The sequence below is a fragment of the Gossypium hirsutum genome, chromosome A07 (genome assembly GCF_007990345.1).
Source record: "Gossypium hirsutum isolate 1008001.06 chromosome A07, Gossypium_hirsutum_v2.1, whole genome shotgun sequence".
In the NCBI taxonomy this organism is placed as follows: domain Eukaryota; kingdom Viridiplantae; phylum Streptophyta; class Magnoliopsida; order Malvales; family Malvaceae; genus Gossypium; species Gossypium hirsutum.
In genome coordinates this window covers 29,516,041-29,588,129 of record NC_053430.1, presented here as the reverse complement: position 1 = coordinate 29,588,129, position 72,089 = coordinate 29,516,041, and the positions used below count along the sequence as shown (strand labels likewise).

Genomic DNA, 72,089 nt, shown 5'->3' with positions numbered 1-72,089 from the left:
TTTAAGAGCCCAAGGCCTCAACCCCTTAAGCTTCTGTAACACGCTTTACCCGTACCCGAGACCTGGACTAGGTATGAGGCATTATCGTACATAAACAAGGCATTTCCGAAATATACGGGTTATCAAATTTCATTCCAAGATAAAACTAATCAAACAAAATCATATTGTCTCTATTATGGACCTACGAGGTCCAAAACATACATTAAAGCGATCCGAGACTAAACCGAGAACTTAAGAAAATTTTAGAAAAATTTCTAGGTTTAAATCTCACACGCCCGTAGGGAGGCAATGCACATGACCGTGTGCATTGGGACACACCCATGTGCATTGGGACACACCCGTGTTCTTTACCCTTGTTGAAATATTGGAATTTATTTCTCATTTCGAACCTATAGGGGTTTTCACACGGCCGAGCACACGCCTGTGTCCCTAGCCCATGTCCCTCACACGACCTAGACACGCCCGTGTCATCGCCCATGTCTAAAAACCTGGACATTCTGTTTATGATGTCATCATCCATCTAGAGGCACACAGCCAAGGCACATGCCCGTGTACTAGGCCGTGTCTTCCACACGATTGAGACACACGACCGTGTCTCTGCCAGTGTGTTTACTACAATGCATACTGACCTAAAGTTTTAGGTGTAGGGGACACAAGACCGTACAACACGCCTATGGGGCTGACCGTGTGTCACACAAAGCCTAGACACATGTCCGTGTGTCTACCTGTGTGGACCTTCTTAGAGGCTATTTTCCAAGCCAAGGGTCACCTTCAACATCCATACACATTTATAAACTTCAATGGTATTTAACATGGCCTAAATATGTCCATACCCTACCTTGGCATAGTCTTTTGCATGTTAACCTCATCTCATTGGTTTAGCACATACTAGGTTATCCTTTTTGTATTTAGAATTACCACTCCGACAATCACATTTTATACTTGGCTCATTTTATAACTAATTGTCAATTATGACCTAACCATCTCTAAGTGATTCGACCACATTACACATATCCATCCATGGTACATCACATTAACCATCTCATGAAACATTCAAGCATGATATGCACAATTAGTAGGTTTACAACCTTCATTAAAATGAGTCATATCCTATGGCCATATACAAAATGAATAAGTATATCATTCAAGCCCTTACATTGGCTAGCCCAATGACACATATAACGAAATAACCAAGAATCCTATACATGCCATTATAACAAAATAAAAATTTCAATATATCAAAATAAGACAAGTTGATAGTGTTGACAAAGCTTCGACCGTCTTTCAACCTTCACGAGTCCTTGAGCTCTGGAAAATAAGGTAAAAGAAAGAACGGTAAGCATTTACATGCTTAGTAAGTCCAGATAACTGAAAAGTAAACTTACCGGTTAATTAGCATACAATCATATTAGGCAATAATTCCAACAAGTACGAAATAGTTTCCCTATCACATGAACTCAATCATCAAGTTAGTTTCATATCAATACATTATGTCATTAGTCTTAGATGAGGTCATCACTTGAATATTTCCATTCTTTATTTCTCATGTTAATCCCATTGAATTTCTCAGAAATCTCGATAGATAGCCCAGTTATTGTCAAGTCATACAATTGATCATCTCAAATACGCACTCTCGCAAACCTTACATCCTACGGCAAGATTACCAATCCAGGCTAAATCCCCCGTAGTATCACTCATAGAGCATTGTTGGGATTACCAGTCCAGGCTAAATCTCTTTCAATGACAATTGCTCTCATAAAATTGGATCTAAATTGCTAGTCCAGGCTAAATTCAGTCCTCAATCGGATTACCCGTCCAGGCTAAACCCTTATTGCACCTTTATTCTTCGGGAGGCTTGATCACTCAAGGAACACTCGTCCGGGCTAGATCCTTTCTATATTGAGATCAGGGGATTACCCCTCTAGGCTGAATCCTTCTCTGCAACACATGCAGGATCTCAAGTCATGTGAGCCATAATTTAACCATTGGATTTCCCTTTTTTTATTTCAACCGGGACATTTCTCATCTTTTCGTTTACACTAGCATGTCTTATGGATTAACATGCAATGAATATCTAATTATCATACATTCAAGAACATGTATTTTAAGTATATTAAGAGTTTTCTTCGGGTTATACGAACTTACCTGGTAGTCGTTTCAGATTCGTGTCTCGGTTACTCTTAAATCTTTCGTTTTCCACGATCGACCTCTGAAATTGGTTCATCGGGGTCTATCTCAATAAAATTAGACTATTTATACATCATATTTTTCATTTAGGATTAAAACTCTCCCCCGGGCAAAATGACCATTTTGCCCCTAACCTTTCACAATATTTACAATTTTGTCCTAAGGCTCATATAATGAAATGCATGTAATTCCTTAGCTACCCAAGCCTAGTAAAATTTTATTCACACTTATAGCAGCCCATGATTTTACTTCTTTCTATATTTTTATACCCATTTTCACAACTTTTACAATTTAGTCCTTTAAACCATTTCCATGAAAAACCACTTAGTAAATGTTGTTTACCATCCTTTAAACTCTCATATTCCTTCATAAATCATCAAAACACAAACATCTCATGCATGGGTAATTGTCTAAACATGAACCCTAGCTTGAAATATGGGTAGAAATAAAGAGAGTATGTTACGAGGATCTAAAAAATACGAAGAACATTAAAAATGGGGTTAGGATTGACTTACTATCAAGCTTGTTGGAAAACCCTAGCTATGGAGACCCTTAGAATTTTGGCAGCATGGAGAAGAAAATGAGCTGATTTTAGCATGATTTTTCCCTTTTTATTTAGTTTATTACCAAATTACCAAAATGCCCTTCCTTATTAAACTTCCAAAATTTTCCATGCATTCCCATTTTTGTCCAAAAAATTAGAAATTGAGTAAATTGCTCTTTGAGGAAATCTAATTAATATTCCAAAGCAATTTTATACAAATTTCTTTTAAAACCCAAGTTTTGCAATTTATTCAAGTTGGTCCCTAATTTCCAATTGGACACCTTGCATATAGAATTTCTTCTTGAAACTTTAACACATGCTTATTCTCATACCCTAGACCTGATAATGATCATAAAATAATTATTTTAACATCGAATTTATGGTCCCGAAACCACTATTCTGACTAGGCCCTAATTTGGGATGTTACATTTTCCCCCCTTAGGGACATTCGTCCTCGAAAGTCTTACCAGTGAACAGGTTCGAATATTGACTTCTCATGGTTTCTTCAGGCTCCCATGTAGCCTTTTCCACTTTGTGTCGATGCCATAAAACTTTCACCAAGGCTATATTCTTATTCTTCAACTGTTTGACTTCTTGAGCCAAAATCTTGACCGGTTCTTTACCATAAGTCATGTACAATCTAATTTTGACTTCCGTAGGTGAAATCACATGAGAGGGGTTTGATCGATATCGTCGTAACATGGATACATGGACTACATCATGAATCTTTCCCAATTCGGGTGGCAATGTTAAACGGTAGGCTAATGGTCCAAGTTTTTCAGTGATCTCATATGGTCTGATAAATCGCTGACTTAGTATGCCTTTCCGGCTAAATCTCAATACCTTTTTCTATGGAGACACTTTCAAAGTACTTTATCTCCAATTTGAAACTCGATCTCTTCCTATTTTAAATCAACATACGACTTCTTCCTATCCGATGCTGCTTTCAAAAAATCTCGTATTATTTTAACCTTTTCTTCCTTGAATCTGACTTTCCTTGAGTTATGTCCAATACATTGGAGTTCGACACTTCCTGCCATACAAGGCCTCATAGGGTGCCATTTTCAAACTCGTCTAGAAACTATTATTGTAGGAGATTTCCACCAATGGTAAGTATTTTTCCCAACTAGCCTAAAATTCAAAGGCGCAACACCGTAACATGTCCTCAAGAATCTGAATCATTCACTCAGATTGACCATTAATCTGCGGGTGAAAAGTCGTACTAAAATTCAACTTTGTACCCAAGGCTTCTTGCAGCTTCTTCTAAAATCTTGAAGTAAATATCAGGTCCCTGTCTGAAATGATCAATATCGGTACCCCGTGTAATCTCACAATTTTAGATACATACAAGTCGACCAATTTTTTGAGAGAATAATCCGTCCGTACTGGAATGAAGTGAGATGACTTCGTCAGTATATCAATCACAACCCAAACAACATCTTTCTTTTTCAGTGTCAATGGTAATCCAGTCACGAAATCTATAGTAATCCTGTCCCACTTCTATTTGGGGACCATCATAGGCTATAACAAACCTGAAGGTACTTGGAGTTCAGCCTTGACTTGTTGACATATCAAGCATTTCGATACGAATTCAGAGATGTCTCTTTTCATGCCATTCCACCAGTACATTTTCTTCAAATCATTATACATCTTGGTACTTCCCGGATGAATAGATAAACGACTATCATTTGCCTCTTGCAAGATTTTTTGGATAAGTTCATCATCTTTGGGTATGCAGACCCTATCTTCGAACATCAAGCAACCATCGGAACTAATCTAAAAATCTAATTTGACACCCGACTCATATTGTGCTCTCTTGACTTGCAAGTTACTATCATTACTTTGAGCTGCACAAATTTCTTAGAGATATATCGGTCTGGCTCTTAACTCCGCCAAAATTGAACCATCATCCAACAAGGCCAACTGCGTGTTCAAGGCTCTCAAAGTAAACAAGGATTTTCTGCTTAATGCATCTGCGACCACGTTCGCCTTTCTCAGGTGGTAGTCAATGATCAATTCATAATCTTTAATCAACTCTAACCATCTCCGTTGTATCAAATTCAATTCTTTTTTAGTCATCAAATATTTCAAACTCTTGTGATTAGTGAATACACGACACGTCTCTCCATATAAATGGTGTCTCCAAATCTTCAAGGCAAATATAATAGCTGCTAGCTCCAAGTCATGTGTTGGATAATTTTTCTCGTGTGGTTTCAATTGCCTCTAAGCATAGGCTATCACTTTGCTTTCTTGCATCAACACACAACCCAGTCCATTCAAGGACGCATCACTGTAGGCCACGAATTCTTTTCCCGGTTCGGGCTGCACTAAAATCAGAGTTTCCGTTAGCAACGTCTTTAACTTCTCAAAACCCTGCTGACACTTTTCTGACCATTCAAACTTAATATCTTTTTGCAGCAACCTCGTCATAGGAGTTGCAATCATCGAAAATCCTTTCACAAAGTGTCGATAGTAACTGGCTAAGCCTAAGAAGGTTCTAACCTTGGTTACATTCTTCAGCGGCTTCCACTTGACAATAGTAGAAATTTTGTTTGGATCTACTCGGATGCTATCACCTGACACAATGTGAGCCAAGAATCTGACCTCTCAAAGCCAGAACTAGCTTTTGCTGAACTTAGCATATAATTTCTTGTCTCGCAAAGTCTGTAAAACAGTTCTCAATGGTTCAGCATGGTCAGACTCATTACGGGAATAGATCAAAATATCGTCAATAAATACCACAACAAACTTGTCCAAGTATGGTTGGAAAACACGACTCATTAAGTCCATAAATGCAGCTAGGGCGTTCGTTAGACCAAAAGGCATGACCAGGAACTCGAAATGACCATACCTCGACTTGAAAGCGGTCTTAGGCACATCCGACTGTTTAACTCATAACTGGTAGTAACCAGATCTCAGATCTATTTTTCAAAATACAGTGGCTCACCTCAATTGATCAAATAGATAATCAATCCTCGGCAACCTTGTTAAGTTTTTGGCTGCCTATACATAGCCTCATCGAACCATCTTTCTTCTTTACAAATAATACTGCAGCACCCCAAGGCGAAATGCTCGGTCTTGCAAAACCTTTATCCGTCAGTTTTTGCAACTGTGCTTTTAACTCTTTCAATTCAGTTGGTGCCATCCTCTACGGAGTAATAGAAATAGGAGCTATCATAGACACCAGCTTAATACCATAATTTACTTCTCTAATGGGAGGTAATCCAGGTAGCTCTTCCGGAAACACATCCGGATACACGCATACTATCGGTACCGATTCCAACTTCAACTCAGATTCTTTAGTTTTCAACACAAAATCAAGGTAGGCTTCATAGCCTTTTCTCATATACCTTTAAGCCATCAATGAGGTAAAAACAACTGGCGGAGTATTCAACGCACTTGAATCAATTCGGAGAATCTCACCATCTAAGCATTTCAATTCGATATACTTGCTACCACAATTCACAATCACATCATGCACAGCTAACCAATCCATGCCAAGTATTACATCAAACTCATTAAATGGCAATAACATAAGGTTAGCCGGAAAACAATGACCTTGAATTGTCATGGGACAATTCTTACAGACTTTATCAACTAGGACTGACTTGCCTAGAGGGTTTGACACCTTAATCACAAATTCTATAGGTTCTACAGACATGTGCATGCTAGACAACAATTTCATGCAAATGTATGAATAGGTTGACCCTGGATCAATTAAGGCAATGACAAGAGTATTATAGATAGAAAATATACCCGTGATGACATTGGAAGCAGAGGTTTCCTCTCGAGCACGTATTGTATAAGTTCTTACCGGGCTCGAGTCTCTGATTTTGCAGTAGCATCCTTAGCAACAATTCGACTGCCACTTGCACTACCAGAATGTCTCGAGGGTCTACCTCGAGAAATAGGAGCATTCAATTGTGGGGTTAATTCAATCACTTTATTAGCTCACTCCGGGTAGTCTCTGAGAAAATGGTCAAGAGACTCATATCTAAAACACGCACCGTTCTTCATTCGGAACTCTCCGAAGTGGAATTTGTTGCAACTTTTACACTTCGGCTTTTGTTCATCTACTCTTCCATACTAGTTACAATAGGGGAAGGAAACTTTGGGTTATGTCGTTTGGAGCTTCTTACTCTACTCAAATATCCTACTGACAAAGTGGAGCATTCTTGTTGACTTCTCGATTTTTTTGTGGGGAAGGAGTGTGCTCTGCCGCTAAACCTCTTACTCGAAAATTGAGCTTCTCTCTTAGCTTGCTTTCTTTCATTATTTAGCTCTTCGGCCTTCTTGGTCCGATCAGCTAATACGGGAAATTCTTGTATCTTAATGATCCTAATCAGCAATTTAATTTCATCATTCAAACCTTCCTCGAAGCGCTTACACATTTCTTCCTCTGTTTGAACCCATTCATTCGTATACTAACTTAACCTTACAAATTCTCTTTCGTATTCTAACATGGTTCTATTTCCTTGTTTGAGTTCTAGGAACTCTTTTCGCTTCGAGTCTAAAAACCTTTGACTGATGTATTTCTTTTTTAAACTCAGCTTGGAAGAACTCCCATGTAATGTCTTCCTTTGGTACCACTGAGGATACCATCTTCCACCAGTGGTATGCAGTATTTTTCAGAAGAGATACAACACACTTCAAGCATTCCTTGGGTGTACATGATAATTTATTTTAAACTCGCACAGTATTCTCGAGCCAGGACTCAGCTCGTTCAACATGATCCTTGACCTTAGCCCTAAACTCTTTAGCCCCGTATTTTCTAAGTTAACAACCCTTGGTACTTCATCAGGTCGGTTAGCAGGTGGAGGTGGACGTGGTCTTTCAGGGCAGTTTCTCAGGTATTCCCCGAACCACTCATCCATCATATTGAAAAAGGTTGCTCTCGCCTCTTTCTGGCCTTCAGACATAGGCCTTCTACTACTATTAGGAACAACTCATTGTACGGAAGCTGGAGCATGGCTCTCGGCTCCCTTGGACTCATTTTGGGCTTAATTGGAAGACATTTACTATATTCAAATACAATTAAAAAGTTAGGAGATGTCACACTATCAGAATTTGTTTAATGGAATGTATAGCTAAACTCGTTTCATGCTACGTTAGTCCGAGAATTGACGAAACCATACCTTTGATACCACTAAATGTAACACCCTTACCCGTACCCGAGACTGGGACTAGGTATGAGGCATTACCGTACAAAAATAGGGCATTTTCGAAATATAAGGGTTATCAAATTTCATTCCAATTTAAAACCAATCAAACAAAATCATATTGTCTCTATTATGGACCTATGAGGTCCAAAACATACATTAAAGTGATCCGGGACTACACCGAGAACTCAAGAAAATTTTAGAAAAATTTTTAGGTTTAAACCTCACAAGCCTATGGGGAGGCAATGCACAAGCCCGTGTGCATTGGGACACGCCAGTGTTCCTTATCCGTGTTGAATTATTGGAATTTATTTCTCATTTCGAACTTATAGGGGTTTTCACATGACCGAGCACACGTCCATGTCCCTCACATGGCCTAGACTTCTTATGACATCATCATCCATCTAAAGGCACACGACCAAGGCACATGCCGTGTCCTCACACGATTAAGACACATGACAATGTCTCTGTCCGTGTGTTTACTACCATGCATTCTGACCTGCCGGGGACACACGGCCGTACAACACGCCCATGGGGCTGACCGTGTGTCACACACTGCCTAGACACATGCCCGTGTGTCTACCTGTGTGGACCTTTTTAGAGACTATTTTTCAAGCCAAGGGTCACGCTCAACATCCATACACATTTATCAACTTCAATGGTATTTAACATGGCCTAAATATGTCCATACCCTACCTTGGCATAGTCTTTTGCATGTTAACCTCATCTCATTGGTTTAGCACATGCTAGGTTATCCTTTTTTTTATTTAGGATTACCACTTCGACAATCACATTTTATACTTGGCTCATTTTATAACTCATTGCCAATTATGACCTAGCCATCTCCAAGTGATTCGACCACATTACACACATTCATCTGTGGTATATCACATTAACCATCTCATGAAACATTTAAGCTTGACATGCACAATTAGTAGGTTTAAAACCTTCATCAAAATGAGCCATATCCTATGACCATATACAAAATGAATAAGTATATCATTCAAGCCCTTACATTGGCTAGCCCAATGACACATATAACGAAATAACCAAGAATATTATACATGCCATTATAACAAAATAAAAGTTGCTATATACCAAAGTAAGACAAGTTGATAGCGTTGACAAAGCTTCGACCATCTTCCAACCTTCACGAGTCTTCGAGCTTTGAAAAACAAGGGAAAAGAAAGAGGTGTAAGCATTTACATGCTTAGTAAGTCCAGATAACTAAAAAGTAAGCTTACCGAGTAATTAGCATACAACCATATTAGACAATAATTCCAACAAGTATGAAATAGTTTCCCTATCACATGAACTCAATCATCAAGTTAGTATCATATCAATACATCATGTCATTAGTCTTAGATGAGGTCATCACTTGAATATTTTCATTCTTTATTTCTCATGTTAATCCTGTTGAATTTCTCAGAAATCTCGATGGATAGCTCAATTACCGTCAAGTCATACAAGTGATCATCTCAAGTACACACTCCCGCGAACCTTACATCTTACAGCGGGATTACTAGTTCAGGCTAAATCCCCCATAGTATCAACTCATAGAGCATTGTCGGGATTACCAGTCTAGGCTAAATCTCTTTCAACGAAAATTGCTCTCATAAACTTGGATCTGAATTACCAGTCTAGGTGAAATTCAGCCCTCAATTGAATTACCTGCCCGGGCTAAATCTTTATTGCATCCTTATTCTTCGGGAGGCTCGATCACTCAAGGAACACCCACCCGAGCTAGATCCTTTCTATATTGAGATCAGCAGATTACCCATCCGGGCTAAATCCTTCTCTACAACACATGCAGGATCTCAAGTTATGTAAACCATAATTTAACCATCGGATTTCTCTTTTTATTTCAATCGGGACATTTATCATTTTTTCATTTAGACTAGCATGTCTTATGGATTATCATGCAATGTATATCTAATGATCATACATTCAAGAACATGTGTTTTTAAGTACATTAAGAGTTTAGTTTGGGTTATACGAACTTACCTGGTAGTCATTTCGGATTCCGGTCTCGGTTATTTCGAAACCTTTCGTTTTCCACAGTCGACCTCTAGAATTAGTTCCTCGGGGTCTATATCAATAAAATTAGACTATTAATACATCACATTTTTCATTTTAGGATTAAAACTCTCCCTAGGGCAAAATGACCATTTTGCCCTAACCTTTCACAATATTTACAATTTTGTCCTAAGGCTCGTATAATGAAATGCATGTAATTCCTTGGCTACCCAAGCCTAGTCAAATGTCATTCACACGTATAGCATCCCATGGTTTTCCTTCTTTCTATATTTTTCTATCCATTTTCACAACTTTTGCAATTTAGTCCTTTAAGCCATTTCCATGAAAAACCACTTAGTAAAAGTTGTTTACCATCCTTTAAACTCTCATATTCCTTCATAAATCAGCAAGACACAAACACCTCATGCATGGGTAATTTTCTAAACATGAACCCTAGCTTGAAATATGGGTAGAAATAGAGAGCATGTTACGAAGATCTAAAAAATACAAAGAACATTAAAAACGGGGCTAGGATTGACTTACTATCAAGATTGAAATGTTGGAAAACCCTAGCTATGGAGACCCTTAGAATTTCGATAGCATGGAGAAGAAAATGAGCTGATTTTAGCTTGATTTTTTCTCTTTTTATTTTGTTTATTACCAAATGACCAAAATGCCCTTCCTTACTAAACTTTCAAAATTTTCCATGCATGCCCATTTTTGTCCAAAAACTTAGAAATTGGGTAAATTACTATTTAAATATCTCTAATTAATATTCCAAAGCAATTTCATACAAATTGCTTCTAGAACCCAAGTTTTGCAATTTATTCAAATTGGTCCCTAATTTCCAATTGGACATCTTGCATATAGAATTTCTTCATGAAACTTTAACACATGCTTATTCTCATATCCTAGACTTTATAATGATCATAAAATAATTATTTTAACATCAAATTTATGGTCCCAAAATTACTATTCCGGCTAAGCCCTAATTCGGGATATTACATTTGCCCTTGCCTATATCCTCATAACAATCTAAGAAACCATGACTGTTTAATTTATGTGATCACAGGAGAACCTATTGAAGAGATGACCATTATTTAGTTAGTGAAGTGACATAAACAATTAGTTAGTTAGGAGCTGATAGTTAATATATAAATACATATCAGCTATAATTTTATAATACAAGTTTTTCATTAATAAAAAATTTGATTTATGCAAACTTCTTATTCTTTCACCTTCGTACATCACTTCTTCACTACTGTTGGAGTTCTCAATCAACATGGTATCAGAGCCACCACAGATTGACTCATTTTTGTTGTCTTAGTCCTTGTGTTTTTTTATCACTCGCTTCTCACTTGTGGATTATTGATTCAGTTAGTTTGTCACTGTTATTTTCTTTTCTCACGCTTTGTTTTCTTTTCGCAATTCGTTGCAATAGTGAATTCCTCTAATGCTTTAGTTGATTTCAATCACCCTCTATACTTGCATCCATCCAACACTCCAGGTGTGTTACTCTTATTTCATCAACTTCTTAGGATTGAAAATTATAATATCTGGAGTTGATCTATGTGAATTATGTTATTGGCAAAAAAAAGTTAGGTTTTGTGGATGGGGCCTGTTCTAAAGAATCAGTAACAAAGGATTTGTATTCCTAATGGGAACGCTGTAATGCCATAGTTTTTTTGTGGATCTTGAACACAATTAACAAAGAACTTTTAGCAGGGATAGTTTTTTGTTCTAGTGCAACCGTTGTTTTGAAATATCTTAATAAGCATTTTAATAAAGTTGATGGATCTCAAGTATATTTTTTGCATCGTGAGATCGCTTCTCATGTTTAAGGAACTACTTTAGTGTCTTTATATTTCATTAAATTACGCTTGCTTTGGTATGAGGATGATGCTCTTGTGCTTTTCTTTTCTTGTGGCTGTGAATAACCAAAACAAAATGTTGAACATGTTACTTTGCAATATTTGGTTCAATTCTTGATGGCCTTAAAAGAAACCTATAATGCAGTTTGTAGTCAATTTTTACTAATGAATCCATTACCTTCTGTAAATCATGCATACTTTATGCTGATGCAAGAAAGCCTCAAAAGGAGCATACTTTAGGGTTTATCATTCTCGATCCAACTTTCGTGTATTCTGCTAATGTGGCTCAAAAGAAGAGATTCAATGGCGTATGTGATCATTTTAAAGTCAAGGGGCATAAAACGAAGAATTGTTATAGTTTAATTGGATACCCTCTGATTTTAATTTCACTAAGAGGAAGGCTTTAATTAGATTTGTGGTGAATAATGTAATGGTGATTGATTTTACTGATACAACTAGTGACATTAGTCATCCAATAACTCTTAAGTGCCTTGTTTACACAAGTACAATCTATTGAATAAAGAATATTTAGTTGAAGGTGCTGTAAGTTTAGTAGGTAAGATCTTACCTTGTGAGTGGATCTTAGACATTAGTACTACCAACCGTAAGCTATTTGACTTCCAGTGTTTGGAATCTCCTATTTCTTATACATTATCCTTATCTTGTGTTCGATTACCTACTGGTTCATCTACTCTAATTACTCTTATAGGATCTTGTACCATTTACCCTGATGTTAAACTAACAAATTTGATTTATATTCCAAATTTTCGTTACAATCTTTTTTCAATTTCCAAACTTACTAAAGACCTACATTGTTTTGTTTCGTTTTATACAAACTTTTTTCTTTTTTAAGATCTCTTAAGTGGAAAGATGAAGGGGATTGGTAAAAAAATAATGTGCACTCTACATCCTCCACCCCTCTAAAAATGTAACTTAACCAGCTTCAAACACAACTGACACCCCATTCCACACAACTGTAACTACAAAACTCTCCTTACTTTGCATGCACATCTTAGTCATGCCTCCCTTTCAAAGTTGAATAAGATGTATTATATACTATATACATTCTCGAATAGTAGTCCTATACAACAGTTCCCTGTATATCCTCTTGCAAAACAAACTAGGAAACTGCCTAAGTTGTGAGACTCAAACTGGTTAGCATTGGTGAATTTCGTGGCGAAGTATTTCGTTGAGATTCACCAATTTTGCGAATTCTTATCTCACGGTTCGCGAGTTCTTTGTTTTGGTAAGATTCTTATTTAGCGAATCCTTTCACTAGCAAGTTTGCCACCCATGTTTTGTGTTGTTGTAAATGTAATTGTTTATTAGAAATATTAGTAAGTAGGACATGTTTAAGTCAGCTGGCATCTTAATGGAGGTAACATTTTAATAATCAAGACACTTAGGAAGCATCGTAAGATGTGATTAATTAGTGGAAACGTGTGCATGATTATTGATTATAGATTAACCTTGAGTGAGATTTTGGGCTAGAGTTAGATATTAATAGGACAACTTGGTAGTGGAGAGAATATTTTTATTTCATTTTCTTTACTTCCTTCGTTATCATCAAAGAAAATCTCAGAGGTGTTCTTCATCGTTAACAGAAGAGCTACTTGTTAAATTTGTAGAAGCTTTGTTCTTTAAGTTGTCTGCTGGTATATTCTTAAATCCTTCTTTAAGTTTTACCAAATAAAAAGGAGTTGTTGTTAGATTTGTTAGTAGGGTTTCCATCTAAATACCGAATAGGAAGAAAACTTCCTTCTCGGAACTGGTTGCATATTTATTGATTCTTGTTATTTGATTGATTTTAAGTTTTTTTTCCTATATTTAAAAGAGTCATTTGATTGCTTTTAGTTAAAGATACGGGAGAAGGTCCTAGTGCTAAAGGAAAAGAACCCGTTGAGTAGAAAGCTCTGTGTAAAGGTTTCTAGTAAGTTCTTTTGTACTTTAAGTTTGTTTGTTGTTTTAACACGTTTAAACTATCCTGTTGTATATCCAGGTAAGTCACCTTAACCTTTGGTTTTGGCACGTATGTCAAAGAGACGTGGTAAGGAGTCGGTGCATGTACAATTAAAGTCATTAAATCATGGTTAGAAGTTTTGCATATACGTTGATATAAATACGCATTCATTGGTGCATAAGCTCCATATCTAGAATGGTGAGGAGGTATCAAAGGGTTGACACATGTAATGATGAAAAGAAGATACATTATATTATGTTTTTCCTCTAGTGTGACATTTTGGTGCAAACTATAACTGGTGAATACCTGTCCTTACGGGGGAACACTCTTGTGTTCAAATTACAAGAAGGAATGATGAAGGCACGAAGGTTATGTTCGGTTTACTATTTCTAAGGAGCGGCTTAAAGAAAAAGGAATATTAGTTCTTTAGAACAAGGATCAAAAGCTAGCACAAGGAAGGGAGTCCATTGAAAAAAGGTGTATAATGTGTTAGACAATGTGTGGACATTTCATGAAATGTAAAAAGTACGTGAAATGGTCATAAATGATAGTCTGTAATTCGACATACCAATAGAGTAGTCGTGACATGTGTTCGTCAAATACTGATCTCTAATAGCGGATAGTTCCTGCCAATGGGCTGTGCCTACTTGCAGGAGTATTCATCAGTGGATACTTCGTGAAGGGAAATTGTATCTGCTTGTAATGGCGTATTTTTTTAGACAGTCTATGTCTTTGTCTTATGATGTCAGTTAGATGTATTTGTGAGGTTATGCTTACGTGGAACTCGCTAATTTCTTATGAACTTACTTAATTTCTTCTTTTTATTTTCAGGCTTTTAGGTTGGACAAGTCGTTGAAAGGATTCAACTAGATCTGCAGTCTACTTTGTGAACTATCTCTTTTTTTATTATAACATGAAATCGTTGGGGAATAGGATGATTGTTAGTGTCCGCCAGTTTTAACTTGAAAGCTTGTATTTGAAATGTTTGAGTTGTATCTTTGGATTTTTGTGAATAGTCTTGCTAGGATAAAGGCCAACTGTTTTCACCGATGTTAGTCAGCCATTAACGAATTTTAAACTTTTGCATGAGTGTTAACTCATTTTGTGTTTTACCCAAACCTGTCAATGTTTATAAGGCTTCCAGTAAATGATGTTTAATCATAGCCTGTTAATAAGTGCGGTATTATTGTTTTAAAGTGCTTTTAAAAATATCTTATGTTATTCGAAATTTTGGGTTAACGACATGTTCGCAGAGTATCTGTTGAGCTAAAGTGTTAGAATTTCAATTGTTTTTGTTGGTTCAGTTGGTTTTAAATTGTGACTCTCCATACTCGAAACGATCGGGTCAGGTGTAGGGTTTTACATTTCTAATAAAACTCGGGCTAAAACAAATTTTCTCTTATCCATATTGCTTTGTGGGGTATTTATAGAGTTTCTACACATAGTAGGCATAAATACTTATTAACCATTGTTTATGATTACTTACGCATGACTTGGGTGTATCTTTTGCGATTAAAGAGTGATGCTATTGTACAACTCAAGCAATTTCTTACTACGATCAAAAATCAGTTTTAAGCTACTGTCAAAATCATTCATAGTGACAATGGATATGAATTCTTTAAGAATGAATGTAATGCATATTTTAGTACATCGGGAATTGTATACCAAAGCTCATGCATTCACACTCCACGACAAAATGGAGTGGCCAAGTGTAAGCATCGACACTTGCTTGAGGTTGCTTGATCCTTAAAATTTCAGTCCAATATGCCTAGCAAATTTTGGGGCATGTATGTCTTAGCTGCATGTTTTCTTATCAACCGTCTCCCTACTCCTATTTTAGATTGGAAAAGTCCTTTTGAGATTTTTTGACAAAAGGCCACATGATATTTCTTACTTACGAGTCTTTGGTTATCTTTGCAACGCAACCATGTCTAATTGTAATGACAAGTTTTCTCCCAAATCAATTATCATATGTTTTCATGGGGCACTCAAATGTTCAAAAAGGTTATCTTTTATTCAACCTTGACATAAAAACTTTCTTTGTCAACCGTGATGTTATTTTTCATGAAACTATTTTTCCTCTTAAATTTCCCATAAAATCTTCTCCTTTCTTTCCTACATCTGATGGTTCCATTTTTCTTGACCTTGATCATATTCCACTAGTTCCCCTATTCCTTAATCCACTACATTTTTTAGATACACCTTCACTTTCTTCTTCAACTACCACCACAGCTTCACCTCTCCCATCACCTTATTTACCTGAATTCTCCAAACCTACTCCTAACCTGCCTACACTCGCACTTGACCCACTTATCGTGCCTCTGTCATCCATTTTTCCTCCATTACATTATGCCTCTCATTCTACAAAGCAGCAATATGACTGAAAGATTACATATGTTCTAACTAATCTTCTACTCCACTTGAAATAGGTTTGTATTCTATCTCTCATTTTTATTCTTTTTTTCACTTACCTTATCGCACTCGATCTTTTTCTGCTAATATTTCTACTATATTTGAACCCCAAACCTATCATGAATCCATTTCAGATCCAAGATGGATTGATGCTATGAAACAGAAAATTCGAGCTTTGAAAGAGAATGGCATATGGGAGGTGGTTCCTTTGCCTCTTGTAAGATACCCATTAGCCGCAAATGGGTTTACAAAGTGAAGTAGAATTCTAATAGATCTATCAAGAAGTTCAAGGCACGGGTTGTGGGCAAAGTTTATAAGCAACAAGTTGGAGTGGATTTTCAAGAGACGTTTTCACCTGTGGCTAAGCAAGTTACTGTTCGCATTGTGACTAGTGTTGCTACTATTAGTGATTGGCCTCTCTTTCAAATAGATGTCTATAATGCATTTCTTCAAGGAGATTTGCATGAAGAAGTTTACATGGATATTCCTCAAGGCTTTCGTCAACAGAAGGAGCACAAGGTTTTTGGTTTACTCAAGTCCCTTTATAGCCTGAAACAGGCCTCTCAATAGAAGAGTTTGAAGTTTATGGAGGCTCTTTTACATGATGTTTATGTCCAAAGTAAGTATAACTACTCTTTGTTCACAAAAAGATGAGGTGATAAGATTGTCATTTTGCTTGTTTAGGTTGATGACTTGTTGATTACAAGAAATGACATTGAGATGATTAATGATTTGAAAAAAGTTCATCATAATTTTAAATTGAAGGATTTAGAGGAGGTGAAATACTTCCTTGGTATAGAGGTGGCACGGCCGAGCAAGGGAATTGTTTTGAACCAAAGGAATTATGCATTAGAATTAATAGTAGATGTTGGGTTAAGAGAGGCAAAACTAATCAGCACGCCTCTTGAGTAAAATTAGAAACTCACCACAGCTGCATATGATGAATTTGTACACTCAAGAGATTGTAGCAATGAGCTACTTTCGTATGTGTTAACATATCAAAGACTCATGGGCTGATTGTTGTATTTGAAAAATACATGGCTGGACATATCATATGTGATTTAACATTTGAGCCAATTTATGCAAAAACCAAAGAAATCCAATTTTGAAGTAGTGCTTTGAATTGTTCGATACATAAAGAAGAATCGTGGCCAAGAGATTTTGTTGGCTGCATCAAATAAACCACAACTTGTTTCTTATTTCGATTTAGGTTGGGCCATGAACGCCATGTCTAGAGGGTCCATCATTAGGTTCTGCATCAAACTCAGAGATTCTCTCATCTTCTGGAAGTCAAAAAAGCAAAATACAATCTCACATTAATCAACTGAAGCTGAGTATAGAAGCATGGCATCAACAATTGCAGAGATAATATGGTGAGATAGCTTGTTCAAAGAAATATTTGATAAACTTGATCTAACGTTGTTACTTTCTGACAGTCAAGTAGCATTCCAAATTGTAGCAAATCCTATATTTATGAGTGGACCAAACATATAAAAATTGACTGTCACTTTGTAAGGGTAAAAATACAAGATGGATTGGTTCGAACACAACATGTGTGCACTAATAAATAACTTGCAGATGTGATGACTAAGGTACTTAAAGTCTAGCACCATGAATATTTGGTATCCAAGTTGGGGGTCAAGGTTCTTGACCACCCTTGAACTTGAGGGGGAGTGTTGAAAAGATAACTATTAATTAGTTAGTGAAGTAACAAAAACAATTGGTTAATTAGGAGCTGATAGTTAATATATAAATACATATTAGTTGTAATTTTATAATAATTTTTTTTCATTAATCAAAAAAACTAATTTCTGCAAACTTCTTTTTCTTTCATCTTAGCCCATCAGTTCTTCACTGCTGCCGGAGTTGTCAATAGAACCTTGAAGGATACAGCCAATAGGATTAGTGTAGATCAAGTTGGTTAATGCAAGGCACATGCATGATTGGCATAAAGGTGTCTTGTAATTATCAGTCGATAACTGAAGAAACTATTCATGGAACAATTATAAAATTTAAAGCATTTTTGGTTAATGCAAGACACATGCATGATCGGCATAAAGGTCTCTTGTAATTATCAGTCGATAACTGAAGAAACTATCCATAGAACAATTATAAAATTTAAAGCATTTTATTGAAAGCTTGCTATTTTTTCGCTGTCTGAAAGCCCTGTATGCTCTATCAAGTACAATAAATAAATAAATAAATAATATATTTTTGTTATTTAAGCCTTGAGCCTGGAATTTGTTGGGAAGAAACCGAACAACCGAAACAAAGCGAAAGCACAACCGGTGTTCTTTCTCTCCCTATAACTCCTGTCAAAAATTATGGCAAGCACAATAGCACAAGATATGTTCTCTAGCAACCTTAATCAACCATAAATCAACTAATGCAACCACAAAAAAAATAAATAAAGACACCGATATTTTTACGTGGAAAACCCCTCTAAATCAAGGGTAAAAAATCATGGGACTTTAGAGTCCGATCAAGAGCTCCACTATCATCAAATGCTCAACTACAAGATCACAATATCAAGCCTACAACAAGCATTCAACTCCAACAAGGCTAACAATATGTAATCTTTAGCAAAAGAGAGAAAAATGAGAGAATATCACCAAAAATGCAGCTGCTGAAAAAATGGGTATTTTCGATGCTACAAGACTCGGATGAAAAATCCGACCTTACAAAGTCAAGAACACCTTATCGCCTAGCTGCTGTCCAAAAATCAGCTCAATCGAACCATGGATGAACCTTCGATCGAAGAGTTGATCACTGCTGCACCAAACTTGAAAAACTGTAATTTTCTTCTCTCTTTCTCTCTGTTTTAATTTGAGATTTTTTTGGCTCTCAAAAATTTCTACCCACATCACCCGTTAAAAGCCCCAAAAAAATGATTTTTGACAAAACCAAAAAAGAGACAATAAAATGTGGCAGAAATTATGGGTTTCCCACATAATGGGACCTACACCCAACAAATCTCCCCCTCCAACTATGTGGGGAATGCCTCCATGCTGGAGGTCAAACAACATGCTTCAAACTTTCCTCTTGGTAAGGCCTTCGTCAACATATCAGCACAATTATCATTAGTGTGTATCTTCTCAAGCTCTAACAGCTTAGCTTCAAGAACATCTCGTATCCAATGGTACCTCACATCAATATGCTTAGATCTAGCATGAAAAGTTGAGTTCTTACCAAGATAAATAGCACTCTGGCTATCACAATACAAGACATACTTCTCCTAAGTAAAACCAAGCTCATGCACAAACTTCTTCATCCAAAGCATCTCCTTACACGCTTCGGTTGCTGCAATGAACTCTGATTCGGTGGTGGACAATGCAACACACTTTTTTAGTCTCGATTGCCATGCCACAGCTCCTCCTGCATAAGTGATTAAGTAACCTGAAGTAAATCTCCTCGAGTCAATGTCTTCGGCCATGTCTGAATCTGTATACCCAACAAGAACAGGTTTCTCATTGCCGAAACAAAGTTTCATGTTGGAAATGCCGCAAAGATATCTCATAATCCACTTCACTGCATTCCAATGCTCTCTGCCTGGATTAGAAAGAAACCGACTAACTGTACCAACAGCATAAGCCAAGTCTGGTCTCATGCAAACCATTGCATACATCAGACTACCCACAGCTAAAGAGTAAGGAATTTTCTGCATCTCTTCCTTCTCCTTTTCTGTGGAAGGACTATGCTTAACACTTAATCTAAAATGCATAGCAAATGGAGTATTCACCGTTTTAGCTTTGTCCATACTAAACCTTTGAAGTACTTTCTCAATGTACCTCTCTTGTGATAACCATAATTTCTTGGCCTTTCTATCACGTGTCAATCTTATGCCAAGAATTTGCTTTGCTGGCCCCAAATCCTTCATTGCAAAGGATTTACTCAACTCTTGTTTCAACTTCTCAATTCTAGAAGCATTCTGACCAACAATAAGCATATCATCAACATAGAGCAAAAGAATAATAAAATCATCACCAGAGAATCTCTTAACAAATACACAATGATCAGAAGTAGTCTTCTTGTAGCCTTGCTCCCCCATAACAGACTCAAACTTCTTGTACCATTGCCTTGGAGCTTACTTCAAACCATACAAGCTCTTCTTCAATCTGCACACATAGTCTTCTTTCCCTTGTGTAACAAAACCCTCTGGCTGCTCCATGTAAAGCTCTTCTTCCAAGTCACCATGAAGAAAAGTGGTTTTCACATCCATTTGTTCAACCTCTAAGTCATAACAAGCTGCCAAACTCAGTACAGTTCCTATAGAGGACATCTTGACAACCGGAGAAAATATTTCTTCAAAATCAACCCCCTTTTTCTGAGTATAACCCTTGACGACCAATCTAGCTTTGTATCGTGGAGATGAAGACTTCTCTTCTTGCTTCAACCTGTAAACCCATCGATTCTTCAAAGCTCTTTTGCCATTAGGCAGTTTCACCAATTCAAAGGTATGGTTCTCATGCAAGGATTGAAGTTCGTCTTTCATCACTTCAACCCACTGATCTTTGCATTCGCTCTCCATAGCCTCTTCATAACATTCAGGTTCTCCCCCGTCAGTCAAAAGAACATATTCATCAGGAGAATACCTGACAGAAGATCGTTGATCTCTGGAAGACCTTCGAAGTAGAACTGCTGGTGGAGCTATAGGTGCTTGTTGTTGATCATTCACAACATCATCCATAGGAGTATCAAAATCACCTATAGTTTGATGGTCACCACTAACATCACCATGCACATCATCCTGGATAGGATTTGGTGAAGAATCTAGGGGAACCGGATTCACATCGATCAAGTCACCACTACTTTGTGAATCCACTTTCTCCGTCTTATCAATGTCATCAATGGTCTGATCCTCAATGAAGACAACATCTCTGCTTCTCACGAGTTTCTTCTGAACTGGATCCTAGAGTCTATAACCAAACTCACCATCTAGACCATAACCAATAAAAATGCATTGTCGAGCCTTGGCATCCAACTTGAATCTTTCATCCTTTGGAACATGAACAAATGCTTTACAACCGAACACACGTAGGTGATCATATGACACGTCTTTACCAAACCAAACTCTATCTGACACATCACCTTTCAAAGGAACACTAGGAGACAGATTTATCACATGTGTCACTGTATTCAAAGCTTCAGCCCAAAACGATCTTGGCAACTTTGCATCTGACAACAAACATCTGACTCTCTCAATCAATGTTCGGTTTATTCTTTCAGCTAACCCATTTAACTGTAGAGTCTTTGGTGGTGTTCTATGATGCCTGATTCCCTGTCACAGACAATACTTATGAAACGACCCTGTGTACTTACCACCATTATCAGTACGAATGCACTTCAACTTCTTCCCAGTTTCCCTTTCAACTGATGCTTGAAACTCTTTAAACACCTCAAAGACTTGATTTTTAGACTTCAAAATGTAAACCCATAGCTTTCTTGAACAATCATCAATGAAAGTCACAAAGTAAAGTGCACCACCATGTGATCTTACTTTTATCGGACCACAAACATCTGAATGGACCAACTCTAGCAACTTTGATTTCCTATGAGGAGGATGGCTTCTAAATGAAACTCTTCTCTGCTTTCTTGCTAGACAATGAGCACAATTCTTCAGTGTAGCATTCTTTAAACCCGAAAGTTGATTCTTCTTCGCTAAACAGTTAAGCCCCTTCTCACTTATGTGACTAAGTCATTTATGCCACAACTCATTTGAGCTGTCATTCACTGTCACATTCACCATTTCTCAAGAAGTCAAAGCTTGCATCAAGTACAAATTTGAGCTCTTCTTTCCTCGAGCCACAACCAAGGAGCCTTTAGTCAGCTTCCATTGCCCTTCATTGAAGGTGTTACAAAATCCCTCATCATCAAGCTTTCCTGTAGAAATCAAATTCAAATGGATATCCGGTGTATGTCTGACATCCTTGAGAGTTAACTTTGTTCCATTGTTACTCACCAAGCTAACATCTCCTATACCAATAACCGAAACCAAACTGTCATTACCCATCTTCAATACCCCAAAATCACTAGGAGTATAAGATGTGAATAATTCCTTCCTCGACGTGACATGAAGTGATGCACCAGTATCAATCACCCAACTAGTCTCGTCGCATGCTAGGTTGACCAAATTCTCATCACAAATAACTAATAGATCTTCACGAGTAACAGTAGCAACACGCTCGAATTTTTTATCGTCATTCCGATCGTGTTTATCACCACCACCTTTGTTCTCTTTCTTCCACTTGAAGCAATATTTCTTGATATGACCTTTCTTACCACAATGATGACACTCAAGATTCTTGTATCTCGATCTTGACTTGCTTCGGCTTTTATCTCTACCCTTTCCATATTTGTCTCCGTTTCTCCCCCTGTTCTCGATAACCAACACCTCGGACTGTGATGTAGAACCCTGAGATCTTCTTCTAACCTCTTCATTCAACACACCACTCTTAGCCAAATCCAAAGTAATAATACCCTGTGGGGCAGAATTAATGAGCGAGACCCGAAAGGTCTCCCAAGAGTTTGGTAAAGTAGCAAGCAACCAAAGCCCTAAAATCTCGTCATCAAATTTGACACCCATACCAAGCAACTGATTCATCACACTCTGAAATTCACTAACGTGGTCCGCTATAAACATTCCTTCTTTGTATTTCAACGCCATCATTTTCTTCAGCAAAAACAACTTGTTATTGCCCGACCTCGAAGCATACAAGCTTTCAAGCTTCTCCCACAATGTTCGAGCATGTGTCTCCTGATCAATGTGGTTGTAAACATTTTCTTCAACAAATTGTCGAATAAAGTCACACACTTGTTGATGCTCAAATTCCCATTCTTCATCACTTTTCGAATCGGGTTTTTGAGTTGTAAAGACCAGAAGATGCAAAGCATTCACAAACAACAAGTCCTTCATTTTATTCCGCCAAAGTTGATAATTTGTGCCATTCAACATAATCATCTTGCTCGTATTAATTTCCATAATTATCTAACACAATAACCAAGCTCTGATACCAGTTTGTTGGGAAGAAATTGAACAACCGAAACAAAGCGAAAGCACAACCGGTGTTCTTTCTCTCCTTATAACTCCTGTCAAAAATTATGGCTAGCACAATAGTACAAGATATGTTCTCTAGCAACCTTAATCAACCATAAATCAACTAATGCAACCACAACAAAAATAAATAGAGACACCGGTATTTTTTCGTGGAAAACCCCTCTAAATCAAGGGTAAAAAACCACGGGACTTCAGAGTCCGATCAAGAGCTCTACTATCATCAAATGTTCAACTACAAGATCACAATATCAAGCCTACAACAAGCATTCAACTCCAACAAGGCTAACAATATGTAATCTTTAGCAAAAGAGAGAAAAATGAGAGAATATCACCAAAATGCAGCTGCTGAAAAAACGGGTATTTTCGAAGCTACAAGACTCGGATGAAAAATCCGACCGTACAAAGTTAAGAACACCTTATCGCCTAGCTGCTGTCCAAAAATCAGCTCAATCGAACCATGGATGAACCTTCGATCGAAGAGTTGATCACTGCTGCACCAAACTTGAAAAATTGAAATTTTCTTCTCTCTTTCTCTCTGTTTTAATTTGAGATTTTTTTGGCTCTCAAAAATTTCTGCCCATGTTAAAAGCCCCAAAAAATGGCTTTTGACAAAACCAAAAAAGAGACAATAAAATGTGGCAGAAATTATGGGTTTCTCACATAGTGAGACCCATACCCAACAGAATTGGCAAGTGGACCGAAGAGAACACATACATGTGAAATGCTGATCATGGTGTAAGAAACTTCCATGGACGCATTCAAAATATATATATTATAAAAGATATTTATTGGTAAAACTTCGAACGTCCTGTGCAACTCACTGTTGCCCGACAAAACATACGTCTCTTATTCCATTACTGGAGCTACAAACTAAGGAAGCTTTTACTGACAGGAATTCTAGTACAAAACTAGGTGGAAGTGTCCTATATAAAAAAAGTTGGAGCCTTATGTTAATAAATACTTAATCAAATTTAATTTTTTAGGATTTTCACCTTCAATCTGTTTACCTTCGTTACGTTGAACAAAAAAAATAAAAAATAAAATGTTCCATTACAAAGCAGTGTCAAACAGTTAATTGTTTAGGGTTTTCACCTTCAATTCAAGCTCCGAAGTTCAGAACCGAGGAAAATTCAATTCTATGAATAAATTCTTTTGTTGCAAAATTAATTGACTTTTTCAGTTTTTATTTCTCTAATACCTTAGAATTAGGGTTTACTTATCAAAACTCAAAGGCTTGCAGCTAAAAAACATAACTTAAACAATATGTTTTAAGATAAATCAGGATTGGATATTAATATTTAAGGTCCAGTGGCCGCTAGAGTTGTTTTTTAATTTTATGTAATTTAAATTATATAAAAACTAAATATGTAATAGTATAAATCAAATAAGAAAAAAAATACATTATAATTATTAAATAGTTTTATTAAAAAATTTTAAAATAATAATGTGGATTGTTCTAATGAGTTTGAGTTAACTATTAGTACATATATGGACAAGCTAGGAAAAGATTTAAACCCATATTTCTTGGACTCAACTTAAATAACTATGAGAATAATATTTAAGTCTTATGCACCGTCAATGCATAATAATATAATATATTTCTACTGAAAAAATGACATATCATCATTAAATGAAAACAATATAAGAGTTCCTAACAATTTTATTTAAACATAATTAAGTATTAATTAATGATAAAAAAATATTTACACCTTAAAACCTCGATAATTATTAATATTTATTTACAATATTTAATTATATTTAAATTATTATTATTTATTTATAAACTTTTCACTCATTTTTATTTTTTTTAAATGATGATATATTATATTATTATTTATTTATTTATGATGTCTAAAATTCGATAATACATTAAATATTATATTATAGAATCAACTCGGAAACCTTAAACATCTCCCACCAAAATCACTTTCCAGTAAAACATCATTTGGTATAGGTTTCCGTCTCTAAATTTTAGTCCCAGCGGCTATGTATCAGTGCAATATTATCAGACTTGAAGGTTTACTTTATTTATTTTCTTTTTGGATTGTCGCTTTAATGAATTAAAGTACAAATAACCTTTTAAACTTTCCTTTTTCGAGTGATGCACAAGTAAAACTATGGATTGGAGTAGATAAATCTAAATGAATTTGATAATTATGAGAGAAAATTAAGTATAATAAAAGTCTCTATATTAAGAGTTAGATTGTATTTTATATTTTTTTTAAAAAAAATATATAAATTAATAATTATATTTTAGATTAAAGAGAAAATTGGTGATTCAGTTAAAAATTCTACCTATTTTTGTGATTAAGTAATATATGATTGACAAAACAACCCGACAATGACATATGGTGTACTATATTTGCCACATCGACAAATATTTTAAAAATTACTAAATAAAATAATTATTTAAAAACTCAAGCCCAAAATAAATTTGGACATAAAAAATTATTTTAAAACAATAAAAATTATTAAATATTATTAAAAACAATATCTACAATGAACAAAGATACATGACTGTCTAAGTTCAAATGAACTTGAACAACTATTTATCTAAATTTATTTAAGAGTAATATTTTAAATAATTATTAAATTTGTGAAAGAGCTCATAAATTCAGACTTGTGCATAAGATATCAAAATGTTCAAACTCCCAAGTTTATGATTGAGCTAGGAGTGTTGATTTTGAAGGTAATAATCTATAGAGGAATTGGTAAGTGTTTTTCTCATGTAAAATAACATCTTGGACTGGATTAATGCGAATGATGTATTGGTTGCGGAGGAATCTGTGTGGTCCCCAGTGGTTGGAAGCATGAAGTATAGAAAACTGACTGGTTTGTACTCTGCCTAAAAAATACCTCATCAAATTTAATATGTCGATTCAAACTGTCCGTACCATCTATGTTGAAATAATTAGTATCATTTTCTGTAAAATTATAAAAGTTAAAATATATTTTAATTCATTTTTTATTTTTAAAGAGTTAAACTTTTTATTTTTTAGCTTTAAAGATTTGTTTGTTTGTTTTTTTAAGTCTGTCCGATGAGTGGCACGGTCTTGGCTAGCAAAGTCTAGGGTTTTGAATGTGAGATTTCGATTAGGTGATTAGCAATTTCTGTCGACAATAAATTTCAAGTTCTCTTTTTTTTTCATTGGAAAATAGTGCACAGGATTGAAGATGGCATTAGTGGATATTGATTTGGCAAATTTGAGTCTGGATGAAGAAGACGACGAAGACGAAGGGCTTCAATTTGCAGCAGAGGAAGGACCTCAACAATCAATATATGATTTATGCTTAGCTGGATGTGCCCTCACAGCAACTGAGGTTAATTTTTTGGCCATGAAAAATAAGATGGCTAATTTATGGCACCCGTTGGGGGAATTCAAATCTCTGAACTTGGAGAAAAAATGTATTTATTCAGATTTTTCTATGAGGTTGATTTGGAACAGGTAATAAGTGGAACACCTTGGACTTTTAATAATCATTTCTTTATCCTTTATAAATTAAAAAATGGTGAGGATCCGAGTTCTGTTCCATTAGTTTTTTCTGATTTTTGGGTACAAATTCATAATCTTCCACCGGGTTTTTTTTACTGATAATGTGGCAAAATTATTGGGAAATTTTATTGGCAAATTTTTGAAACATGACACCGAACAGCTTAATCAAGGCTTTAGAAACTATATGCGAATTAGAGTTCAGATTGATATTAGAAATCCACTCGAGGAAAAAGAAGATTTTGATCCCTCATTCAGATCTGGTTTTAGTAAAATTTCGTTATGAAAAATTGTCTTTGTTTTGCTTTCTTTGTGGATGTTTGGGACATGTAGACAAATTTTGTCAAAAAAGGATTGACATAAGATTAAGAGAAGTGGAATTTAGATGGGATACTACACTTAGGGCTCAACCTAGGAGGACGAGTATTACTCGAAGCGCCTGGTTACGGGAAGATAATATAGGAAATAATTTTGGGAGGGGGATTGGTAAGAAAGATGATTGTAAAATTATTAATTTGAGTCAAGAACTGGGTTTTAGCGCTAAAGGTAAAAGTGATGGACAGATGGAAGATATGATAGAGGATATGTAATAGATTCCATTAGAGAACGAGGAAAGAAAAAAGAGGCTTAGGTCAGGAAGTCATATAGTTGTGGATGGTCAAGGGGAACGAAGAGAAACCCATTATAAAAATCAGAAATTGGCGGCTACCAATGGGCAAGCCGGCTGGACACAATGAAAATTTTAAGTTGGAAAGTCTATGGATTAAGGAGTCCACATGGCGTTAGAAGACTTCAACATATGCTGAAAACATATAATCCTCAAATTGTCTTCTTTATGGAGACAGTTAAATAATTCCCGAATGGAAAGTGTTCGACAATGGTGTGGATTTACTTATAGTATTGATGTTCCGATAGTGGAAATGAGATGAGGGTTAAGTCTTGGTTGGAAAAGTGATGTAACAATCAATTTAAGAATCTTTTCCAAACATCATATTGATGTCAATATTGAGGACAATGAAATTAGGGTAAATTGGAGATTGATCGCCTTCTATGATACATCGGAGGCTTGTGGAAGAAACGAGGGTTGGGATATTCTAAGGAGATTAGGGAGAGAACATGAGTCAAATTGGTTAGTTTGTGGCGACTTCAATGAGATTTTATATGCTTTTGAAAAGGAAGGGGGCTTACCAAAGGATGAAGGCCGAATGGAAAAATTTTGTCAAGTTCTTAATGATTGTCGTCTGGAAGACGTGGGCTATGCTGGAAAATAGTTTACATGGGAACATGGTAATCTTTCAACAACAAACATAAAAGAACGACTGGACAGAGGAGTTGCAAACAAAAATTGGTTAGAATTAATCCCTAAATTTAAAATGCAACATTTGCCTCATTCTTTCTCGGACCATTGTCTTTTCTTTTTACAAACAAAAATTGAAGAGATGTTTAAGAGAATGGTAAAATTCATATTTGAAGCATGGTGGTTTATGGAAGATTCGCGTGAGATGGAAGTAAAAAAACTTTGGACACTGTCTAATGGAGTAATGGAGAAATTAACATTGGTTGGCAAAGGATTGCAAAGGTGGGCTATGGGAATCAGGAAGTCAAGGAGAGGCTTGACAGAAAACCTATTAGGCCGTATTGAATACTTTGATGGAATAGAAAGAACGGCTAACAACTTGGCTGACTTAATCGAAGCTAAAATCCATTTAAATTTGGAAATTGATAAAGAAGAGAAATATTTGGAGCAACAAGCTAGGCTGAATTGGTTGAAAGAAGGAGACAGGAATACAAATTTTTTTCACAATTTTGCTTCCCATAGAAGAAGAGGAAACAGAATTGAAGAACTGAAGAATGAACATGGTCAGTTAGTTTCTAATAGAAGAGCAATGGACGAGGTGACTAAACCATATTTTGAAAATCTATTCTCTTCCGGAGGTGTTGGTAATCTTGAATACATTTTTTCAAGAATAGGTACACACATCTCAGATTCTATGGATGATATGCTAAGTAAAGCTTTTACTAGTGATGAAGTTTTTTCAGCACTTCAAAGTATGGGACCAACAAAAGCAGCTGGATGTGATGGCTTTTCAGCTTTATTTTCCAAAGATTTTGGAATATTACTAGAAAAAAAGTTGGTGATTTTTGTCTCAAGATTTTAAATGAGAGAGAGCCGATTGATGGTATTAATATAACAAATATTGAACTTATACCGAAAGTAGCAAATCTTACCAATCTCAAGAATTTCCAACCTATTAGTCTATGCACAGTTATGTACAATATTATCGCTAAGACAATTGCTAATAGGCTCCAACAAATTCTTGATAAATGCATTGATAAGGCGCAAAGCGCATTTGTTCCATGCAGACTCATCACTGATAATATTCTATTGGCTTATGAATTAATGCAAACATTAAAACAAAAGAGAATAGGTAATAATAGGAGCTTAGCCTTAAAACTGGATATGGGTAAGGCATATGACAAGGTGAAGTGGCTTTATTTGGAAAAAGTCATGCAAAAAATGGGATTTGCAAAGTCTTTTGTGTCTTTAATCATGAAATGTGTAAAAACAACTAAATATTCTGTTTGTTTGAATGGGGTGAGGGGTGAAAAGTTCAGCCCAGTGAGGGTTTGCGTCAAGGTGATCCTTTAATCCCATATCTATTTTTAATTTTTAGTGAAGGATTATCATCTTTGATGAGGCTTACAGCTAGGGAAGGCTCTATAAAGGGAGCAAAGGTTTGCCGAAGAGGTCCCCAATTACATACTTATTGTTTGCAAATAATTGCATTCTTTTTGAGAACGCAACAATTAGAGTAACTAATAATCTAAAAGATGTTTTACGAGAGTATCAGGTATGCTCAGGGCAATGTATTAATTTCGAAAAGTCAATGGCATATTTTAGTACAAATGTCTCTAAGCAAATTCGGGAACAAGTAGCTAACATATTGGGTGTTCAAAGCTTCAAAAATCCAGAAAAATATTTAGGATTACCAAATATGGTTGGAAAGGATAAGAAAATATCTTTCCAAAATTTAAAGGACAAGATGATTAGTAAGGTTTGAGGGTGGAGCACTAGATTCTTGTCAATGGGAGGAAAGGAGGTCTTTATAAAAACAGTTTTACAGGCTATTCCAACCTACACAATGGCATGTTTTCTGCTGCCAAAATTATTATGCAAAGATTTTGAAAATATTATGAGTCGATTCTAGTGGCAAAAAAGTTCTAAAAAACGTTGCATACACTGGTGTGAATGGAGTAAGCTTGGTGAATTAAAAGAGGATGGAGGAATAAAATTTCGATGCCTTTCAAAATTTAATGTGGCAATGCTAGCTAAACAGAGTTGGCGTTTGATTTATTATCCGGATTCATTATTAGCCAAATCTTTAAAAGCCAAATATTGCCCAAATTCAGACTTTATGCATGCAAGGTTAGAGAATTTACTGTTATATACCTGGCGAAGCCTTTGGTCGGCAAAATGGCTTCTTGAGAAAGGGATGGGCTGGCGAGTTGGATCGGGAACTCAAATACAAATCTGGAATGATGCATGGGTTCCGTGCTCAGTTGACTACAAGATTCAAAATCCAGGCAGTACCTAAAATCTTGTGTTAGTTTTTAAACTAATTGAGCAAGATACAAACCGATGGAAGCAAGAGTTTATTCAACGTACCTTCCACCAAGACAACATAGTAAGAATTTTGTGTATTCCCCTCCCACTTGAGAAAGAATTGGATAAATTCATATGGAGAAGAGAGGCTTCGGGAGTTTATACAGTACGCAGTGGGTACAAAAAATTAATACAATCGAAAATTTCAACAAACATACAGCAAAATCAAATTTCTTACAAACCCATGTACAACGAATTATGGAAGGAAAACTTGCAAACTAAAATAATAATCCTAGTATGGAAGACCTTAAATAATTTCCTTCCTACTTTCTCTAATTTGCTTCAACGCAAGATATGATATTCTGCGACTTGCCTAAGATGCAGAAATAATGAAAAAACCAGGGAGCATGTCTTTCAAGACTGCTATTTTGCAGCAGGAATATGGGAAATGCTAGGAATTGGATGGCCCCTGGAACAAAATCAGGCACAATTTAAGGACTAGATCAGTTATTTATTCAAAAAAATGAAACAGACAGATTAAAAGCATTATATGTACTGTATTGGGCTTATGGTCAGCAAGAAATTTGCTAATACATAAGAATAAGGCACAAACAGAAGCGAGAGTTGCCCAATTCATTTTAGACTATATACAAGAAATTGAATGGGTATATAGAATGATACCTGTCAACATAATTGCTAATGAGAATTGGAGGCCACCAAATGAGATGAATGTCAAAATCAATTTTGATGTTGCATTTGAAAAACAGAACAATAGATCGTGTATAGGGATTGTTATAAGAAACTCTTTAGGTCAAGCCTTAAAAACAAAAATTTACAGAAATGAACACATACCAACAACATTTGCAGCAGAAGCTCTCGCGTGCGTACAAGCGATTCAATTTGGGGCAGAATCTGGATTCCTACGAGTTAAAGTCGAGGAAAATGCGTTAACTATCATTAGAAAAGTAAAAAGTCGGGAGGAAGACAGATCAGAAATTAGAGCGTACATTGTTGATGCTAAATGATTATGTAGAACTTTGTTACTTGTTTTTTTCAACGTGCAAGGAAACAAATGAATAGAGTTGCTTATATCTTAGTAAAAGAAAGATTAAAAGGAAATGAAAATACTTATCTTAGATCTGGCCTATCCAGTGCGGTAGCAAGGGCTGTTGAAATTGACAGGGAAGGCTTTGATTAATTATATTTCTCCAGCAAAATTTGTTGAAAAAAGGGGGGTGACTATCTCCTTTGAGAAAGATTTAGGGTTTTTGGAAGTTTCAAAGTAATAGGGATGAATAAAATGGGAATGTATTTCAAAAAGTTGGGTCGATTCAATAGAGAAGCGATCAAAGCAGTGAGAAAATTCACTTATCAAGGAAATACTTTATCAAGGGATGGAAAAACCAAAGAACCATGACGGCCTGATTTAGAGAGCACAACAAAGAAGAAATGTGGAAGAAAAAGAAGATCGTCTAAAAATGGTGGCTGGCTGTGATGATTTTTTTAGGGTTTGTTTTGTGATGAGTTTTATTGGTTTAGGGCTAAGTTTGTTTAGGACAGATTTGGGCTTCTAGGCCTGGACAAAAAAAAAAGAATTTTAGTTAAGTTTTTTATTTTGTTGTTTCTAGAGTGTTCATGCGCCGGGCTACCCGACCCGGCCCGAAGGAACGCCCGAAATGTGGGAGGGTTTAGGCAAAAATATAGGCCCAAAAAAGAGCTTGGACAAAAAAATAAGGCCGGTTTAAAAAATAAGCCGGGCCTCGGGTAAGGTATTTTTAGCCCGGGCCCGGCAAGTCCAGCCCGGCCCGAATTCACTAAAGGACAAAAAAATCTATATTTTTTTATTTTTGAATGTTATTTTTTTGTTGTTTTCTCCCTATTTTGCTACCATTTTACTATTATATTGTTACTATTTTATTGTTATTTTTTGGATATTTTATAAAACTTATTTTCTTGTTAATTTTATTATTATTTTAAAGGCATTTGTTAATTTGTTTATTATCTTAGAGGCATTTACTTGTTAAGTTGCATCTATCTTTATGTTATTTAAGTCTACATATTTTTTAAAATTTATTTTCAATTTGTTGGGAAATATTTATTTTGATGTTTTTAGTATTTTTGATGTATTATATATATTTAAAAATAATATAAAAATAATGTAAAAAATTAATACGGGCGAGCCGGGCCAGGCCCAATAAATGGGCATGATTTTTTAGTTGAGCCCGGCTCGACCCAGCCCATGAACACCTCTAGTTGTTTCTTTGACTACTTTTTAATAAAATCACAGCCCAATATTTCTCAAAAAAAAAAGATGTGTTTGTTTTTAAAATATTTAAATTATATATAATCATGTAATATTTTAATAGAAAATTTAATTATATTAACTATTTGGATATTACGAAGAAAGAGCATGGGTAAGTATCCAAAACCTTTCTTTTTTTCCTTTTTTTTGTGGAAAAAAAGACAGTCTAAAGTGAAAAACTTAAAAAATTACATTAGTGACTCAAAGTAATAACATAATCCGCCTCAATTAAACTTTTAGTTGATTGCGGTGATTCTTCAAACCAATAAATTTTTTTAGAATTAGTCGCCATACACTTGGTTATATGATCAACTATTGTATTTTGCGACCTCGAAATATGACAAACAATGACCTTCCAATTCCAACTCAATAAATGATGGATAAGACGCATTTCAGTGAAATGATAATCTACAGCTCTGCCAGCTAAAATCACTTCAACTAAGAGAGCATTATCACATTCCACTTCCAACAGTCGATAACCTTTCCTTCATGATATAAGGAGGCCTTCAAGTAAGGCTCTTACCTCAATCTTGAAAATTGAATAATTTCTTAACTTCATCGAAAAGCCACCTAACCACTTACCGTCAGCACTTCTAAACACTCCCCTGATGCCTATAAATGAGCTATTTCTCGATACAGCTCCATCCGTATTAAGTTCAACCTATCCTCTAGTCCAAAACCTTTCTTTTATATATAGTTATATAGATATAATAATATAAGTAACTAATTATTCTCTTTTTCCTTGAGAAATATTTTTACTTTTTAATATTATAAACGATAAAAAAAAAACCTGAAATATAAAAAGACACTGATATAGGAGCGCTCAATCCACAAATGTAAAGCCTTGAGCTAATATAAATATAACACGGTTTGATGATAATTACACAAATAATATTTTAAATTTGAATTTTAAAAATAATATATTAAAAGGGTTAATTATAAAGGTCAGAAAATTAATTTTTATTAAATAAGATTTCTTTTTTTTTTTTGAAAATGATATGAAAACTATGTTAATTTTACGAAATATGTGTCAGTCTATTATATATAGCTATTTTAATAACTCCTATTGTATAGTGTAATATAAAGAACGTAATAGAAAAAAAGTATAATATGGTACGGTATGATATTTCTTTAAGTATGGTTGGTTGTTGGTATATAATAATACATTAATGAGTTTTTTCAGTTTTCAATGATTGGGTTAAAAGATGTATAAATTGTGTGTGATGCCAAATAACGAGGAGCCCATACGCATCGTAGTCACTAGACCTGTCGCTATCAATACACGTGCAAGTGGTGCCAAATGTCTGCCCTTTATTCTATCTCTTCACATGTGACGTTTACGATATTTAAACATGTGCTTTTTTAATCTTTTCACTAAAATCTTTACTCTATCTCTTCCTTTAACTTTACTCACAATATTCAAATCAAATTACTATTAATTAAATTAGTTGAATTTTTTAATTATTTAACTGTTAATAAAATTAAAATATTTTTTAATTATTTTTTAAATTAATTCTTTAGATTAACGGAATTAATTAAAACTTATACATTTTATTTTATTGTTAAAATAAATATGAAACATATAAAAAAAATTTTAAGGTTTATTTAATCAGATTAACCGAATTAACCGAATTAATAATAATCTAATACATATAATATATAATATTAGTTATTAAGTTCAATTAATGCGATTAATTATTCAATTTCGAATTAAATTAACCGTTGACCGAAATTCTAAAAAAATTTTAACTGACCTCCGATTGATTAGATCGATTAATCAAATTAGATCGATTCAATCAATTAATTTAATTTTAATCAAAATTTGAACACCAAGTTAGAAACAAATCCCTCTTTCCTTTATGCTGCTAGGATGATTGAGATTAATATGCTAGTTTCTGTTATCGAAAATTCCAGGTTAATAATTCCAACTTGATAACCTAAAATCATTTCACACAGCCAAAATAAACACGAAAAAACTTAACGAGTTAACGTCACAGTCTTACTGTTAAAATGAACAAAGAAAAGTGGACAAAGCTTATAGGTGAGCATGCAGAGGATTTTAGGATCTTGTGGCCCCCACCTTATAAGTTACAAAGCTTATAAACTCCTCCTCCATCCCCCTTTTTTGTCCAATGCACCCCGTATTCTCTTTTGGTTTTTCTTTTCCTTGTAAAATTTAAGATGATTTAATGGCTTATTTGTTGTAAAGAACTTCCAAAATCTCTGCCTTTCAGATTCCCTCGTGTATTGTTTTCCTTCTTTTTGTATCGGTCAGCCATGGAAGAACTTATAATCTCTCCATCTTCATCTTCTTCACTGGTCTATATGACCCAGGAAACTTCACCTTCAACTCTCCAGCAGAGGCTCCAATTTGTGGTACAAAGCCAGCAAATTTGGTGGACATATGCTATATTTTGGCAGACATCAAACGATGAACATGGTCGTTTGTTTTTGTGCTGGGGAGATGGTTATTTTCAAGGCACCACCAAAGGTACGCCTCCAAAATTATTAAGCGCCAACATTTCGTGCCTAGAAAATGAAAGAAGAAAGGAGATGAAAGGAGCCCAAACTCTCATCGGAGATAACCATGAGGTAGATGTGTCGATGATGGACGGCACCACCGGGGTCAGTGATGCTGAATGGTTCTACGTGATGTCATTGTCTCGATCTTTCCCTGCTGGAGAAGGGATTCCAGGCATGGCTCTAAGTACTGGCTCTCTGGTTTGGTTAACCGGTGCTCATGCTTTGCAGTTTTACAACTGTGAAAGAGCTATAGAAGCACAAATGCATGGCATTGAGACGATGGTCTGTATACCAACTTCTTGCGGGGTTCTTGAATTAGGATCCGTAGAAATGATCAGTGAAAATTGGGGTTTAGTCCAACAAGTGAAATCCATTTTCGGAGCTGATCCCATTGACTTGTTACAAAAGCAATCAAGTACAGATCCAACTCTAACCCGACCTTCAATCCCCTTCCTCGACAGAAACATCTCTTTTGCAGACATGGGTATAGTTTCCGGTGTTGAAGAAGAAGAAGAAAATGTAGGTCCTGTTAATGAAACCAAGCAAGAACACCACAACCACCCAACCAAGAAATATTCCACAAAACTTGGGCAATCTTCTTCTGTGGACTCGGAGCATTCTGACACGGATCGCCCATCACTTGCCATGAGTCATTTAGAGCAGAGAACCCCACAGAAACGTGGAAGGAAACCCGGACTTGGACGAGAGACACCGTTGAACCACGTGGAAGCTGAGAGGCAACGCCGTGAGAAGCTGAACCACAGGTTCTACGCCCTCCGAGCCGTAGTCCCGAACGTGTCGCGCATGGACAAAGCATCGCTCTTATCTGACGCTGTCTCATACATCAGTGAGCTAAAAGCGAAAGTCGAAGAACTGGAATCGCAGCTTCAGAGGGAGTGTAAGAAACCTAAGGTAGAAATGGTTGATGTTACGGATAACCAAAGCACAACCACTTCCGTGGAACAGGAAGCAGCAAAGCCTGATAATTCACCATCCCCTGCAACAGCAGGGTGCGTGGGCCTTGAATTTGATATCAAGATCATGGGGAATGATGCAATGATTAGGGTTCAATCAGAGAATATGAACTATCCAGTTACTAGGTTAATGGTTGCCCTTCGTGATCTGGAGTTTCCGATCCATCATGCAAGCATGTCGTGTGTTAACGAGACCATGCTCCAGGATATCGTAGTCAACGTCCCTGATCTTGAACTCAGAAATGAACAAGGCCTCAAATCTACTCTTCTCAGGAGGCTAGACCACTAAGTTTATCTAGTAAGTGTGTGACGTGAACATCTTTTTCAATGCTTTAGTTTCTTCCTACTGTCGCTTTGTTGGTTTGCCAAATCTCACTCTCTTTATTTATTTGTGGTTTGGTTTTGTATTTTGTGTCCTGTGGTTTCCCTTTTTGGGTTTGTTTTCTGCTTTGTCTTGTATAATTAAGAGATAAAATGAGCAAATATGTTTCCAACAATTTGTAATTTGCCCTTTTTTTTTCTTTTTTTTTTTTTTGTTCTTTGCCTGCTTTATTTCATCCGTTTCTTGCTGCCTCCTTTTCACCAATTCCTTCTACGTATTTTTCTTCTTGCTGTTCCCCAGGTCTAAATTGTTCACACTCTTGAATTTTCACCAAAATATCAGCTTTGTGTGCTTGTAAACCTATAAAATGCCTCTATTTCACTCCAAATCAGGTAAATGAAATCATTCCAAGCAACTTCAAAATAACAATTAATTATAAACCACACCACATTTATGAACTGTTACTGTATAAATATATGTATAGATTACGACGTAAATGTTTGATAGGAATGTTTAAATAAATAAAAATATAATGCAATATACATGATGAATTTAAATATTGTTAATGTGTCAACAACATGTGCTTATTAATTAATCATATTTATGTTTAGGTTTTTACTTCATTTGTTAATTCAATTGATATTTTTATTATTAAAAATTGTGAGTCCTAACATTTTAAGCATAATATTTTAAGATTTGAGAGATTTATAAATAATTTAATAATTGTATAAAAAATATAAATATTAGAATTTTTTAACCAAAGGGTTAATATAATAATTCTATTTAACAAGAAAAAAATTGATAAAAAGAAATGTCTTAATATCTATTTTTCTTTTGTACTATAGACAAATACTCAGTTCCGTGCTTTAAGAAAATTTTTTGTTGGTTTAGTGTATGAACTTTCTTTCCATCAAGCACTTTGTTACTTCCACGTTTTTAATTAAAAGGAATATCAAATAAACTAATAAAAGGCTGACATGTGCAAAATAATAATAAAAATTCTAAAATTTTCTAAAAATACTTAAAATTCCAAATAAAATCTAAAAAGATAATAATATTTTTAAGTTTTTTAAATTATAAGAATATATAAAATAATTTACAAATACTCTTTTAGAATAAATGTGGACAAATTAGATGTCCTAATGAGATCAACCTTCATGTACATTTGTCTAAGTTTATTTTTATATACATTTTTAATAATTATATATATGTAATTATAAAAAAAATTCTCTTAGTTTTTTGAATTTTAGTGTAACATCCTGATTTAGGAACAATGGTTTCGAGACCACAAATTCAAAGTAAAAATAATTATTTTATGATTATTATAAGGTCTAGGATGTGAATGCATGCTTATGTGAAAATTTCATGAGGAAATACTATGCCTAAGATACCCAATTTGATTGTAGGGACTACATTGAATAAGTTGTAAAACTTGAGTTCTAAAAGCTCTTAGCATGAAATTGAGTTGGATTATAATTAGAGTCCCTTGGATAGAAATTTGACCAAGTTCTGAAATTTTGGACAAAAATTGACATGCATGGATAAAAATTCAAAGTTTAGTAAAAATGACATTTTGGTCATTTGGTTAATTAAAGAATAAAAAGGGAAAAATCAAGCAAAAATGTTGTTCATCTTCCTCATAGTGTGCCGAAAATTCAAGGGGTTTGATGTGTGATAAACATCTTTTACTAAGTGGTTTCTAGTGAAAACACTTAAAAAGGACTTGTTTGGAAAAGGTGTTTAAATGAGTAGTAAAACTGTGAAATAAAGGAAAATGTGGGCTAATATGAGCATGCTATAAGTTCAGCTAGGCTTGAGTAACCAAGAAAATGCATGCATTTCATTTTACGAGCCTAGGGACTAAAATGTAAAAATGTGAAAAGCTAGGGGTAAAAGGGTAATTTTTCCATAGAGTAAGTTTTTGGGCTAAAATTGGGAATTGTGATGAACTAATAATTTAATTTGCTTATATAGACACGGAAAGACCAATCCTAGGTGTAGACCACGGAAAACAAAAGGTTTTGGAATAGTCCGAATTCAAACTCGAATCATCGTCCAGGTAAGTTCGTATAACTTAATTGGATATGTAAATATGTTGATTTTATTTGTTGAGTTGAATTGAATGTGTAATGTAAAAATATTGAGTTGTGTGAAAATATCCATAAACTTGGAAATTATCGAGAAAAGATTGTAATCTGTTTGAATACTTAATTCCGATGGATAGGTTATCTCTTATGTGAAATGAGATCCTACATGTGTTGCAGAAAGGATTTAGCCCGGATAGGTAATCTATTAATCTCATTATGAAAAGGATTTAGCCCGGACGGGTAATCCTAAAATTAGTCTATCGGGTACATGTTTCAATTAGGATTTAGCCTGGATTGGTAATCCTAATTGACTGGATTTAGCCTAGACTGGTAATCCAGATTTAGCTCTATAGGGGATTCTTTGTCATACAAAGGATTCAGCCTGAATTGGTAATCCGACAAAATTCTTAGAGTATATGGTACAGCTAGAATTTAGCCTAGAGTAATAATTCTACTGTAAGATATATGGCTCAAGAGTGTACCAAAAAGGTACTACTGGATATGAATTGACGGATAATAAAATAGTACACTTAGAGTGTGCTACGTGATGAAATATCCATCGGAAATTCAATAACTCAATGGATAATATATATATATATATAAGACATGAGAAATGTGAAATAGAATACGAACATGATATAATGAGCTCATCTATGTATCTTGGAATATTTGTGACTAACTTGTTAATTCAGTGCAAGTGTTTAGGGAACATTATCTATAATTGACGGATAGTATGACTTATTGAAATTATGTGTTTAAAATGACCGGTAAGTTACTTTCTGTTATACGAACTCGCTAAGCATGTAATGCTTACCCCGATTTACTTTTCCCTATCTTATAGTGCTTGTGGACTCGTGAAGGTTAGAGGACGGTTGAAGCTTTGATCACACTATTAACAATCTCGTTTTGGGTATAAAAGAAATATTTATTTTGATATAAGACATGAGAATAAAATAGTACACTATCACAGCTAGAATTTAGCCTAGACTAGTAATTCTGCTGTAAGGTACTACTGGATATGAATTGACGGATAATAAAATAGTACACCTAGAGTGTGCTATGTGATGAAATATCCATCGAAAATTCAATAATTCAATGGATAATATATATACATATAAGTCATGAGAAACATGAAATAGAATACGTACATGATATAATGAGCTCATCTATGTATCTTGGAATATTTGTGACTAACTTGTTAATTGAGTGCAAGTGTTTAGGGAACATTATCTATAATTGATGGATAGTATGACTTATTGAAATTATGTGTTTAAAATGATCAGTAAGTTACTTTCCGTTATACGAACTCGCTAAGCATGTAATGTTTATCTCGATTTACTTTTCCCTGCCTTATAGTGCTTGTGGACTCGTGAAGGTTGGAGGACGGTTGGAGCTTTGATCACACTATCAACAATCTCATTTTGGGTATAAAAGAAATATTCATTTTGTTATAATAACATGTATAGGGTAACTTATCTTTTGTCATACGTGTCATTAATTTGGCCAAGTGTGATGGTTTTTGATGATTGATAATTTATTTTGTATATAGCCATGTGATATGGCTAATATGTGATTATTGGGTTGTAACTCTAATTAATTATGCATGTGTGAATTGAGTTACACTCATGTTATGCATGATGGTTACTTGTGTTGACTAGAGTGATGATTGTCATTCATGTTTAGAGAAAGAATTCTAATCAATAGGTGTGGCCACAATCTTGATAAAATGGTATAAATGAGAAGTAGGTTATTGCTAAAGATTTGTTATGGAATTTTTATGGAATGACTTAAGTCACTTTCTAAACTAAATATGTGCTAATTGAACTCTATATTGTCATATATATTAACCACATTTTGAGCAAAAATCAAGCCATGTTGTAAGCCTTTGAAACTATGATTGATCATGTTCAAAGGAGGGTGGCAATTGGCTTTGAAAATAGCCACAAAATTGTCCACACTAATAGATACACGGGCATGTGTCTATGCCATGTTTGACACATGGTCTGCCCCATGGGCGTGTCATTTAGCCGTGTGTCCCTTACACCCTAGTTTTACAAGTCAGAATACCCAGTAGTAAACACACGGACTAAGACACGAGCGTATGTCTTGGCCATGTGAGAGACACGGCCTACCCACATAGGTGTGTACTCTGGCTGTGCGAAATATGTACCATTTTATGAAAAATCATTTAATTTTTAATTAACCTCACGGTCTAGCCACACGAGCATCTGACACGGCCGTGTGACCTTATTTTGGTGTTGACGTCACAATCAGAGAGTTACACGGCCTGAGGACACGAGCGTGTTGAAAGCATGCATGTGTATCCTCCGTTTTACACGGGCGTACAACTCAGTACTCAAGAGAATTTTCCAAAGGTTCCAGTTCGGTCTTGAACCATTCCCAATGCATGTTTTGGGTCTCATAGGCCCATATAAGGGATATTATGCTTATGTATGATTGAATTTTGTTTTCAATAAAAATATTTTATAGCCGATTTTGCATGAATATTTGTGTATGTGTCTGGTAATGCCTCGTACCCTATCTCAACTTTGGATACAGGTAAGGAGTGTTACATTTAGTGGTATCAGTGCTACGATTTAGTCGATTCTCGAACTAACGTAGCATGTATCTATATATTCCATTATACAAGTTATAATAGTGTGACATCTCCTAACCGTTTTAAATGTATTTGTATATAGTAAATGTCTTCCAACCAAGCCTGACATGAGTCCGAGGAAGCCGAGAGCCATGCTCAAGCTTCCGTACAGCGAGCCACGTCTAGTAGTAGTAGAAGGCCCATATCTAGGGGTCGAGAAGAGGTAAAGATAGCCTTTTTCAAAATAATAGATGAATGATTTGGCGAGTACTTGAGAACCAACCCTGCTATACCATGACCTCCCCCACCTCTTACACGATCTGAAGAAGAAGTACCACAAGGTATTGCATCAGTAAGAATTGGTAAAGCTCCAGTAGACAAACTTAGGAAATATGGGGCTGAAGAGTTTAGGGCTACAATTGATGATGATCCAGAACGGGCAGAGTTCTGGCTTGAGAACACCATGTGAGTTCTTGATGAGTTGTCATGTACCCTTGAAGAATGCTTGAAGTGCGCGGTATCTCTACTAAAAGACACTGCATACAACTGGTGGAAAACTATATCCTCAGTAGCATCGAGAGAGAATATTACATGAGAGTTCTTTCAAGCCAAATTTAAAAAATAAGTATAACAGTCAAAGGTTCTTGGATCAGAAGAGAAAGGAATTTTTAGAGCTTAGGCAAGGGAATTGACTATGTCAGAATATGAACGGGAGTTTGTCCGACTGGGCCAATATGCCCAAGAGTGGGTTCAAAATGAAGTGGAAATGTGCAAACCCTTTGAGAAAGGACTAAACGAGGATGTTAAACTATTGATTGGGATCCTAGAAATAAGAGAGTTTGCTGTGTTAGTCGATAAAGCTAAGAAAGTTGAAGAGCTAAGTAATGAAAAGAAAAAAGCAGAGAGGAAAGTCAGGTTTTGAGTAAGAGATTCATGGGTAAGGCATACACATCTCTCACAAAGAAGTCGAGAAGTTATCAGGAACACTCTAATTTATTAGTGGGACATTTGAATAAAGCAAGAAGCTCTAAGTGTCTCAATCTGTGGTCTTCATCTTCCATGGCGACTAGTTAGGGAGTGTGGGAAACCAAAAACTGCGGGTGTAATAGTTGTAATAAGTTTCACTTAGGAGAGTGCCGGATGAGGAGTGGGCCATGCTTCAGGTGTAGTTCTCTTGATTACTTCCTTAAAGATTTCTTAGAACGAGTTGACAAAGAGGTTGAGCCAACCTCGAAACCGAGTTCTCTCATTTCTCGAGGTAGCCCTCCAAGATACCCCGGAAGTGCCAGTGGTGGTCGTAGTGTTGCAAAAGACTCCACTGTAAAATCAAAGGCTCGAGCCCCTGTAAGAACTTATGTCGTACGTACTAGAGAGGAAGCCTCAACTCTTGATGTCATTACGGGTACATTCTTTCTTTATGATATTCCTGTTGTTGCTTTGATTGAATCGAGATCAACCCATTCATATGTTTGCATTAAATTAGTGTCTAGTAAGGAATTACCTGTAGAGTTTACTGAATACGTGATAAAGGTGTCGAACCCGTTAGGCAAACATGTATTAGTTGACAAAGTATGCAAGAAATGCCCTTTGATGATTAGAGAACATTGTTTTCTGGCTGACTTAATGTTGTTGCCATTAGATGAGATCAATGTTATATTGGGTGTGGATTGGTTGACACTACATGACGCTATAGTAAATTGTAAACAGAAGGTCATAGAATTGAGGTGTGAAAATGGTGAAACTCTTCGGGTGGAACCAGATGAGTCAAACATACCATCCATTGTGATTTCCTCTATGTCGGTTAAAAAATGCATGAGAAAGGGGTGTGAAGCCTATTTGGCCGTAGTATGTCTGGATTGACAATTGAATCAGTGCCAGTAGTATGTGACTACCCAGATGTGTTTCCGGAGGAGTTGCCGAGATTGCCTCCTATTAGAGAAGTTGAATTTAGTATTGATTAGAGAAGTTGAATTTAGTATTGATCTAGTGTCGGGAACAATACCTATTTCGATTGCCCCGTATCAGATGGCCCCGAAAAAATTAAAAAAATTAAAGTCTCAGTTGCAAGAATTGACGGATAAATGTTTTGCAAGACCTAGTTTCTCTCCCTAGGTCACCGGTGTTATTCGTGAAAAAGAAGGACGGTTCTATAAGACTCTACATCAACTACCGTCAACTCAATAAGGTAACAATTAAGAATAAATACCTGTTGCTGAGGATTGATGACTTGTTTGACCAATTGAAGGGAGCAACGATATTTTCAAAGATAGATTTGAGGTCCGACTATTACCAATTGCGCGTCAAAGAGTCAGATGTGCCCAAAACTGCTATTCGAATAAGGTATGGTCATTATGAATTCCTTGTTATGCCGTTTGGGCTAACGAATGCTCCCGTAGTATTTATAGACTTGATGAATCGAATTTTTCGACCATACTTGGATAATTTTGTTGTAGTGTTTATTGATGATATATTGATTTATTCACATAATGAGCCTGAGCATGCTGAACACTTGAGAACGATTTTGCAAACTCTGAGAGATAAGCAATTGTATGCTAAGTTCAGCAAAAGTGAATTTTGGCCTAAAAAAGTCAGATTTTTGGGACATATTGTTTTAGGTGATGGCATTAGAGTCGACCCGAGTAAGATCGTAGCTATTATTGAATGGAAACGGCTGAGAAACATGATAGAAGTTAGAAGGTTTTTAGGCTTGGCTGGCTACTACAGACGGTTTGTTAAAGGGTTTTCTATGATCGCCACTTCGATGACAAGGCTGCTCCAAAAGAATGTTAAGTTTGAGTGGTTGAAAAAGTTTCAGCAATGCTTCGAGAAGCTAAAGACGTTACTAACCGAAGCATCGGTTTTGGTACAACTCGAGTCAGGTAAGGAATTCATAATTTTTAGTGATGCATCATTGAATGGCTTGGGATACGTACTCATGCAAGAGGGTAAGGTAGTAGCCTACGCTTCAAGACGGTTAAAGCCTCACGAGAAGAACTACCTGGCTTATGATTTGGAATTGGCCACCATTATATTTGCGTTAAAGATTTGGAGACACTATCTGTATGGTGAGAAGTGTCTGGTGTTCACCAATCATAAAAGTGTAAAATACTTGATGACTCAAAAGGATTTGAACCTAAGGCAACGTAGATGGCTTGAATTACTCAAAGATTACGAGCTTGTGATTGATTACCCTCCGGGTAAGGCGAATGTGGTCGCTGACGCTTTGAGTAGAAAATCATTATTTACCTTGAGGGCCATGGGTACATGACTGGCTTTGTCCAATGATGGCTCGATCCTAGCAGAATTGAGAGCTAGAACAACTTTCCTTTAATATATTTTTGATGGCCAGAAAGTTGATAAAGAGTTACAAGTTAAAAGAGTTCAATGTGAGTCTAGCAGTGAACCGAATTTTCAGAATGACTTCGATTGTTGCTTGAGGGTCCGTGGTAGGATCTGTGTTCCGAACGATGCCGAGTTGATTCAAAATATTTTACATGAGGTGCATAGCGGTTGTTTGTCAATCCACCCAGGCAGTACAAAGATGTATAATGACTTGAAGAAAATGTATTGGTGGAATGGCATGAAAAGGGATATCTCAGAATTCATATCGAAACGTCTAGTTTGTCAGTAGGTAAAGGCTGAACATCAAGTACCTTTAGGGTTACTTCAGTCCATCATGGTTTTCGAGTGGAAATAGGACTGTATTACAATGGACTTTGTTACAGGGTTGCCATTGACATCAAAGAAGAAAGATGTTGTGTGGGTTATAGTCGATAGATTGACCAAATCAGCTCATTTTATACCAGTACGAACTGATTTCTCGCTTGATAAGTTAGCCGAGTTGTACATTACTAAAATTGTGAGACTTCACGGAGTGCCATTGTCAATTCTTTCGGATAGAAATCTGAGGTTCACTTCTCGATTTTGGAAAAAGTTACAAAAAGCTTTGGGTACGAAGCTGAATTTTAGTATTACTTTTCATCCACAAACAGATAGCCAATCCGAGAGAGTGATTCAGACTTTGGAAGATATGCTCAGGTGTTGTGTTTTTGAATTCCAAGGTAGTTGGGAAAAATACTTACCATTGGTAGAGTTTACCTACAACAAAAGTTATCAATCGAGTTTGAAAACGGCATCTTATGAGGCATTATATGGGCGTAAGTGCCGAGCACCCTTATATTGGATTGAACTCAAAGAAAACAAGATTCATGGGGTTGACTTAATTATGGAGACTAAGGAAAAGATAAATATTATTCGTGATAGCTTGAAAGCTGTTTCTGATAGACAGAAATCCTACGCGGATTTGAAACGCAAGGAATTGAGTATCAAGTTGGTGATAGGGTATTTTTAAAAGTGTCTCCGTGGAAAAAGGTTCTGAGATTTGGTAAGAAGGGAAAATTAAGTCCTCATTTCATAGGGCCGTATAAGATTACCGAAAGGATAGGACCAGTAGCATATCAGTTGGCCTTGCCATCAGAGTTGGAAAGGATTCATGATGTGTTCCACGAATCTATGTTGCACTGTTACCGATCTGATCCCTCACATGTGATTTCACAGGCAGAAGTTGAGATTCGCTCGGATATGACTTACGGTGAGGAACCAATTAAGATTCTAGCTCGGGAAGTCAAACAGTTGAGAAATAAGAATATTGCTCTCATGAAAGTATTGTGGCAAAGACATGGAGTTGAAGAGGTTACATGGGAGCCTGAGGAGACTATTAGAACCCAATACCCAAACCTTTTCACCGGTAAGATTTTCAGGGATGAAGATTCTTAAAGGGGGAGAGAGTTGTAACATCTCGATTTAGGGCCTAGTCGGAACAGTGATTTCAAGACCATAAATTCGAAGTAGAAATAATTCTTTTATGATTATTATAAGGTCTAGGATGTGGATGCATGATTGTGTGAAAATTTCATGAGGAAATACTATGCCTAAGATACCCAATTTGATTGTAGGGACTAAATTGAATAAGTTGCAAAACTTGAGTTCTAGAAGCCCTTAGCATGAAATTGAGTTGGATTATTAATTAGAGTCCCTTGGATAGCAATTTGACCAAGTTCTAAAATTTTGACATGCATGGATAAAAGTTCAAAGTTTAGTAAAAAGAGCGTTTTGGTCATTTGGTTAATTAAAGAATAAAAAGGGAAAAATCAAGCAAAAATGTTGTCCATCTTCCTCATAGTGTGCTGAAAATTCAAGGGGTTCTATAGCTAGGGTTTTCAATATTCCAAGCTTGATTTTAAGTGCTCCCTAGCCTCGTTTTTAATGTTCTTTGCGTTTTTTAAGTCCTTTAAGCATGATCTATCCATTTCTAGCCATATTTTGAGCTAGGGTTCATATATGTAATTTGACCCATGTGTGACATGTTTGTATCTTGATTTTTATGGAGGAATATGAATGTTTGATGTGTTACTAAGTGGTTTCTAGTGAAAACAGTTAAAAAGGGCTTCTTTAGAAAAAGTGTATAAATGAGTAGTAAATGTAACATCCTGAAATAGGGCCTAGTCGGAACAGTGGTTTCGATACCATGAATCCAACGTTGAAATATTTATTTTATAATTATTATGAGGTTTAGAATATGAGACTATGTATGTGTTAAAGTTTCATGAAAAAATTTTATGAGTAAGGTGTCCAATGGAAAATAAGGACCAAATCGAATAAATTGCAAAACTTGGATTCTAGAAGTAATTTGTATGAAATTGCTTTAGATTATTAATTAGAAGGTCTTAAAGAGCAATTTGCCTAATTTCTAAGTTTTTGGACAAAAATGGGCATGTATGGATGAAATTTTAAGAAAGGGCTTAAGGGCATTTTGGTTATTTGGCTAATTAATGAAATAAAATGGGAAAATGAAGGAAAAAATCAACCATTCTTCTCCCTCATCTGGACAAAATTCTCAAGCCCTCTATAGCTAGGGTTTTCAACATTTTCAAGCTCAAAAGTAAGTGCTCCCAAGCCCCGTTTTTAATGTTCTTCGTATTTTTGAAATCCCGGTAGCTTACTCTCTCCATTTCTACCCATATTTTAAGTTAGGGTTCATGTTTACAAAGTGACCCATATGTGACATGTTTATTCTTTGATGTTTTATGGAGGAATATGAAAGTTGGATGTGTGTTAAACATCTTTTCCTAGGTGATTTTCATGAAAAACCCCTAAAAGGACCTTTTTGCAAAAGGTGTAAAATGTGTGGTAGAAATGTGAAATAATGGAAAAATGTGGGCTGCCATAAAAGGGAAAAACATTCGGCTACACTTGGGTAAGGTGGAAATTGCATGCATTTCATTATATGAGCCTAAGGACTAAATAGTAAAAATGTGAAAGGTTAGGGCCAAAACGGTCATTTTGTCCGGGGGTGAAATTTAGACTCAAAAGGAATAATGTGAGGTATTAATGATTCATTTTTATTGTTATAGACCTTAAGGAACAAATTTTGAAGGTCGATCGAGGAAAACGAAAGGTTTCAGAATAACTGAAACACGAAACCGAAACGAATACCAGGTAAGTTCGAATAACTTTAAGTAAACTATTAATATGTCTAATTGCATGCTTTTTGAATGTGTGATAATTGGTTATAATGATGCATGAAAATCCATGAAATGTGTTAATAATAATGATATGATAATAAATGTCCCGGTTGAAGTTAAAAAGGAAGAACGATGGATAAACCATGATTTACATGTGACTTGAGATCCTGCATGTGTTACAGAAAGGATTTAGCCCGGACGGGTAATCCGTTGATCTCAAATATAAAAGGATCTAGCCCGGACGGGTGTTCCTTGAGTGATCGAGCCTCTCGAAGAATATGTGTGAATTGTGGATTTAGCCCGGACGGGTAATCCGATTAAGGTCTAAATTTAGCCTGGATTGGTAATTCAGATCAGAGCTCACTAAGGGTGTTTGTCGTTATAAGGGATTTAGCCTAGACTGGTAATCCCGACATCATCTTATGAGTTGATATTACAGGGATTTAGCCTGGACTAGTAATCCCGCCATAAGATGCGAGGTTCGCGGGAGTGCCTACATGAGATGATCGCTCTTATGACTTGACGGTAAATGGGTAATCCATCAAGATTTCTAGGAAAGTCAACGTGATTAACATGAGATATAAAAATGAAAACGTTGAATGATAAGCTCATCTTAGACAAGTTACATGGTGCAATGCTATGTGACTATCTTGTTGATTGAGTGTATATTATAGGGAAACCATTCCATGCTTGTTGGTCATATTGCATAATATGGTTGCATGCTAATTAATCGGTAAGTTTACTTTCCAGTTATTTGGGCTTACTAAGCACGTAAATGCTTACCCCTCTCTTTTCCCTGTCTTACAGAGCTCGAGGACTCATAAAGATTGGAAAACGATTGGAGATTCAACACACTATCATCTTGTCCAGCTTTGGTATATAGGTAATTTTATTTTGATCAATGGCATGTATAGGGCTTTTGTTTATTTTTTTTATATGTGTCATTTGATTTGCAAATATGAAGGCTTGTAAAGGTATACATGTTCACTTGTATATGGCCATGGGAATTGACTCATTTTAATATAGGTTATGACATACAAATTTGTGCATGTTTATGTTCAATTATGCTAGTGAGGATGAAATATGGCCTACTACATTTCCATACATGTAATGTGACTAAATTCCATGGGATGACTAGGTCATAATTGGCAATGAGTAATAATAATGAGCCAATCTTAAAAGTATTTTAAGCCATAGAAATCCTTCATACAAAGGGAATAACCTATCATGTATTAAACCAATGAGATGAGGTTTACATGCAATGAGGTTTATCAAGGTCATTCAATATGTATAATTAGGCCTTGTTATGTATTATGGGAACCTATAAAAGTATGGGGTTGATAGAGGGTGACCAAAGGCTTGGAAAATATCCTAACAAGGTCCACACGGGTAGACACACGGGTAGTCAAAAAGGTTCGAGTACGTGTCTGGTAATGCCTCGTGCCTGGTTCCTGTCTTGGGTATGGGTAAGGGGTGTTACAGTAAAAATGTGAAATAAAGGAAAATGTGTTCTGATATGAGCATGGTATAAGTTTGGCTAGGCTTGGGTAACCAAGAAAATGCATGCATTTCATTTTACGAACCTAGGTACCAAAATATAAAAATGTGCAAAGTTAAGGGTAAAAGGGTAATTTTTCCATAGAGTAAGTTTACGGGCTGAAATTGAGAAATGTGATGAATTAATAATTTAATTTGCTTATATAGACACATAAATACCAATCCCGGAAGTAAACCATGGAGAACAAAAGGTTTTGGAATAGTCAGAATTCAAACCCGAATCATCGTCCAAGTAAGTTTATGTAACTTAATTGGATATATAAATATGTTGATTTTATTTGTTGAGTTGAATTGAATGTGTAATTTAAAAATATTGAGTTGTGTGAAAATGTCCATAAGCTCAGAAATTATTGAGAAAGGGTTGTAATCCGTTTGAATACTGAATTCCGTTAGATAGGTTATCTCTTATGTGAAATGGGATCCTATATGTGTTGTAGAAAGGATTTATCCTGGACAGGTAATCCATTGATCTCATTATGGAAAGGATTTAGCCCGAATGGGTAATCTTAATTGACTGGATTTAGCCTGGACTGGTAATCCAAATTTAGCTCTATAGGGGATTCTTTGTCATACAAAGGATTCAGCCTGAATTGGTAATCTGAAAAAACCCTTAGAGTATATGGTACAGCTAGAATTTAGCCTAGATTGGTAATTCTGCTATAGGATATATGGCTCGAGAGTGTACCAAAAAGGTACTACTGAATATGAATTGACGGATAATGAAATAATACACCTAGAGTGTGCTACGTGATGAATATCCATTGGAAATTCAATAATTCAATGGATAAAATGTATATATATAAGACATGAGAAACGTGAAATAGAATACGTACATGATATAATGAGCTTATTTATGTATCTTGGAATATTTGTTACTAACTTGTTAATTGAGTGCATGTGTTTAGGGAACATTATCTATAATTGACGGATAGTATGAATTATTGAAATTATGTGTTTAAAATGATCGGTAAGTTACTTTCCGTTATACGAACTTACTAAGCATGTAATGCTTACCCCGGTTTACTTTTCCCTGTCTTATAGTACTTGCAGACTCATGAAGGTTGGCGGACAGTTGGAGCTTTGATCACACTATCAACAATCTCATTTTGGGTATAAAAGAAATATTCATTTTGATATAATGACATGTATAGGGTAACTTATCTTTTGTCATACGTGTCATTAATTTGGCTAAGTGTGATGGCTTTTGATGGTTGATAATTTATTTTGTATATAGCCATGTGATATGGCTAATATGTGATTATTGGGTTGTAACTCTAATTAATTATGCATGTGTGAATTGAGTTACACTCATGTTATGCATGATGGTTACTTGTGTTGACTAGAGTGATGATTGTCATTCATGTTTAGAGAAAGAATTATAATCAATAGGTATGGCCACAATCTTGATAAAATGGTATAAATGAGAAGTGTAGGTTCTTGTTAAAGACTTGTTATGGAATTTGTGTGGAATGGCTTAAGTCACTTTCTAAACTGAATATGTGCTAAGTGAACTCTATATGGTCATATATATTTACCACATTTTGAGCGAAAATCAAGCCATGTTGTAAGCCTTTGAAACTATAATTGATCATGTTCAAAGGAGGGTGGCAATTCGCTTGGAATAGCCATAAAATTGTCCACACGGGTAGACACATGGGCATGTGTTTAGGCTGTGTATAACACACGGTCTGCCCCATGGGTGTGTCGTTTGGCCGTGTCTCCCCTGCACCCTAGTTTTACAAGTCAAAATGCCCAGTAGTAAACACACGGGGTAAGACACGGGTGTGTGTCTTGGCCGTGTGAGAGACACGGCCTACCCACATAGGCATGTACTCTAGCCGTGCGAAGCCTGCACCATTTTATGAAAAATCATTTAATTTTTATTTGACCACACGGTCTGGCCCAACGGCCGTGTGCCGTGTGACCTTATTTTGGTGCTGATGTCATAATCAGAGAGCGACCTAAGGACACTGGTGTGTCAAGAGCACACGGGAGTGTTCCCCATTTCACATGGGTATGTGATTCAGTACTAAAGAGAATTTTCCAAAGTTTCCGATTCGATCTTGAACCATTCCCAATGCATGTTTTGGGTCTCATAGGCCCATATAAGGGATATTATGCTTGTGTATGATTGAAATTTGATTTCAATAAAAATATTTTGTAGCCGATTTTGCATGAATGTTCGTGTATGTGTCCAGTAATGCCTCGTACCCTGTCCCGGCTTCGGATACGGGTAAAGGGTGTTACATTTAGCTTTTTAGAATTACATATATATTCAAAAAATTTATATATTTTTTTATTTTTTCTGAATTTTATGTTTTTTTAATTTTAAAGATTTTTTATAGAATTCTAAGAAAATTTGACTTTTTTTTCACATGGTAGCATTTCATTGGTTTATGTAATTTTTTTGTAACGGGAATCAACGAAGTACCAAAGTGCATGACAAAATGAAAGTTTAAGTATCAATTTAAATTAAAAAAATTTTGAGTTTGAATTAAAAATTTATTTATAGTCTAGTGTCAAGGTTAGAACTTTAGTCTCGCAATCTGTGCGATCTGAGATGATTTTTTGGTTTCAAATCCGTCTAAGTTAGCCTAACTCTTGAATAGTGAGAATCCTTGATAAAAATTCTCTAAGGCACCAAAAATAAAGTAAAAGTAACTCAAAGACTAAAGATCAACCAATGATTAATACATGAAAATGTTATGTGTAAATGCATGTAAATATATAAGCTAGACTTGTGGGTCATTAAAACATGATTACGTTGTTTTGTCTTGATGAATTATCATTAAATGAATTATATACATACGAGTTGAGTGTAATTGCATGTGAGAGCATATACTAGTTTTATGATTTAATGAAGCATGAATATGTTATTTTGACTTGGTTAGAATATTGTTGAAAATATGTTGTAGTATGCTCTTTGCTTAACGTTTGATGTTGTGTATACTTTATGGTTATTCCGATGTTCAATAAGCTTATTTAAGCTCACCCACTCTTTCTAACCATTGTAGATATTTAACATTTGTGGTGTGAGCTGTGCGGTTCCAAAAAAGTGATCCAAGTTAGGCTTTAGTATTTAAGTAGGTAATATTATTATTCGTTGAACTGCAGAAATAAAGGCAATGCGGTTGAACTTTGGTTGGTTATTATTATGTTCTTGTTGGTTTAGTATGATTATGAACTTCTAGAATTTCTTTCTTCGTAATTATTACTATTTTTAATTCTTATTACCATGATTTGGACGACAATGTAAAGATGTTGCGTGGGATTGTGTTTTGGGTAAACTTTATGCTTGATACTGTAATAATTAATGCATGTTAGAATAGAGATATGTTGAGCATGTTTAATACTCTATTTTGTTGGGTTTTTGCGAATCTAAGCAGAGGTATTGATACTTGGGACATAAATATCGATACCTCGGAGTTAAATTGTATCTTTGTGAAGTAAGTAGCTTAATTTGGTATCAATACCCAATCACAAGTATCGATACTCGGGGTGAAAATACCAATACCTTTGCCCATGTATCGATAGAATGCTCTTGTTTAAAATTTGACAAAATGCTAGTTTGGTATCGATTTTCATACTAGTACCGATACTTATCTTCCAAAATATCAATACCCATGATGGCGTATTGATACCTACATGATTTCTATATAATTTTATCAAATGGTCCCTAAGCATGTTTTTAAATTATTTTTGATGTTGACTTAGATATGTGAAGTTGTTTTAAATGTTGTCTAAGGTGTTTAAAACTCATTACTCCTTTAAATATTTGAAAGTGACGATCGTTGTATGTATTTAAGACTATGTGAATATGTATAAGTTCGATGTTTGATGTAGTGTCTTGTTACTAGGGCTCGGCGATCGGTCTGGGTATAGGTTGTTATAGAAATGGATGGAATTTGAGGACCTCTTCTTTTCTCTAGATATAGAGACAACCACCCCTGCTTTAATTGAGAAAGCTAGTAATGAGGGAGAAAAAGATACAAAGTTGTTTGCTGACCAACCAATAGAGGAAAATATTTAACTTTTCTTACATTTGGACCCAATTTCTTGTTTCAATTAAATATTCCTTCCTTTCTTCACTTGTCTCTTATTTTTTTTGTACTTACCTTTCTTTATGTCATGTTTGTTTTTCTTGAAATGCCTACTACCAAATTTATAACGGTCTGCTATTTTACACCCAACTACATAACACATAATAACTTTATCAAAATCTAAAGGAATAAGCTAGATTTAATGTACCATGCATATAAGGGTTGTTTCTCAAACTCCTATGTCTATAGGATCGATTAAATCTCGATTTGATACTACTAAATTGTAACACCTTATACCCCATCCGATTGGCAGGTCCAGATACTGAATGTTACAATTAAACCAAATCATCATACCATAATTCCAATTTCTTTAATTCTATGCCAAATTTAAAGCTACGTTCTCATACAACTTTAATCCAATTAATTAACTTTCCATAACATTTCCATGAATGAACATCATATTAAACCTCTTATTATACGATTAAACTACTAAGTAGATTAAGGTTCTTTACAAACATACCCATCTACTAAATATACTTATACACGTAATCTAACAAAATTTGATATTGCTTAATTACATATTCAATCCGCAAGGTGTAGCATTTAACGGTGCCCCTATATATGCATGATATTGCATCAAAGAAGTCCATAGGGGTTCCGCGAGGTCTGGCATGGTCCCCTCCCATACTATCCATAACAGCATTTGATCCTACACTCAAGGAAAACCACCCATGAGTTCAAAGGAATTTAGTGAGATTCCATACATCAATTATTAAATAATAACATATTGGTATTACGAGTAATAAGAATTAATGCACGTAAATAACTTCCTAAGTTTTGTATAAGCTCTTGCAATTTGGCTAGCGTGGTCAACGCCTATATGTTTTTTTGAACGAATCACTGGCAGACATATCGAGGTGGATTTGGACATAATTGTACTCTTTTTTACAACACCCTTTTTGAGACTTGACTTGTCAAGCGTCAACATAATTTTATTCTGTGTTGTTGGTTTGACTCATCAAAAGATAGCCACGCAAGTAGATTTATGGTCTATCGGCTAACTTTGGTAGGCTTACAGATGTTTAGCCAAAAATATAGATTCTTACCCTGATTCCTTCATTCCACGTCGAACACAATATCGACTAACTATATTATCTCGATATTTACTTTCTTATAACTTAGCTTGTTTATATACCGTTCTAGAGGAAAACCATTTATTTACATCCTCATATGTGGCCTTCGAATATAATATTTGACGCATAGTTTAAGCACCACTCTTTTCTTACTATATTGTACTTGTAAGATAAACCTTAGCGGACTTCCCAACACTAGATAGTCCTAATAGACAACCCCTTCATTTGTTAGTCCGTGACGAACTTTATAGAACATATAGTCTTTACGAACATTCATGTCTTCAAGATAGTCCTTGGCAAACATTTGACCTAAGATAGCCTTTGGCGGACATTCCACCTAAGATAGCCCTTGGCATACTTCCCTTTTCTGGAAACCTCTTTGCCAAGAAGCACTTTAGAATAGATTCTAGAGAACCGTTTCACTTTCTCAAAACCAATATTCGCTTGTTCGTTTCCTCTAGAGGACTCTTAATGATGGATACCTTTTTGCAAATATTCTGAGAGAAAACCCATTTTTTCACGTATATCCACATACAAAATGCTTTCAAAAATTCCTTTAGCCTTCATATCTTGGTTAGACTTCATATCAACACACTTGCTAGCATTCCCATATGCGCCATAACCATTATGATAGACTTTTCGTCTCACGAGTCATAATATTTTTGACATATATGCCCTGACAGCCTTCCCTGTTTACTGTCCTGGCGAACTTCCACCTTAGCTAAAAATAGCCTTATGGTCTCATCTTCACTAAGGATTACCATCTAAGTCACCATTCTGGTCTCTTCCTAGGCATACGGATACCCTCCTGGTTTTATCACTCGGCAAAAGTTATATATGACAGGATACCCTTCTGGTCTCACATGTCTCGATATTCTATCAGGGGCGTCACTCCTTAATATACTACTCTTGAATAAACAACCAATTTCATATAAATAATCAATTAACAATTAAATTAGTTTATTAACTGAATCATGCGAGATATAAAATAAGTACAATAGTCTATTCAATTATTCATACAAACACTAATTGAGTAGAGAAACGAAGATATAAATAAAAAAATAAGATATAGGAGAAAACTCATGAAAATATTGAAGCGAGATGCCAGTGCAATCTCTGCTTGCAATTGTCTTCACATTGGAATAGAAAAGTTTCGACTAAGTGAGCATAAAAATAAAATACAAAGAAAATTGAATAGGAAAAATTGAACACACCAATTTCGGTGACCCTAAGGTTGCTTATATATGTAACGAGCTACTTGGTAACCACTAAACCCTTGATACACTTAGATACAAATTAATAAAATATTCTAATAAATGCTAGGGTCCAAATAAGGAAATATCCCAAAAGTGTCGTCCGAAGAATCAACAATATCTTGGCATGCCATTGTCCCATCGTCATGCTGTAGGAAGATTGCTCATCACAACGTTGCCACCGTGATATGCTTCCCAAATTCATTGCATCTTCGTGATGAGAGGAAGCTCGTCCTCACGACATCGAGTGTATTCTGGGCCTTAGCATCCTTGTTGTGGTATCGGGCTTCCTTGTCTCATGGCCCAATCATCATCCTTTGTATTCTTAGACCTGAATTGACATCCGACACACTTAAATAGCCCATTAGAAACTCACGAGGTCCAAGTTGGCCTTACGGGTCATCGAAATAGCAAAAACTGCATAAAAGCACTTATTTTATCAATATTTTATTTCTAGCCTATTAATAATGAAAATGCAATAAATAATTATAAAATGTCAAAAAAAAGCTCGTTAATTGCTGAAATGTAATTAAACTACAACTACGATTGGCAGGAAGTCATCTTCGAAATGTAGAAATGGAGTCATTTGGAAATGAATGTGGTTTTCTCAAAAAAAAAAGGAAATTGAAATGGAAATGGAAATGAGAAATGATTTATTTGAAAATGCACATGGATTACTTAGAAATGATCAGAAGAATGTGTTTATGTTTTTAAGCTATTTTAAAGCTTGAAAATAAAAATAAATCATTAGGTCAAAGTGAACAGGTTGAACTGTGAAATATTAAATATATATTTTTTGGAAATTTTACGAGGGGTAAAATCATCATAATTTTACCAGGTTATTTAATTGGAAAAATAAATGTTTATTTTAGAAAATAAAAAAAATATGTATTAGGTTAGAGTAAATTATAAAGTGTTGGATTAAAAGTCTAGAAAGCACATATGATAAGCTATAAAAATAACATGTTTTTAATCCCATTCATGATGCGTTTTTGGATGATTTAATACGTAAATTAGTGAATTTGATGCTCCTAATCCTTTGAATTCATGTTTCTATACTTAGATGAGCATAGGGGAGCGAAAGGAGCGAAAAACGGGCCAAAATCAGACAATAAGAGCTGTTTCTAGGATCCACACAGCCTGGGCATTTCCACACGGGATGGCCGCACACGATCATGTGCTAGCCCATGCCGATTTCGAACCCTGGTTCCCTTTTACGCGAAAAAACCCAATTTTTAGGGTTTCTAAGCATTCCAAAGTTTATAATATACATATTAAAAGAAGATCTAAAAGGGCATGCATAGAAGAATGAAGAAGAGACTCAAAGAAAGCCACCGGATTCAACTAAAGAAACTGATCTCCTTCAAGATTGAAGATCTCCATTCAATTTCCTTAGAAGTTTTATTGGGTTTCTTTATGTATTGTTGTTATCTTAACTTTGAGATGGTTTTATTCCAAATTATGAACTAAATTCCCTAGACACCTAAGGAAGATGAAACCTATGATGGATATTATTATTTGATTTCTGAATTACATGATAAGATTCTTGTTCTGTAACGCCCCAATTTTCGGGAATTCTGTGAATGTTGGCATAGGTTTAATTATGTTAGTGGGCCTTTAGAAGGCCCAAGCTTAAGATAGAACCTGGCAATTTTAGTTAATTTTTGTTCCATAAGAAAAATGGGGTGAAATTATGAAATAGAACCTATGTGAAAATGTTTGAAAATACTATAGGCTAAATTGAAGTGGCCAAATAAATAGGAGTGCAAAATAGGAGGATTTGCATGACACACCCCCCATTTTACATGAAGTGGCTGGCCACCATGTTGTTGTAGACAAAATGTGCACTTGATATCCATAATTTATGGTACAAATTGATACAAATTGATAATGTGTTAGGTAAATGTTCCATGATAATGAGTTAGGTAAATGTTTCATGATAATGGGTTAGGTAAATGTTCCATGATAATGGGTTAGGTAAATGTTCCATGATGGGAATTTCATGTCTTTTGTATTAAAGAATTAAATGGATGAAATATGAAATTTTATTTAAAAAAAAGGGGTGAAAAGAACAAAGTTTTGTCCATCTTTGTTCATTATAGCCTAAAGTTAGAGAAGAGAAAGGAGAGGAGAAAGCTCTTGAATGTTCGGTCACTTGGGGAAGAAAATTGAAGGTAAGTTCATGGTAGTTTGCTTCTATCTTGATGTTCATGAGTTCTTCTTGATTCTACCTTAACTCTTGAAGCATATTTTGGTTTTTGGTTGTGTTGTGAGCATTTGGTCATGAATTAAAATGAAGGAAATGGTTGTTGTTTCATGTTCTTTTGATGAAAAATGGAAGATATGTGAAGTTGAGCCAAACAAATGAGCATGCATGTGCTTAGATGCTAAGGGGAAAAATCGGCTAATATATTGTGCTTTAAAATGATGAAATGGAGATTATACTTAAGTAAAATCATAGATATGTGATGATTGATTGGTGATATACATGTTTAAAAAAAACATGCATGCAAGTTATGTGTGAAAGAGTGATTTGGTAATAAATCTGCTTGGGACAGCAGCAGTAATGTGAATTTGGAAAATCACCATAAATTGTGGGAGATGAGTTAGAAGCTGAATAAATTATGTAATTAAAGGTTAATGAGTCTATTTTCAAATGAAATAAACGAGAACATATTTTGAATTCAGTACAATGAGAAATTTGATTCGTAATGAAGAGTGGTCAGATTAGTCAAACAGTGAAACATTGGAAACTTTAAGAAAAATCTGGTATTGATTGGCTAGACAAAAATTCTGAAAATTTTATGGATAGAAGATATATGAGTCTATTTTCAGGTAAAATTAACGACACTTGATTTGGAGTTTCGTAGCTCCAGTTATAAATGATTTAGTGACTGTTGTTCAGGAAGACAGCTTGCAGTGAGATTATGATTATGTGGTAAACATTGACAAAAATTTGTTAATGAGTTGCTTATTGATTTCTTATAAGCTTACTATGATCTGTAGGTGTGGTTGGCCGAATATTGTAAGGGGTTAATACGTAGTTCGTATTTGAATAGTTAGATTAATGTGTTAGTAATCCAATTGTAGGCAGTTCGTGTGAGGATCTCGTCAGCATATCGTCGCAAACAGGTGTGTAACTAACACCCTCTTTCTTAGTCTGGATCGGCAAAAGTCGAAAAGCTGAAATGCCGAAAACCGGTATTTTGTAGATTTGCGAGTGTGCGAATGCTCGTGAGGTAAATCGATTAATGTTTTTGGTAAGCTGCAAAATTTGGACTGCAAAGTGCATGATTTCTGTGCCCTCGATATTTTTGGGCTTAATGGGCCAAAATTGGAATGATGGGCCAACGGGCCCAATTCGGTAAGAACCCTCGGTACGTGATTTTGTTAGTACGTGAAAAGTAGGAATATGCATGAAAAACCCTAAAATAAATAAATTACTGAAATACCTTTAAAAGTGGAAAATTTATAGTTTTACCCCTAGTAGATAAATTACCGAAATACCCCTAGGGTTAAATTAACCTAAATGCATGTTTTACTATTGTTATTTACTGCATGCCATGTTGTTATTATCTGATGTATGAGATTGGGATATTGACGGAGGAAGTACTAAAAGTGACTTGTCCACGTACTGGAGGCTTTGCCTCAATTTACTGTTAACTGAGCAGCAAGGCTGCAACTGTAGAGTGTTGGGCCGAGTGGGTTGAGCTATTCCCCACATGGAGTGTAGGGCTGGTACAGGTGGAGTGTAGTTGGTGGGTTGAGTAGTCTCCCTAAATGGGCTTGCATATGTTATTGATGTTGCATGTATTTTGAAATGTGCCTATGGGCCATACTGTTATCTGAATAAGGGGCTAAGGCCCAGTTTATTGTAATCTGAAAAGGGCTCTGGTCCAGTACCACTGTTACCTGAATGGGCTTAGGCCCAATAGGCTTGAGCTGACTTGGGCTTTGAATGGGTTTTTCTTACACACTGAGTTTCCCCAAACTCACCCCTTTTATTTTCATCCATGCAGGAAATCCCCAACCATAGTGGGCTTGGAGCTGTGAGGGAATTCGGAGTGGCCATCCGTTCTGAAAGTTTGGTTTTCTTCTAGTGAACTGGACATCCTATTATTTACGTTGAAGTTTGGGTTTTTAAATGTAATAAGGCCGCTTAATTATTTTTGATGGTTTTAATATGTATTACTAAGATAGGTATTACTTATTTTAACTGTTGAAATTGGATAGCTTTAGGGCGCGTTTTCAAAAAAAAAAAACAACAATTGATTTCAAAATAACACGACAACAAACAAAGCTTCCGCAATGAAAGTATTTTCCAAAATTAATCACTTCTCCTAAAAATGACTTAATCAAATCGGTTTCCTAGAAATATACATGACGTTAAGGTGTGGCAATGGCGGTGTGCTTGTCTAGGATTGGATCCGAAGGGAGCTTGTTACTTAAGTAGTCCGATAGACTCACCTCCTCTTTTCCGGTTTCCTACCTGGTGCACAGCTTCCATTCACTTTAACCTATAATGAAATTATCTTTTAAAACACTAAGTAGGTTTTTCTGGATCAACAATATAAAATGTTTTGAACGCTTCGATGTGGCATGTCGGATCCGGCCATAACGTCTGGGCCGGGTTTGGGGTGCTACATGTTCTCAATTATGTATGTTTATTTCTTGTTTTAATATTTCTGAGATATTGATTCAAGTTTATTGTGCTTATTTCAGTGGAGAAAAAGTCCCTGTTTAAGAGTAGATCTAGCATAATTTAGTGGAGTTGCACGCAATCCTAGAAATAGGATGACATAAATCTATCGAATTAGAGTCAAATCTAATAGGTGAATCCATAGATCGAGTTAATGCGACAATAAAGGTTTTAATTAGAAAGAGATTTCAATTAATCAACCTAGAGTCAGTTGTTTTTACTCTCGAAAGAGATATTAACATAATTTAGGGATTTCTACAGATCAAGACACAAGTGAATAAACTATTTAACTCAAATTCAGAATAATAACTGAATTCTAAGTGGATTCTTTCCTGGGTATTGTCTTTCTCTTTGGTTATCTTCAAATATTTTCCTAATCCATTCTCTGTTGTGTTCTTAATTAATTTAGATTAGTAATTTTAAGTTAAAACAATCATCCTAATTTATAGGCTAAATAATAGAAAAATAGTAATTACTAGTACTTTTAGTCCTCGTGGATACGATATTCCCTATTCACCATAGCTATACTATTGTTTGATAGGTGTGTTGCTGTAACACCCCTCGCCCGTATCCCTCACCGGAATAGGGTTCGAGGTGTTACCCGACTTAAACTCAGTCAATCACACAAAAACCGTGCTGAAAAATTTCAATCAATTAAAACTTTTCTTTTCACATGCAATCTATCCCATATATGAGCTTACGAGGTCCAAAACATTAAAACCCTATACATGCCATAGACTCGAAATACTAGGATTTACTTACACCGATAACGTGAGCTCGACAATGTGATAATATCTCCGGCGAACTCCAACCCGAGCAGGTAACTGAAGTCAACAATCTATAAAACAGAGAAATGTAACAACGGAGTAAGCTTTCATAAGCTTAGTAAGTCTTAAGCAATGCAAACAAATAAACGCAATTATACTTCGATTATTTAATTTCTTAAGAGGCCAAATTCTAGGGATATGGCCATCTGGCCGAATATACACAAGCACATAATGCACGTTCAACATTCTTATCACACTTAATCTGAATTCATATAACATATTTTTATCAAATACCCTCACATACTTTCACACCCTGACCAAGTGTATCATGATCATAGGTATAGTTTTAACATTTATTCATGTACGTATCACATTACTCCCTTATGATTCACTTCAAATCAAACTCACATATGAGTACATACTGCGTACCTGGCCCACTTTACGTATTAAATGTATTCATTTGACAATCTAGCACGAGGTACCTTAGTTATAGGCTTTTCTCAAATCACCGGCATTTCGCCTGCTAGGCTCGAGGCCCGATATCATTTCACCGGCTTTATAGCCTGCTAGGCTCGAAAACCCGAATAATATCTTACCGACATTATAGTCTGCTAAGCTCAAAGGCCCGAATAATCAAATCAACAAGTTCCATATAACATATTCATATCAATTGAGTACTAACATCATTCGAACGTATATATAATTATACATCTCAAACACTTTTCTTTCATCTCATTTTCACACTTAACATTTGATAGCTTATGCATAACATTTCACTCACATTCATTTCAAACTTATCATTCGATTATAAAAGCACATTGCATATTTACCAACATGTTATACTTGCCATTAGGCCATATAAGCATGATACAATACACTATCATTTCATCTTTAGCATTCGGCTAAACCCTTATCTTACAAGGAACACCGAAGTCACATAACATATCATTTCACTGGCATTACGCCTGCTAGGCACGAAGGCCCGAATACACATCACCGGCACGAAGCCTGCTAGGCACGAAGGCTCGAATACACATCACTGGCACGAAGCTTGCTAGGCACGAAGGCCCAAATACACATCACTGGCACGAAGCCTGCTAGGCACGAAGGCCCGAATACACATCACCGGCACAAAGCCTGCTAGTTACGAAGGCCCGAATATACATCACCGACACGAAGCCTGCTAGGCACAAAGGCCCGAATATAATACCAGCACTAGGCCTGTAGGATTTATCCCGGATATAATACTAGCACGAAGCCTGCGGGATTTAACCCGGATATTTTACCAGCACGAAGCCTGCGGGTCTTTAATCCCCGATACACATCAAATATCATGCATATTTAATCATATATTAACACATCTCATTCAACATATAACATTTTCATTTCACCATTCAAACTTAACCCATAGTGACCATTCGACTGTAAGTCATATGCATAAATTATTTATCGCGCAACTTAGTTCAAGTAGAACCAAAAGGTCACAATTCATCTAATATATACATATTGCTCACTGATTCGCACACAACCTTTCAAATTAGCAATTATAAGATGGTTCCGCACATAGCCCATCCTTATCGATAATTTACGATGGTTTTACCCTTACTCACATATATGTCATAGGCATTTTTACCTATGCTTCTCAATTCACATTCATGATTCAATTCCAATCGATTTAACATGCCTAAGTACATATCTAAATAATTTACTTTACGGAACGAATCCACATATCGTATTAGCCCATAGTCTTATAGCACCACACTTTTAATGGTTTACCTCATTGAAGTTCACATTTAATCACTTTAGTGCCAAGCCATATTCGGCTATCACAAAGGACTAATAATAATAATTTTATACACATCATGGTTTCCTTTAGGTATTTAATAATCACAAATCGTGATATCTCCACCAGTACATATACGGCATAGTTTATTCATTGTAACACTCATTTAGTGCATCAAATTTCCAAATCCAATTCAACTTAAGCATAATAGCCATAATCGGCTTATAGCCTTAAATCATTACATATTCGGCACATTAACTAAATAAAATTTACATTCCCTTTACCATATTAATTTAACTCTTGGGCATATAAAAAGGAATCAAGGTTAAACACTTAAGAACTTACCTCGAATGTTTCCGAATGATTACAACGGCTATTCGATTACTTTCTCTTTTCTCTTATCCGAATTTGCCGCTCTATGCTCTTGAGCTTAAAATTTAAAGATTTTAAACTAGTCATTATTCGACTATTCAAGCATCACTTTCAAAATTATATATATATATTCAACTTTCACACCTAATGATCATAGTAAGCTTATAAGAAATCAATAAGCAACTCATTAACAAATTTTTGTCAATGTTTGCCACAAAATCATAATTTCACTGCAAGCTGTCTTCCTGAGCAACAGTCACTAAATCATTTATAACTGGAGCTACGAAACTCCAAATCAAGTGCCGTTAATTTTCTCTAAAAATAGACCCATATATATTTTACTCATAAAATTTTCAGAATTTTTGGTTTGGCCAATCAATACCATATTTTTCTTAAAGTTTCCCTTATTTCACTGTTTGAATAATCTGACCACTCTTCACTACGAACCAAATTTCTCATTGTACTAAATTCAAAATATGTTCTCATTTATTTCATTTGAAACTAGACTCATTAAGGAGTCTAAGAATATAAACTTCATCTTATAACCATTTTTTTACAATTTATAATGATTTTATAAAAACAGAACATAGGATCTAGAAGTCATTCTGACCCTATCCCACATTACTTCAAATATCTCATCATCGGAAATTATTTTGCTTACACGGTTTCTTTTATAAGAAACTAGACTCATTAAGATTTAATTAAATAATTTATTCAGCTTCTAACTCATCTCCCACAATTTATGGTGATTTTCCAAAATCACGTTACTGCTGCTGTCCCAAGCAGATTTATTACCAATTCACTATTTCACACATACCTTGCATGCATGTTATTTAAACATGCATATCACAAATCAATCATCACATACCTATAACTTCACTTAAGCATAATCTTCCTTTCATCATTTTAAAGTACAACATTACTCAATATTATCCAAGTTCACATTCGGCCATAAAACACACAACATGTTAGCTGATTTTTCCCCTTAGCATCTAAGGCACATGCATACTCATTTGCTTGGCTCAACTTCATCTATTCTCCATTTTTCATCAAAAGAACATGAAACAACAACCATTTCTCTCATTTCCATTCATAACCGAATGCTCACAACACAACCAAATATCAAAAATATGATTCATAGGTTAAGGTAGAAACAAGAAAAACCCATGAACATCAAAATAGAAGCAAAGCACCATGAACTTACCTTGGATTTTCTTCCCCAAGTGACCGAACATTCAAGAACTCTTTTCCTCTCCTTTCTCTTCCATTTTCGGCTACCATGAACAAGGATGGACAAAAATTTTCCTTCCCTCCCTTTTGTTACTCTTATTATTCTAATTACCCAACAATTTATGACACAAAATGACATATAATATTTGTGCCATACTCATGCCATAATTTCAATAAAAAAATTTGCACATGTTGTCTACCACCAATATGATGGCCGGCCACTACATGTAAAATGGGAGGTTTGACATGCAAATCCTCTTATTTTACACTACAAATTATTTGGCCATTACAATTTGGCCTATAGCATTTTCAGAAATTTTCACATAGGTCCTATTTCATAATTTTACTCTCAAATGACAAAATCAAAGCATGAAATTCACACATGCACTTTCACATATAATAAACACATAATATAACATTTAATTATTTTTGTGACTCGATTTTGTGATCCCGAAACCACTTTCCGACTAGGGCCAAATTAGGGCTGTCACAGTTGCCTTTGTCGTAATTATAGTTAGTTTAGTGACCATCAAGTTTTTGGCGCTATTGCCGAGGACTATAATATTAGGAACACTCGATTTTTATTAATTTAGCCATTTTTATTTTTATTTCATTTTATTTTTGTTTTAGTTTAATTTTTGTTTTCTAATTTTTTCTTTTGTTTGCTTTTGGCATGTTCCTTTAGTTTATGACTGGAAGAAACCCGTCAGGACCATTAGTATTTAATAGTGAAATTGAAAGTACAGCTCATAGAAACCTTCGAGAAGCAAGGCAGAGTCGATAGAGTATAGTGGAAGAGCAAGAGGATGTTATTATTATTACCGAGGAGATGATTGAAAATCAGAATAATCAGCTACCTCCTATATTGCTATAAATCCTGCAAATTTGAATCCTGCTCCTCATACTATGTTCGATTATGCCAAGCCCACTCTAATTGAGGTTGAATCGAGTATTGTGAGACCTACCATTGCTGTGAAAAATTTCGAACTGAAGCCGAACACTATTCAGATGATTCAATAATTTGCTCAGTTCGATGGCTTGCAATACGAAGATCCAAATACTCATTTGGCTAACTTTCTGGAATTTTGTGGTACTTTCAAGATAAATGGCATTTCTGACGATACCATTCGCCTATAGTTGTTTTCCTTCTCGTTGAGGAATAAAGCTAAACAGTGGTTGAACTCCTTACCCCGAGGTTCTATCACTACATGAGATCAAATGACCGAGAAATTTTTTCTAAAGTATTTCCCACCGACTAAGACAGCTAAGCTGAGGAATGATATTTCTTCCTTTGTACAGATGGACTTATTGATAAATGTAATTTATACATATTTCTATCCCATGCTTAGCACATTTTATGGATGGTTTTTCCTTAAAATTGGTGAATTCGATGCGCCTAATGCCTTAATTTCATATTTTATACTTAGGTGAGCATGGGAGAGTGAAAGGAACAAGAAATGGGCCAAAAACGGAGAAAATAAGCCAACGTACAAAATCAATACAGCCTGGACCTCCTCATACGGGCAGACCACACGGTCGTGTCAATTTGGCAGAATCGAAGCACGACTTACACGGGTGGACCACACGCCCGTGCCTATTTAACAGGCTTGACCATGGCCTGAAGTAATCGCACATGGGCGTGTCCCTGTCAAGCCCAAATTAAGTCTAATTCAAAAAATGCTAATTTTGAAGGTTCTTAGGCATTCTAAAGCCTATAAATACACCCTAAAGGAGGAGGAAAAAGGGCCACGGAAAAGGAAGCAGGGAACTGCTCAAGGAAAGCTGATTGATCCATCTCAAAAGCCGGATTCATCATCAAGACTGAACATCTCCCCTCAATTTCCCTTCAGGAGTTTTGGATTTTTCTTTATGCTTTGTATTCATTATTCTTCTAAGATGTTTACCTTTTTAATTATGAACTAAAACCCCTAAATACCTAAGGGGGATGAAACCTAAGACAAATCTTGTTATTATTATCTGAATTGTATGATAAATATTTAACTTGTTCTTAATTATGTGTTCTTAATTCTTGTTTTGATATTCCAGGATATTGATTCAAGTTAAGCTCTTATTCAGAGGAGGAATAGACCTTGTCTAAGAGTAAATTTTTCATAATTAAGCGGAGTTGGTTGCGCGCCTAGAGATAGGGTGAAGAGATTTTGCTGGATTAGGGTGAAACCTAATAAAGGGATCCATAGATCGAGTTAATGCAACCCTAGGGTGTTAATTAGAAAGAGATTTCAATTATTCAAACTAGGGTTAGACGTTGCTAGTCTCGAGAGAGATAATAATATAACTTAGGGATCTCTACAGAACAAGTTGAATGAATAAATCGTCCAATTCAGAGTCAAATAACAAGTTAAGTCTAGGTGGATTTTTTCTTAGGTATTGTCTTAATCGATCGAGTTTTCCAAAAAGTATTTTCCCCAAATTTCTTTTCTGTGATTTCTTGGTTTAGTTAATTAGTTAGATAAACAAAACCCTTTTTACTTTTTTTAGGCTAGATAATAAAAAGAAAGTTAATACTAGTACTTTTAGTTCCTTTGGGTTCGATAATCCGGTCTTGCTAAAGCTATACTAATATTCGATAGGTACATTTGCCTTCATCGTGATAATAGTTAGTTTCAAGAACGATTCATTATAAATATTTAAAATCTCTCACGAATATCACGTATCAAGTTTTTGGCGCTGTTGCCGGGGAACTAAGATATTAAGAACACTCGATTTTTATTACTTTACTTTTACTGCATTTAAATTTTATTCTAATTTTTATTACTAATTCTTTTTTCCCTTTTTTGGCAGGTTCTTATAGTTTATGACTAGAAGAAACCCGTCAGAACCATTACTTTTTGACAGTGAGATCGATCGCACAGTTCGCAGAAACCAAAGAGAAATAAGGCGAAGCTTAAGATATATAGAGAACGAGCAAGAGGACGATATTCAAACTAGAATCGAGAAGATAGTTGAAAACTAAGAAAATCTGCTACCTCCTGCAATTGTTGTTAATCAAAATCCTGCTCCGCGCACTATGTATGATTATGCTAAACCTAATTTAACAGGAACTGAGTCAAGTATAGTTAGTCTACTATTGTTGCAAATAATTTTGAACTGAAACCTAACACAATTCAAATGATACAACAGTTTGTCTAGTTTGATGGTTTGCAGGACGAGGATCCCAACGCTCATTTGGCAAATTTCCTAGAATTTTGCGATACCTTTAAAATTAATGGCATTTCTGATGATGCCATTCGCCTTCGGTTGTTTCCCTTTTCGTTAAGGAATAAGGCTAAACAATGGTTGAACTCGTTACCACGAAGGTCAATCACTACTTGGGAACAAATGACCGAGAATTTTTTATTAAAATATTTTTCATCGATTAAAATAGCCAAATTGCGTAATGATATCTCTTCGTTTGTGCAGATGGATTTAGAAACACTCTACGATGCATGTGAGAGATACAAGGACATTTTAAGAAGGTGCCCTCACCATGGGTTACCGCTTTGGCTACAGGTTCAAACGTTCCATAATGACCTGAATCCTTCAACTCGGCAGATAACTGATCCAGCCGCTGGAGGAACTATCAATAATAAGACACCTGAGGCGGCTTACGAATTTATTGAGGAGATGTCACTGAATAACTATCAGTGGCAAGTTATGAGAACAAAGCCGACGAAAGCAACTGGTGTTAACAACCTCAACGTAGTTACTATGCTATCTAACCAAGTAGAACTCTTAAATAAAAAGATTGATGGTTTGTGTGGTTCTACTCAGGTACATCCAGTGATGAGGTGCGATTCAAATGGCGGAGGAGCATGCACAGAATATCAACTCTTCAACCCTAGCATCAAGGAGGAACAAGTCCAATATATGGGTAACAATAACTCTAGATCCCAAAATAACCCATATAGTAACACTTATAATGCAGGTTGGAGGAACCATCCCAATTTCTCATGGAGCGGTCAAGGAAATCAAAGGCCACAACATCCTACGGGTTTTCAACAACCACCTTACCAGCAAGAAAAGAAGCCGAATCTTGAGGAGATGCTAACCAAATTCATCTCGGTGTCAGAAACTCATTTTCAGAATACTAAGACAGCACTCAAAAATCAGCAAGCATCAATCCAGGGGCTCAAAACTCAAATTAGACAGCTCGCTAAGTTGATTTCCGAACAACCACAAGGTAGCCTGCCAAGCAACACTGAATCTAACCCAAGGAAGCAACTCAACGCAATTTCCATTCAAGATAAGGAAGGGTTAGTTGCAAAACTAAGGTCAGAAACGGTGGTAAGCAAAGGTAAGAATAAGGTCGGCCAAAATAACCCAAAGCCGGTAAGTACAGAATATAAACCTCGTGTGCCATACCCCAATGCGATAAGGAAAGACCGCTCAGACGAACAATTTGGTAAATTCCTTAAACTCTTAAAAAAATTACATATTAACTTACCGTTTATTGAAGCTCTATCGCAGATGACAAACGCAATGAAATTTTTAAAGGAGCTTTTTACAAATAAGCGGAAGTTGGACGAGGCTTCGCATGTAAAGCTAAACGCAGTTTGCTCAGCTATTCTACAGAATAAACTACTCAACAAATTGAAAGATCCAGGGAGTTTTACAATTTCTTGCTTAATTGGTAGTTTAGATGTTAATAATGCATTAGCTGATTTAGGGGCTAATATTAACGTCATGCCTTACAAAATGTTTACACAACTAAGTCTTGGGAAACCCAAACAGACTAGGATGAGCATTCAATTAGCAGATAAAACTATAAGATTTCCTAGGGGTATTATTAAAGATGTGCTAGTTAAAATCGATAAATTTATATTTCCCGTTGACTTCATTATTCTAGACATAAAGGGGGATAGCAACACTCATTTGATTTTAGGAATGCCCATTTTAGCAACTGCTAGAACGATTATTGATGTTGGCACAGGTGAGCTCACACTTCGTGTGGGAGACGAAACAATTACCCTTCAAGCTCGCAATTTTGGCAACACATTGAAAATTGAAGGTGATTGTCTAAACCATTCTACTAAAACTGACAATATAGTGGAACCTACTTTGCAGGAAATGAGTTTGAAGGAAGTACATGACCTATTTTCAAGTAATAGTAAAGGACCTATTCATGAAGAACGAAGGCTACAAATAGAGGAGCTAGATGAATGGTGGACACATAAATCGAGAACACACAATAAACCAAAACTATGCCAGAACAGGCTCAATACCTTTCCAAATCAACTTAAGGTTGGAGATAAAGTTTTATTAGATGCTGCAGATCCTCACATTGTCACTACCAAACCGAATGAAGAAATTCCTCTTACGGTACTTAGCATTTTCCCATTTGGTACAGTCGAGGTAAGTCATCCCAAGTTCGGCACTTTTAAGGCAAACAATACCCACCTAAAACTTTATTTTGATGAGATTCACAGTAGGAATGAGGAGTATAAACTCCTCGAACCACCATGACCATTCAATGGTGAGGTAAGTCGAGCTTAGACTATAAATAAGTGCTTCTCAGGAGGCAAACCGAGCACTAACAAGATTACTTTCTTTAAATTTTAGTTTTTAAAATCTAACATACTAACCAAATAATTGAACACGAGCTTTTCAGAACCACACAGCCAGGCACACGGGTGTACCGTAGACCGTGCACATACCACGAGATGCAACACGACCGTGCGATACGGCCGTGTGAAAACAGGGCAAAAATTTCTTTCCAAACACGGGATGTGATAGTAGCCACGACCGTGCAACATGGCTATGGGAGAAACTGCCAAAATAACACGGGCATGCGCCTGCATACACGGGCGTGGGAGAAGTGAAGGAAGATTGACACGGCCGTGCAGGATGGCCGTGTACACCAATGCACCTAATTTCAAAAATTACGAAACGCACGAGCTGAGCTTAGAGTACACGGGCGTGTCCCACGGCCATGTGCCCCAATTTCTCTATAAACACCTATTATTCATTTTATTTTTTTTGGAAATTATTTTTTTATTCCCTTTTAATACTATTTTTTTTCCTGAATTTTTTTTACCATTTTTATTATTCGGCTATTTCATTACAAATAATTATGCTTCAGTATACCTCTTAAAGAGTTCTTGATTTTATCACAGTCAGAAAGAGCTCCAAAGCTCATCCTCGCATATGGACTAATGAACCTCTACCACCACCAGAGTATCCTCCTCCACTCTCACACCGATTATCCTCCAAAACTCCAGTTCAAGGAATTCATTCATCATTCAGGAAGTTTCACTTCTCTCATTACCTTATGATTATGAATCTATCTTTTTCATTATATCTATCATTGTACATTGAGGGCAATGTACATCTTAAGTGTGGGGGGTCTTTTATGTCATCATTAGAAATCCTTGAATTTTGTCTTTTTCTCACGTGAATCACTCATTTCACTATTAGAATAAATTTTAATTAATTTATTATTTTTATTAATCTATCTTGAATTAAAACATAGGCATTTATACGTTGATTGTTTACACTTTAAGACATTAGGGAATCAAGCATGATAAGTTGATTTTTGAAGAATTAAAAACTTTTAGGTTATTCCCCCAAGTTTAGGTATTATCTTGAATTGAAATCCACAAGTTTAAACATCAAAAAGCCATAATTTTTTGTGAAATCTTGAGCCTTCAAGAGCATCTATTAATTCTTTCATGCTCACTTTTATTATTGCTATGAGTGCGTCAGTATTGAATTGTTATTCTAGAACTTGCTTGATTATGCATGTCAAGACCACACCATTTGATTTGATATGTCAAAATGATAAAGGCACTTAGGTTTAACCCACTCACTCCATAAAAGCCTACCTTCACAATTAACCCTTAGTGAACCCCCTTGAGCCTAACAACTCATTCATTAATTTACCCTCAATATTAACCCATAACTCGTTATTGTTGAAATCCCCTAAATTAATTTGATCCTTATTTTTGTCGAGATTTGAGTTGGAATAGTTGCTTAGCTATGTTTTATTCTATTTTGTAATTTGACTTGTTCTGAAAAAAAATACATGTATACATATTAGTAGTAGTGATCTTTTGAGCTAAAGAAGTTAAATTCCATATTCTGAGAAAAAGCTCTGTTATACGCAATTGATGACTAGTCATTTTTCTAGTTAGGCAATTTTTCAATTCAATCTCGATTCTAACCCTTTCTTTCAGTTTGTGACCACACCCTCTAACCAAAGCCACGTTACAACCCTCTAAAGACCTTTTGATTGATGTTTCATCTCAATTTATAGTGGTGGAGATTTGATTTTCATGCAAGCCTATGGTAATGACTCTTCATTATTGACTATTGAGTGCTTCATTTATTGTCCTTAAACACCTCGAGTGATTTAAGTGAATCTTTAGTGAGGATGTGAAACTCTGTGATATTTTGAATCAAAGGTAATTACTTAGACGAGGGGAGACACCTATGTTTTCATGATAAGATACTCAACTTGGAATGTTTGAAACTTTGATATTCTTTCAATTGAATTTTCAATGTATGATTACCTATGGATTATTTTGAGATATTATCAATAGAAATTATAAGTTGAGAAGAATTTATTTTGATTATGAGTTAAGAATTTTGCTTGAGGACAAGCAAATGCTTAAGTGTGGGGGTATTTGATAA

At 35.5% G+C, this 72,089-nt stretch overlaps 1 protein-coding gene, 1 long non-coding RNA gene and 1 other non-coding gene across 6 annotated transcripts; 1 reads left to right on the top strand and 2 right to left on the bottom strand.

Annotated features, from left to right (window-relative positions):
• Positions 1-17,409: 17,409 nt before the first annotated feature.
• Positions 17,410-31,805, bottom strand: LOC107952995 (uncharacterized). 4 transcript variants are annotated; one of them, XR_005930615.1, is made up of 4 exons: positions 31,151-31,805; positions 30,362-30,767; positions 30,146-30,259; positions 17,410-17,432 (listed from the first exon to the last, which is right to left on the bottom strand). It is a non-coding gene; the product is annotated as an uncharacterized lncRNA (long non-coding RNA). The 4 variants fall into 4 exon arrangements; XR_005930613.1 differs by having other exon boundaries at positions 17,416-17,432; positions 30,146-30,286; XR_005930612.1 differs by lacking the exon at positions 17,410-17,432 and adding an exon at positions 25,652-26,048 and having other exon boundaries at positions 30,146-30,286.
• Positions 31,806-34,719: 2,914 nt separating this feature from the next.
• LOC107956486 (transcription factor MYC2) lies at positions 34,720-36,633 on the top strand. Its single transcript, XM_016892137.2, has one exon. It carries the CDS (start codon positions 34,878-34,880, stop codon positions 36,384-36,386), a length of 1,509 nt encoding a protein of 502 aa, XP_016747626.1. The 5' UTR covers positions 34,720-34,877; the 3' UTR covers positions 36,387-36,633.
• A 31,214-nt stretch (positions 36,634-67,847) lies between these two features.
• On the bottom strand, positions 67,848-67,954 carry LOC121204338 (small nucleolar RNA R71). The gene has a single exon (XR_005899265.1). It is a non-coding gene; the product is annotated as a small nucleolar RNA R71 (small nucleolar RNA).
• Positions 67,955-72,089: the final 4,135 nt, after the last annotated feature.

Excerpts from the sequence above, each read along its gene's own strand:
- LOC107956486 (XM_016892137.2), top strand. The coding sequence starts at position 34,878 with ATGGAAGAACTTATAATCTCTCCATCTTCATCTTCTTCACTGGTCTAT.